The 72,089-nt window shown below is 37.5% G+C and overlaps 1 pseudogene; it reads right to left on the minus strand.

Annotated features, from left to right (window-relative positions):
* Nucleotides 1-34,561: 34,561 nt before the first annotated feature.
* Nucleotides 34,562-35,497, minus strand: LOC109678095 (olfactory receptor 8G50-like; annotated as a pseudogene).
* Nucleotides 35,498-72,089: the final 36,592 nt, after the last annotated feature.

Here is a 72,089-nt window from a genome sequence, read left to right on the forward strand (position 1 = left end):
TTCATCAGTATGAACTCCTAACCCTGGCTCTTCAAGGCAGCGATACCCCTGGCCCTGCTTGAGGCTTCCATCCATGCACCGTGGTCCAGAATACACCTTTCAGCAGAAGCACTCAGCTCACTTTTCTCCTTTCTCAGGAATTATACTTTTCTGCTGCCTATTGACCAATTCTGAAAAGATCCGTTACTATGCTTTTTGATCCAGTCTGCTATTTAATTAGTGTGGCAGGATAAATCTAACACCTGTGATTGTATCCGGGACCAGAGTAGAAAACTTCTAATGCAACTGTGTTTTAGTTATTTACCTTGTGTGTGGCATGAAACATGTGTGGATTTAAGTTAATAAACAAAAATGCACACTTAAAAATTTATTACAATACAAATGTTCTTGTCATCACCACTCAATTTAGAAAGTTAAACTTTGGCAGCTCCCTTTGAGCCCTCTCACCTCCATTTCAAACTCGATCCTGTCCATCACTTCTCATGACTTCTATGATTATCCTGATTTCTCATCACTTTTCAAGGCATTTATAAACAAAATAGATAAGATTTGCATTTAAAATTTTTAAATTAATGGAATCACATATAAATAAATTATATTTGGAAGACAGGTACAAATTAATGTGTTGTGCTAGTCAACTTTCCATTTGTGTGAAAATGCAACTAACATAATCAACTTAAAAGAAGGAAGATAGATTTATTTGGTTTCATGATTTCAGATGTTTTAGTCCATAATCACTTAGTCCTCTGATCTGGATTTGTGGCAAGGCCAGACATCATAGCCATAAACACGTGGTGCAGGAAAGCTGCTCATCTCATGATGACTGGAAAGCAAAGTAAGGGAGAGGAAGGGAGTCAAGTTGCCAATACACCATTCAGTGGCCTGCACCAATGACCTATGTCCCTCAAATATGTTTACTTTCTAAAGTTTCTACTGCTTCCCAGTAGTATCATTTGCTGGGATTAAACATTCATCACATGAGCTTTTGGGGAGACATTTAAGATCCAAACCACAGCACATTTGTATGTAAGAGAACTGAAGCATGTGAAGGTTGTGTAACTGAAAAGACAGAACTTTTGATATTGGGATAAGTAGGGCACTGCTCTGGCTAATATTCACAGAAATAGAAAAATGATTGAAAATTAATACTTCAATTTTTCCTACTCTAAAGTGATATCCATTCATTCAGCCATTGATTGATTAGCTTAAATCCTCTATCTGACTGGTGGCAAATGGGATCTGGGTAGAATATTTGCCAAAGGACCCATATAAAGAATAAAAAGGGAAATGTATTTAGGGGAACAACATCTAGCAGTAAATAACATAAATCAAACGTATTTAAAATCACCTCATTTACAACCACAGTTGTAAATAGCAATAGAATAATTTTCATAGGCAATCTTATTTGTTTGAAAGTTCTTGGATCACCTGTCTCATCTATAGTGTTTTGATTGATGTGTATTCCATTGCAATGTTTACTACAAAATTAGGCAGCATAAAGTAAGATAATTTATTTTCTTAGACTGTCTTCAATGGTCAGCAATACTGGAGTAGCTTAGCTGGGTGGTATTAGATAAGGATCTAATGTGATATTTAAGTCACACTGTCAGCCAAGCAAGCAGTCATCTTTATGGAAGATCTGCTTGTGACAAGAACCAGTATATGGATGTCAGCAGAAGGCCTCAGTTCTTCACTCATTACATAAGACACCTATATGTCTTTACAACATGGAAGCTGCTTAGAGAGAGGCTGAAGCTTCTGGGATTAGTTGGTGGATTAGAAACTTCCTTCATGTGACTTTGAATGAGAAGAATCAGGGTAGCAAAGGAGAGAGTATATTTTGAGGACAGAAAGAGAGCAAGAGCATCAGGAATCAAGAAAGTGGTATGGGACAGATAAAAAGCAAGGAGAAACAGAAAGCTGATGCAGAAAAAACCAGGAAACAGTCCTCTACTCTGGGGGAAAAGGAAGCTGAAACCTCAACTACAAGATAAACTAGGAAGCCTTGGTGACAACAGATTGGCAATCCTACCCACAGGAGAAACCCAGAGTTCTCACAAGCCTTAAATTCAGTGTGGGGATTTGGTATGATAGTTAAACATCATCTTGAGAGAGGGCCGATTGTTTGAGACTGGGCTATTATGATTACCTGAAAACAAGGAACCTCAGGGAACCTGAGGACACCCTGCTATAGTGTGTGGATGAGAGATGGCCACAAGAGGCAGTTATTGTTGGACACAAACACACAAGTTTAAGCACCAGGTTGCTCTGGCTTAGAGAACACAGTGGTTGATGGCTCTGCGGTGGGAAGGAAGCCCCATTACCAATGAATTATTGCAGAGATTAAGAGCTAAGAGGGTGATTTACTGCTTGGCAGGGTCCAAAAGCACTAAGACTAGTAGGCAGAATGCTTGGTTTTCTTGTTTCTCCCCTCTAGTGCAGAACTCAGTATTTTGTTTGCTTCCTGTACTTTAAGCACATTTAGTGGGATACCCTTCAGCTTGAATGTTTGCTGTCCCTGGGTGGAAAACTAGAGGCCTCTGAAACAAGTGGGAAGCTGCCCAACCCACAGGCTTCAAAGCTTGTTGGAGCCAACCATCACTTCTGGTAGACAAAGAAGGGAGACTTCTAAAGTGAATGAAGATGTTACGATAGCACATTTTTTACCATCCCAGCCTTCAGTTTATATGTAGCACCAATCTGCACAGTGGGAACAGAGAGATATAGGCAGACATCCTACCACTTGAGCCACTCCACCAGTCCTCAGAGAGGAAATACAGTAATCTGTGGAAATGCTACATCACCACCTCCCTCCTTTGCAGATCTGGTAAATTCTAATATTGGAGGGCCTGGAAGGAAGATTCTCTAATCCTTTGTCCTTTTTTTAAAAACTTTCTTTCCTTTTACTATATTCTCATATATTGTCTTTCCTTTTTTAAAAAATTTTCAAATGTTTTTATTTTTGATTACTCTTCTTACCTTCATCTAATTGTATTTATATAGTTTTATTTATTTTGAGATCAGATATATTTATCTTTTATTTTTTCCTCTTTCTTTCCCTCACATTCTTTTCCTTTATGGCTCCTCTTTCATTTAACCTTGCTTCTTTTTCCTTCCCCGTTCCTCCTTTATTTAATTCACTTCTTATTATTACTTTTACCTTTATTAATTTTTAACCTAGCCATTTACTTTGTGTTAATTTTATCCTTTTCTTTCCTGTGACCATTGGTGATATAGTAGTCTTTAACTGATTTTTATTGTAGTTCTATATCTCATTTGTTTTGTTGTTGTTCCTTTTAAAGCAGTTTGGTTCCTCCTCTCTGAGTATTAGTAAGCATTGACCCCACAAGAGAAAGTTGCTCAATAAGAAGACCTCAGTACAGAACTAGAAGAGAATCCATGTCAATAGATGTATAAGTCACAACAAAGAAAACTAAGGAATATGAAAAAACATGGCAGCACAACTCCTCCAAAATTCATAACTCATTAATAGTTGAATCAAAAAATATTGAAATGATTGAAATTCTAGACATATAATTCAAAAACATAGTTGTAAAACTGATGAAGTAAAAACAGATGAAGTAAAGAAGTTAATTCAAGATTTGGATGAGAAATTAAACAATGTGAAGAAGGAATTCAGCAGACAGTGATTCTAAACACACCCACACACACATGCAGACACACACACACAGACACACACACACAGACACACACACAAACACGCACCCTAAATGAAAATCTTGGAAATGTAAAACTCAACAAATTAAACAATGAACTCAATGGAAACCATTACCAATAGATTAGACCAGGAAGAAGAAGGAATATCAAGGATTGATGACAAGATTGACGAAGTATCATATTCAAATAGCAATAAAGTAAAAAAAGCAATCATGACCACCCAAAAGTTCTGGAACAGGATTAAGAGACCAAACTCACAAATTTGTGGTGTAGAAGATGGAACTGAAACACAGACCAAGGGTACGGAAATCCTATTCATTGAAATTACTGCAGAAAATTACCCAAGTCTGGGAAACAAATGGACATCCAAGTACAGGATATATTTAGAACCTCAAGTAGACATGACAAGAAAAATCCTCTCCATATTATATTAAAATGTTAAGAGTACAGAAAAAAGGAAAGAATACTGAAAGCTGTAAGAAAGAAGTGCCAAGTTACTTACAAAGTCAGCAGCCCTTCAGCAGAACCTTCAGCAGAAATGGATCCCTCAGCTTGAACTGATGTTTTTTAAGCCCTGAAACAACCTAACTGCCAATCTAGATTCCTGTGTACAGCAAAGTTATCCTTTAAAATTAAAAGAGAAATAAAGATCTTCCATGATAAGTATAAATTAAATGAACCAATGAGCAGTGAGCCAGCATTACAGAAGATATTTACAAGAATACTATATATAGAAGAAGTGAAAGACATACATAAGGATGAGAACTTGAGAATAAAAGAAATCTCATCAGAAAAAAATTGAAACACAAATGAGAATTAGGGAACAATTAAACATTAGTTAGTCAACAAAGCAACAAGCCTGTAAGATGACCCTTAATACAAACAGTCTCACCTCTCCAGTTAAAACTTGTAGGCAGGTTGAATGGAGTAAAAAATAAGATCTAACTGTTTGGGGTATTCCAGAAACTCACCCACTGGCAAAGTCACATACAGCCTGAAAGTGAAAGGATGGAAAATAATATTCTAAGCAATAGCAAGCAGAAGTCAGTATATGCATATCTGGCAAAGCCAACTTCAAGCCAATATTATCCAGAAGAGATAAAAAAATTGCCAATACATATCAGTAAAAGGAACAATTCATTAAGGAGCTATAATGATTGTAAATATATATGCACTGAATTTCATTAGCAAACTCTCCTGTACATAAAGAACCAGAGGGCCATATGCGATAATAGTGTCTGACTTCAACACTCTACTCTGATCAATACATTGATTATTGTGACAAAAAAATAAAGAAATGTCAGTGTTAAAGTGCTCCACAGATCAAGTGGATTTAACAGACTTCTATGGAATATTCCATTCAATAGCTTGGATACACATTCTTCTCAGCAGCCCATGGAACTTTCTCCAAAATAGACCACATTTTATGCCACAAAGCAAGTCTTAACAAATACTAAAAACTGAAATAATTTCTTGTATCTTCTTGGATCATGAAGGAATAAAACTAGAAATCAATATCAAAAGAACAACAGAAAATAAACAAACATGCTGATTGAACAATATATTTTTAAATGATTTAGTGAGTCACTGAAGAAATTAAAAAATTTCCTAGAATCAGATGAAAATAGAAACATATCGTACCAGAACCTGTGGAATACTGTGTATGAAGTACCAGGGGGAAATTTGTAGCTATCAGTGCCTACACTAAAAATTCAGAGATATCTCAAGTAAATACTTAATGTATCGATGCACCTTATGGTTTTAGAAAAACAAGAACTATCAAACCCCAAATTAGTAGAAAGTAAGAAACAATAGACCAGGGCAAGAAACAATGAACAGCAGACTAGAAGAAATTAAAAAGATGAAAACAGAAAGTTGGTTCTTTGAAAAGATAAACAAGAGTGATGTACACTTAGCCAAACTAACCCAAACAGAGAGAAGATGCAAGTTAATAAAATTAGAGTTAAAAAAGTAGATAATACAGCAGAAACCACTCAATCTCTGAAGTTCTTTGGATCTATTTTGAAAACTTATATTCCAGTAAATTGGAAAATTTAAAACAAATGAAACAAATTCTAAAAACTTATGACCTACCAGAATTGAACCAAGATGTTAAAACAACCTAAACAGAGCAATAAAAAGCAATGAAATTGAACAGTAATAAAAAGTCTGTTAACAAAGATAAGCTCAGGAGCAGCCAGATTCATTGCTGAATTCTACCAGACTCTTAAGAACTAACACCAGTGTTCCTCAAAGTATTCCTTAAATATAAAAGGAAGACACAGTTTCAAACTCATTTTATAAATTTATTATTACACTGATAACAAAACCAGATAAGCATATAAAAATGAAAAGAAAGCTATACATCATGTTAAGAAAAAAAACAGATTCACAAAGAAAAATATAAGTTTTTTTCTCATAGGAGGAATCTAGATTAAAAACAAAAACAAAACAATAAAAACCCATGAAAGTAGAATTGGGTTATTAATAAAAAGGAAGGGGACCAATAGGAATGGTACAGGGGACAAAAGAGGGTAATGTGTTATGAATATCATCAAAGTAAATTATATATATGCATTAAAATGTCATAATGAAATCCATCATTTTGTACAATTTGTAGATGCTCGTAAAAACTTAGATAACAGAGAAGATATAAGTAGGAACATGCAAAACCTTTTATCACATGGTCTCCAGTGTCACTAACCACCACTATCGCTTTTCTTTGTTTTTCTAGGAAGTGGGTCAGTAAGTCAGCCCATAGTCAGTGGGAGGAAAAAAATCTCTCCTCATGTTGAAGGGAGTGTCATAAAATTTGTGATTTCCAACCACCTCAAATATGGTTCTACCTTATTGTAAGCATTTCTATATAGGGACACTCCTTGTCTTTTGACTTATTGTGTATGCTAGAGTCATATCCTGTACCACTTACTTCTTCACACAGTTTGCTGCAGAATATTTACTATAATTCTCTCTGCCTTTGGGAGAATCACAAATACCTTTTGGATATTTGTTCATCTTCTAGATTTCCACTGAACCTCTGACTCCCTTTCTTCTGTTTTCATTGCTTAAGTTAACCACATTCTCATTAAGAAATACAAATTGCAATACTTAAGGGTATAGGAGGGTGAATATGTTGGATATGTTATGTACTCATGTGTGAAAGTGGATAAGTTTGAGCTGTTGAAACTAGTCCAGGAATGGGGAGAGGAAGGAGAAAGGAGAACAATGGAGGGGGTAAATTCAACTATGATATATTGCAAGAACTTCTGTAAATGTCACAATGTATCACTAGTACAACAATAGTAAAAAAAAGTGTTAATTACTTAAAAAATAAAACAAATTGCAATAATTCTTTTATCACTATTATAGATTTTTACATAAATCTCAAGCTGTTATTTAGCATTTTAAGCACAAACTGTTCTAGAACATAGTTAAATCAGAAATCCAAGTCATTAGAATAACATCAAATATTTATTGGGAGTTTACTATTTATAAGTTACTGGGTTAGCCAAACAAAGTGTGGTAGTAAATAAGATATAGATGATCTCTGCATTAGGAAGTAAAAGATATTGGAGAATGTAGACATGAAACAAATAGCAAGGATAGGGACAAAGGCGTCCCAATGCCAAGGAAAGGATCTCAGAAAATGGACATCGAAGCAAGCCCAAAGTGCTTTCTTAAACATGGAAGCATCACACACATCATTCCAGTTCTGCTTCTGAATGTCAAACTTGTATGACTTGGACACTTTTGCACCTTCTAGCTGGTATTGTGAGATGAATTGAAATGGCACTTTTGAAATGAGTGAAATGACTCCTTAAGAAATGAGTTCTAATGAGCATAATAGTAAGATACTTGAAAGTGCTTAATGTATCACAGTGATCTGTTACTGAGTGCTCATTTTATAGGAATAAGGCTGTCTATCAACAGTGTCTTCATTGTAAAGAATAAATTGCTTTGAAATATAGAATAACAAATATATTAATGGTTATTCAACTTTTTAACTAGTCTGCAATCTTTCTGATGTCAAAAATTATGCAGAATATCCCTTCATTGTTTTAATTTACTTCACACAGTGTTCCTTGTAACCTGCTCTAAACTTTAAGAGTCCTATCTCTGTTCAATCCAGTGATAGAGCTAGTTGCTACTGGCTCTATTCTCTGGATCAGGATGGAGAAAAGCATTTCCTTTGTCCTTAGGAACACTTGACTCTAGCCTATCAAAGGATGAAGAAGTCACAGCTCCTCTGCCACCAATAGACTAGAGACTCCCTTCCACAGCCTGAGATACAATCATTCATGCCAGCCCAATATAGTCACACATCATGAAGCTCATAAATTAACTCACTGTCACTCAGAAGTGTCTACAAATCTCTCTTATATGTTTACTCATTTCCTCCCTGCCGAAAAGCACACAATTTGATGCATTTCTTATGCAATTACAAATTGATATTATTTTTGACTTATTGATATTTAAAGGGATTAATAAAAAACACACTCTATTCCCCCATGTCCAAAAGAAAGTTAAGATACAACCACAGTGTCAGATTGCATCAAAGTAGGGATTTAATTATTGATAACTAAATTATAGGATTACTAAATTAAAGACTATGACTTAAATTTGAAGCCAGTTATTCTGTGTTAACTTTTCCTTAGCAAATGCGTTTGATTTGCTTTATTTCAGTCTCCAGAATTCCTCTCAAAGATTTCATATGCATTTGCCTTTTCTCATGTTGTATTGAGGGTGATATATGCCATGGTAACTATGGCAGGCTAATCAGGTTATGAACCACATGCTAACCCACCTGACACCTGGCCTGCTCTTCTATGGCCCAGTGGTCCTCATTTACATTCATCCTGCCTCTGGCCATTGGCTGGATTCTGTGGTTCAGGTGTTGAATAAGATTGTCACCCCTTCCCTGAATCCTTTGATATATTTCTTGAGACATAAGGAGGTAAAATTGACTGTTGTGACGAGTAAGCATTGTATCATGTTCTGTTTTACTTTGCCTCATATTTTCTGGGTGCAGCTCCCCTTATTTGGTGTGATTTTAAGTAGTATTTTGGATGAATAGGTGAGATTGAATAGATGCAAACTGTAACCAAAACAAGTTCAATATGTTATGAAGATAGTACGTCAAAGTAGGGTTTGTTCTAAGAATCAATACTGGTTTAACTTTTAATAATCAATCAATGTAATCAATAATGTAAAATCTAAACCAGAAAGTATTATTTCAATAGTTTCGGAAAAAGCATTGAAAAAAATCCAACATTTTTTTTGTTTATTTATTTATTTATTTTAGTATTGTTGTACTTGGGGTACATTGTGTCATTTAAAAAGTTCTTACAATATATCATAGTTTAATTCACCTTCACCATCATTCTCCTTTATCTGTTCTTTTCCCATTACTGGAATAGTCTCAACAGGTCTCATTTTCTATTTACATACATGTATACATAATCTTTCCACTATATTCACCCTCTTATACCCTTTCTTTTCTGATTAAAAAACTTCTCAACAAACTAGAAATGCCTAAATTTGACAAAGAAAAACCTTCTGCTAACATCATACTTTGTTTTGAAAGACTGAATGGTTTTACCTAACATCAATAGCACAAAAATATCTGCTTTTGTCACTTTTATTCAGCATTTCAGTGGAGGCTCCACACATTGCAGTAAGTCAAGAAAAAGAAGACATCAACATTGGAAAGGGAGAAGTAAAACTTATGAAATTCTAATGAAATCCTCAAAACAGAATATGTGCATTTAGCAAGCTTCAGGGTAAAATATTAAGATAACAGTCAATTGTATTTTTTCATACCAAGGGACAACAGGAAATCAAAATAAAAACCCAAACTATTTACTATAGAATGAAGAAAGTAGCAAATTCTTAGAGATATAGCTGACAAAATTTGCAAAACCGCTACACTGATAACATAAAATATGACTAAAAGAAGATCTAAATAAATGTGGTATAACAGATCTCTGGGTTAGAAATTTCAGTAATCTTAAGATGGCAACACTCTCCAAATTGATCTTTACCTTCACTGTGATCAAAAGGAGTGAGAAAAGAAACTCTACCCAATACCTACATCTACATGGATAACTGAATGTATATATCTACATGTACATGGATAACTGATTTTTTACAGCAGTGCAAAAGCAACTCTGTAAACAAAAGATAGTTCTTTCAACAAATTGTGTTGAAACAAAATTATGCAAAAATGAACTTTGATACATCTTGCACAACATACATAAAGGTATCAAAACTGAGTTTGTGAAACTTTTAGAAGCAAAACTTTTGTGAACTTGGTTTTGGTCATAATTTTTTAAATCTTTGGTTTAGGAAAAGCTGTCTTTGATATAACATTGAAGGCATAACCTATAAAAGTGAATACATTGACAAATTAGACTATATTGAAATTATGAAATTTTGCTCCCCAATAAAAGAGAATGAAAATAATTCATAGGCAGAGAGAAAATATTTCAAATAAATTATCTGACAAGTGACATATCCAGAGTATATAAGATATAAAGAGCATTTGAAACATTAGTAAGAAAAATAACACTTACCCAAGGAGAAAATATTTGAACATACTCTTCACCAAAAAATATTTACATAGCAATTACAAAAGATGCTTATTATCATTAGTCATTAGGTAAATGCAAGTTAAATGGTAATAACATACCATTACACAATTATTAGAAAAGTTAATACTGGTGCTGCTGCAGCTTCATCACCATTACTACTAGTGAAAGAAAAATCACATCAAGTAATTTAGCAATGTAGGTATTGGAATTCTTATGGAGGGAAGGTAAAACAGTGCAGTCACTTTAGAAAATAGATTTTTAGTTTCCAAATAAATACATTTATACCTATTACATGATCCAGGCATTCTACTTCATGTGTTTACCCAAGAAAAACAAGCATGTGCTCTCACAAAGACTTGTATCTTTATCAGTCACTACCCTTAAATGGAAAAAAAACAATGGTGTTTTCTCTAGGTAAATGGATAAATATATTACAGTATATTTATACAATGGAACACCATTACAGCAATAAAAAGCAATGGCCTATTGATGTACGCCACACCACACCGTGGATGAAACTCAATTACGCTGAGCCCCATAGAAAGCCCCATACAAATTACTATATGATTTAATTAGCAACAAACTCCTGAAAATGAAAACTAACCTCCAGTGACAGAAATCATGAGCAGTAGGAAAGAAGGAGTTACTGAGGAGTACAAGGGAACATTTAAGGATGATGGGTACATCTGATAGGCTTCATGAGTGTATGCTTATGTCAAAACTTACTTAGTTATATACTTAAATATTCATAGTTTGTGTATTGTTGTTTATCATTCCCCAATAAAACTGCTATAAATTGAAAAAGAAATAGAAAGAAAGAAAATAAGAATGAAATGAATTATAGGAACCGAGCTTGGTCATTTCCTTATATCAAAGACAGTTTCAAAAACTCTTGTTTTTACAGGGAATATTGATACAGGAATACGGATAGAGATGTTACTCTTTAAGTCCCTCCATAGAGAGTTTCCCTTTCTAATATCAAAGGCTGGAAGAGGAACATCAGTAAACTTTTATTTTGAGAGGACAAACTTTTCCAGGACTATCAACAACTGCTCTGTAAGACATCCCTGAAAGAAATCCATCACTAAACAGAACTCCAGTCTGGAAATGGGATAGGAAGAAATGAGATAAAGAAAAGAACTGGGTAGGTCTGCTCTGAGGAACATGTCTGCAATCTCAGTGTCCTGAGGTTTCTAATGGAAATTATTGCTTATGAAATTGAACTTTACAAAATGTGAGATTGTCATTTGTCTATGTGTTTTGCCAGGATAAATCTTCCTTTTAAAATAGCCTCATTGGCTTGCCATGTGGTAGTTATTTTTATTTTAAGGATTTCTTTTTAAATTTTTATAAGAGTTGATTAACTTTGGAATTCCAAAGAGAGAGAGAAAGATATACAGCAGAAGTGGAAAGGATGAATGCCTATAAAGTGGTTTTCAAATTAGGCAAGTATACACTGATTTTTAAAAATTGTCCCCTAATCAAGTGTTAGGATTATTTTGTGTCACATCCTAGTCCAATAAGACTTACCCTTTTTGTTATACAGCTAGTTATGTGAGACAGACGGAGTGAATATCAATTTGCCCCAACTAAAAGGAAAACATCTACACCAGTGTTTCTTAGTAGGACCATGCAAATTTAACTTGGATAAGTTAAATAAACATGTCTAAGGCTTATGAAGGACCAAGTGAATCATATTATCTTGGAACAGTTTGCTCAATGGCAAGGTGTGTGTGCATGAATGTGTATGTGACTGAAAAAATTCAGTGAAAGGGGTAACATTAGCAGCTGTAAAAGAAGTGAGAATGAGATGTTAATTAGTGGGTGGTAAGGGAGGGGGTGGGGTCAGGGGGGAGAAATGACCCAAGCCTTGTATGCACATATGAATAATAAAACAATTTTAAAAAAAGAAACAAAACAACAACAAAAGAAACAGAACAGCAAGTTTGTTTTAAGAAAAAGGTAGGAACAAATGATCACCATGACCTGTAGTGGTTCTGGCCACTAACCCTGGAGTGGGCCATGCCTCTGTCTCATGTCTTTGCTCAGCACCTTCTTCATACCCTTGTTCCTCAGGTGGTAGATGGATACTTATAATGGGGATCACTAGGGTGTAGAATCCAGTGGCACTTTCTTCTGGGTCATGTTTCTGCTAGAAGCTGGCCTGAAATTTAGGGACCCATACAAGATTCCAACTACTGGGAACCTGCCCTCAACAGAGGGTATTTGAAGAATGTTGGTGAATATAGAGGCGTAAGAGATGGTGATGGGCACAGTTGTTGCCAAAGAATTGAATCTAACTACAAGAATTACTAGAAGCTAGTTGAGGTAAGTTCTTGAGCAGGATAGTTTTAGAAAAGGAAGTATGTCACAAAAGTAATGGTGGATCCCTAAAGAAGGAAAACCTGATCATGGTTGTAGTGTGGGCTAAAGGTCCCAAAATTGCCATGATATAGACGCCTATCATCAGTACACAGCATATCTTTGGGCACATGGTAACATTGTAGAGCAAAGGGTTATAAATAGCTGCATATCTATCCTATGCCATGGCTGCCAGCATATAGCACTCAGCAATAGCAAAAGTGCAAAAGAAAAAGAGCTGTGCCATACATCTAGAGTAGGAGATAACATTTTGCTCCAATATACAGTTTCCTAGGAGTTTGGGGTTGCAACTGAGGAATAGGAGAGATCTAAGAATGACAGATTACTGAGAAAAAAAGTACATGGGAGACTGGAGTTTGGAACTAAAAGTGACTGGAGCATCATACCCAGGTTTCCCACTACACTGACCCCTTAGATCTCCAGAAACAAGAGTAAGAGGGGCAGTTGGAGTTCTGGTTGGGTGGTTAATCCCTCAAGGACAATTTCAGTAATAGTGGAATAATTGTAGGGTTATTTCCTACAGAAACAGAATATGAAATTAAGGAAAAAAATTATAGAAAGTAAGAATATTTTCCATGATTACTAATTATTTTATAACTGGCATTATAGAAAAATGAAAAATGTGATCATCAAATGAAAAGAGTTTGTCAATAATAAGCTGTTAATATTGAGTTTATTTTAAGGAAATAAAATTATAAAGTGTACAGAAATGAAGAAGAAATTCAATATGACCATAAAATTATCTAGAAAATATCTAAAGAGGTTCAATCTGTCCATCAGTCTTATACCTCTAGAGAGCACATTGGAGTCTAGAATAGTCATTCAGGACCTGCAGCTAAAGTGGAAATTTCATATTACAGTGCTAGAATCTTCCATGCTGGCAACATCAATGTTTTATTAAGAGTTAAGGACATGATTTGAGGGCTAGTAACAGGCTTTGTGTGTGCATTGAGTTGCTTATCATAAGGAAACAAGAACTGGGGAGAGAATGTATGTCTTAGAGTTAGGTTCAAAGTCACAAAGGGAGGTCTTAGATGTTCCAACTTAAGGAGTTTTTCCAACTTCATTCTGGAGTTCTGTGATTCAAATCAGTGAGTACTTCATTATATGCTTTTATATCTAGAAAGAGCTTTGGGTGTATTGTGGGTTCATCTTAGGACACTTCGCGTGTTTCACACCACAGGCAATGGACAACTAATTTTCTCCAACTTTAGTTGCATTGGATTAACTAATAGCCACATATTTGAGCCAACTTTTTTTTATTGGTATTTAAATTTGCAGATACAGTGAATGCTTTAGGGCAATATTGCTTTATGGAAATGGTGTGCACTTGCAGGACTTCTGTAAGGAATAGAAGAATCGTTGCTTCTTATTGATCTACATTTTCTCTCTTGTGATATGAGATAAATTTACATAGTTGGATTCCTGACAAATGTTACCTAGCTAGTAACTCTAGTATAGTTTATTAGCACTGAAAATTCAAATAGAAATTTGGAAATTACAAAGAAGTCATGCCCCAGCTCTATCTCCAATCCACCATGTGAATTTACTTCTCTTTGAAAAGCTGGATTTAGGCTGAGGATTTCCAAGGCCTATTATAGTTCTAAGATTGAATGATACTATATAGGCAATAATAAGATCTCCTTTCAACCCCATATTTTTTTCTTTCTTCTTTTATTTTATCATTTTTACATTTACTTACATGCGTACGCATTGTCTGTACCACATTCCCCCCCCTCACTGCCATCCCCCCTTCCAGGCAGAACCTGTTCCATTCTCTTTTTTCTCTGATTTTGTTGAAGAGAAAACATAAGAGATAATAAGAAAGACATATTGTTTTTGTTAGGTTGGGATAAAATTATCTATACACAGAGATTCCTGACATTGCTTCCATGCACTTGTATATTGCAGCCCACATTGGTTTATTTCTACCAGAGCTCTTTGCTACTTCTTGGTCTCCTTCCCATAGTGGCCTCTGCTAATTTAAGGTTAATTTATTTGCTCCCCAACAAGAAGCACATCAACCACATTCAAGTTTTAAGTTTCCTTTCCTTTCCTTATTTCTCCTGTGCATGTTCTCCCCTTAGTGTGTGACCCATGTCCAATAATATTAATGTATTTGTTTTGGGTCTATAATCTACATATGAGGGAAAATATGCAATTTTTGGCCTTCTGAGTCTGGCTAACTTTGCTTGAGTAAGGGAATACTTTGACTCATTGTTTGTATGTGTTGATCTCCAAGGAGTTGAATGAGTAAAGTGTTCTTTGGGGGCCATGAGATCCAGGGAAGACTCAAGGTGAAATTTTTCTGAGAAGAAAAACACAAATGATATTTACACTTAAAATAATGACACATATCTGCATTTGCAATGTATACACCTGAACTTGGGACCTTACTTTTTATGAAGAGAAAAGTTTATGTGAAATATGAGAATGTTTCCCATCTTGTTCTATTGTTGTAATACCATAAAACAGTTGTGTAGCAGTTTGGTGAGGAGGTTCTCACTCACTTCAATGAGCAAAAGTCTCTGTCCTAATCTCTGAGCTACAAAATAGCATAGTGACCCTGAATTTTAGATTTTTAACATTTTATATTATAATTAAGGTGGGTTAAGATCTTTTCTTCTGGAATAATGAATAAATATGCTGGTGTAGTAATGATGGGCCAGTTATATTACAATAGGTGCTCTGTGATTCAAATGAGTGGTTATTCTATTACATGGTTTTATTTCTAGGAAGAGCTTTCAGATATATCATACATATATGATAAATAACCAATACAATACTGAAGAACAGTTCAAGGACTGGTAATATCATACTTCAGGGTTAATGTAAATCAACAGTCTGTTGTTCAGACTTTGGTTTCTATGTCAAAATACCTAAAGGGAAGAAGGATTCATTTTGACTCATGATTTCAGGTTTCGGTCCACAATCCTTTGCTCTGGTGATTATGGACTGTGGTGAGGGAGAACATCATGGTGGTAGAGGCATGTGGCAGAGGCTCCTCATCTGATGGCAGAGAGAAAGTAGAGAGAAAAGAAGGAACTGGGAATAATCATCAAGGGCACAGTGACCTACTTCTTCCACCTGTGCCCCACCTCCGTCACCATCCAAAAATACCACCACCATCTGGGAACCAATCATGCAACACACAAGCCTCTGGGGAACATTTCACATTCAAACCATAATATTTCACCCCTGGTCCCCAAAGGCTCATGACTATCTCAAAATAAAATTCATTTGCTTCATCCCCAAGAATCCCCCAAATATTAGCAATTCAAATATTATTTTAAAAATTCAGTCTCTTCAAGGCAAACTCTTAGCTGTGAGTCCCTGTAAAATCAAAACACAAGATACATATTTCCAACATACAGAGGCACAGGGTAAACATTCCCATTCCCAAAAGGAGGGATAGGAAAAAAGGAGGGATCAGACTAAAGCAAGAACTAAGTCCAACAGGGCAAATATTAAATTCTATAGCTTCATGTTCTGCATCCATGGTACATGGTGGCATGGTGTCAGTTCCAAAGGGGTTGGGCAGACACACTCTTATGGCCTCATTCTATGGCCCAGTGGTTTCTCTATTTGGCTACCTCCAGAAATTGATTGCAGTTTCCCTCAGCAGATGTACCATGTTCTTGTCCTCTTGGATATCCTGGAGTTTCTATTGTAGCTTAGGCTTCACTTTCATAGCTTCATACATTGCCCTTTCAGGGCTTGCCTGCAGGCATTCTGACCCTGTCACATGTTGCTTGGATGTGTGTGTATGTGTGACACAGTTTCCTTTGACATCTAGGTGGATGTCTCAATGTCCCTGTAATGTAACTCTTGTGTTTTGCATACCTGCAAACTCAGCATCACATGGGTACTGCTAAGGTATGCTGCCAGCTCAAGTGGAAAACAGGGCCCCTTGGACCATGGCTGCATTGGAGTATGAGTTCCAGAGTGGTTGAGCATAATTGAAATACATCCTGGGAGAGAAGTTTCCTATGTAGTCCTGCTCTACCAGAGTGCCCCAATGCTCTCCTACTAAGGGAAAGCCTTTGAAATGAGTCACTCTTTCATATCCTGGAGCTTACTGTTGGAGTGGGGTCTAGCCAATTGCTGAGGTGCCCTCAATGCATCTTTCTTATTGTTTCCTATGCAACGTACTTTGCTTCTTTTTAATGGCACCAATATCTTCAAAAACCTTCCTTAGCCCCAACTTTGCTTTGACCTTTCTGACCAAATTGCAAGTTTTTCAAACCTTTCCTTGCTCTTTGCTTCAGATTCTTTTGTAAAATAAAGACAGCTAGCAATAGTTATGTCACATCCTGAACCTTGGGCTGCCCTGAAATTTCTTCCACTAGATTGGTTAGTCCATCACCTTTAGTGTCAGCCTTCTCAAAGTCTCAGGACATGGACAAAATGTAGACAAGTTCTTTGTCAGAATGTAATACGAATGGGCTCTAATCCACTTTCCAATAGAATCCTTGTTCCTATCTGAAACCACATGAGCCCAGTTCTTACTTTCCTTATTCTTATCAGCATCCACTTTTTTGAACTCCTACTTAAATTGCCTATTAAGCTCTGCTTGTATCATTTATGCTTCTTTAGCCAAAATCTCCCACCTGGACCAAATTCCTCCCACAAAACCACACATTCAGGTTATCACAGTAATGACCCACTTTTCTGGAACCTCTTTTTTGTATTAGCTACTTTTGCATTGCTGTGATGAAATTCCTGACATAAATTAGTCAAGGGAGGAAAGATTTATTTTAGTTCAGGTTTTCAGAGATTCCAGTTCATCATGGCAGGGAGGATGTGGATGAGCAGAGCAGTTGAGCTCATGGCAGATAGGAAGCAGAGAGAGAGGATAGCTGAAAAAAGGCTTTCCCTTTTTTCTTTTCACTCCATCTGGGTCACTAGTCTATGAGATGGTCCTTCCCACATGCAGGGCGGGACATCCCCCTTATTTAGTCTCTGGAAATGCCCTCACAGATACACCAAAAGCTGATCTTTCCTCATCTTATATGTGCTTCTCAATCTAATCAAGTTGACAATTAAGATTAACCATCACAATTACCATACAGTAATTGGAGGCAACCAAGATTAAAAAATTTTTTTTCATTTTTTTCCCCAACCCCTTCCTCTTCCCTCCCATTCCCTTCACTTCCAGGCAAGACCTGTTCTGCCCTTTTCTCCAATTTTGTTGAAGAGAAGACATAAGCAATAATAAGAAAGACATAGTGTTTTTGCTACTTGAGATAAGGGTAGCTATACAGAGAGATTCCTAGCATTGCTTCCATGCACAAGTGTATTACAACCCAAATTGATTCATCTCTACCTGACCTCTTCACTACTTCCTGGTCACCTTCCCATATTGACCTCTGTCATTTTCAGGTTACTGTATTAGCTCCTCTGCAGTGGGGAGATCAAACACTTTCAAGTTTTGGGTTTCCTACCTATCCCCATTCCTCCCGTAAGTGCTCTCCCCTTAGTGTGTGAACCAAGTCCAACAACATTACTACATTGCCCTAGATCTAAATTCCACATATGAGGGAGAATATATGATTTTTGGTCTTCTGAGCCTGGATAACCTCGCACAGGATCATGTTCTCCACTTCTATCCATTTACATGAGAATGACGAGATTTCATTCTTCTTCATGGCTGAGAAAAATTCCATTGTGTATAAATACCACATTTTTCTTAATCCATTCATCAGTAGTGGGGCATCTTGGCTGTTTCCATAACTTGGCTATTGTGAATAGTGCTGCAATAAACATGGGTGTGTAGGTGCCTCTGGAGTAACATGAGTCGCATTCCTTTGGGCATATTGCTAGGAGTGGTATTGCTGGATCATATGGCAGATCTATGTTTAGTTTTTTAAGAAGCCTCCAAATTTTTTTCCAGAGTGTTTACACTAGCTTGCATTCCTATCTGCAGTGTATGTGTATTCCTTTTTCCCCACATCCTTGCCAACACTTGTTGTTTTTGATGATAGCTATTCTAACAGGGGTGAGGTGGAATCTTAGTGTGGTTTTGATGTGCATTTCCTTTGTGGCCAGAGATGGTGAGCATTTTTTCATGTGTTTTTTGGCCATTTGAATTTCTTCTTTTGAAAAAAATTCTGTTTAGTTCAGTTTTCCATTTCATTATTGGTTCATTGATTTTGGGAGAGTTTAGTTTTTTGAGTTCCCTGTATATTCTGGTTATTGGTCCTTTGTCTGATGTATAGCTGGCAAATATTTAATTGTTCAGTTTTTTTGGCAGGGGGGAGTCAGTCTGCCCAGGCGCTATGCTGGTTTATCCCAGGGGTGGCTAGGGGGGAATACTCTGTGTCACTTGGCATTCACCTGTTTGGTTTCCCAAGCATGTTTGGAGCTGGCATCTGGTGGCAGTGGCAGCCTTCCTTTTTTTTCAGTGTAACGTGGCATGGAGAAGCTTTCTAAAGGCTGGGGGTTGTGGGTGTTGAAGTTTTGATTCTCTTTGGTGCTTTATTTCTGCCAAGTGTGGCTCCAGTGTGTCAGCAAGGTTTTTGATTCATGAAGCTCATGGTGTGTGCTTCTGAGCCCTAGTCGCCATCTTGGATCAAGATGTTTTTAATAGGTGAATAAATAATCTGTGGTACACCCATTCCATGGAATAGTATTCATAGATTTTTAAGGATGAGTTTCCAAACCCCAAATGAACATAGAAGAAATTTAAGAGCATATTTCCAAGTGAAAAAAGCCAACTGAGGAAAATCCTACAAAAAGTATTTGATTCCTGCTAGTTGATACTTGGAAAAAACAAAACTATGCAGACAGTAGAAAGATCAGTGGTTGTCAAAGACTTGGGTGGAGAGAATGATAGATGGACAGGTGAAGCACAAGGCAAAAATGAATTGATTTTTATGATACTATAATGATGAATTCAATAAACACTTGTTAAAACTTGTAGAATGCACAACACATAGACTGAGGCCTCATGCTTATGGTGGGCTGTAATTAGTAATATTGCAACCATATTATCTCATCAGTTTTTATAAACATATCACATTAATGAAGCTATTAATAATGGAGAAGCTACTCTGGGTAGGAGAGAAGAAAGGGCACATGAAAACTCTTTACTCTTTGCTTAATTCTTCTAGCTTAAAACTGCTCTAATAAACAAAATCATCTCTCTTTTTTTTCTTGTTCTGGAGTTTTTTTTTTTTTAATTTGTTTATTTAGGACACTAATGAACATTTTTAAGACTAACTATTCTCTCCCTCAATTTATCTTGTTTGTTTCAATTCCATGAGACCTTTTTGTTTTTTAAATGCTGCAGGTAACATTCACTGTGGTAAACTAGAATTGTGTGTTATTGCAGATGCAACAGAACTAATTTCCTGGCTCAATGATCCTCTAAGCAAACAAACTACAGCAATGACAATTACTACCTCACAGAGTGATTTATAATTAAAATTAGTGAAGTGGAGAGAGCTTGGGGGACTTCTCTGCAGCATTTCATTTCTGTAGTCAAAATGATCACTTACATTTTTTATAATCACTTCATTTTTTATAAAAAATAATTTATAATTTCAAAGACATAAGATAAACAAGGAAAACAAAAGAGCAATACATCATTCCACATTTAAGTGAACACACACATGCATGAAAAGTTATTACAAGATAAAATGTTAACTATCAATTAGCAATCATATACAGACAGACAAATGTATTCACAGATAGATACATGGAAGGATGAAAGAAGTCATTTTGTTTCATGGGCTTGTGCTACCCAGATGCTATAATTTGGACTTGAAATGTCCCTCAAAGTGTGATCAGTTAAAACCTTGGCTATCAACTTGGGTTCCATTGAGGTGGTAGAGTCTTTAAGAGGTAGACCTTAGTGAAAGGTCTTCAAGTCTTTGGGGTTGTGTCCTTAAAGGAGATGTGGGACCCTGTTTTCTTTCTTTTTTCACTTCCTAGAGATGTGATCAGCTTTGCTTCATTAAGCACTTGCTGCCATGATGTGCTGTCTTCCTATTAGCACAAGACAATGATCATGGACTGAAACCTCCAAATCTTTGAGTTTAAATAAACATTTTATTTTTATAAGTTGGTTATATCAAGTATTTGTTGTAGTAATGGAAAACTGACTAACACAATAGCCTTTTATAATTTAAATATTATAAAGTCGTCCTAGAGAAACCATAGGCGATTGTTTCCAGGCCTCTCACCCATACCAAAATCTGTAAATGCTCAAGTGCCTTAGATGAATAGGCATAGTGTTTGTGGATTACCTATGTGCCATCTTCTTGTATACTTTGAATCTTGTCTAATTTATCTATAATCCTTAAACAATGTAAATCTTAAGTAAATAGTTGGTATGCCATATTGTTTATGCAATCATAAGAAAAAATTAAGTAGGTGTTTGGTAGAGATTCAAGTGTTGTTTCTAAATACTTTGCATCCATGGGTGGTTGAATCTATAAATGAGAAACCTTTTAGAGGGCTGACTGTTCATTATTATAGAAGAAACAAAATAAACCCAAATAGAAGAATTGCAAAATAATTTAACTGGAAGACACTGATAATCATTTCTCATACAATTTCTGGTGTTATGAGAGATATTCTAGTTTCTCATCTCTGTTTAGAAAGGTGCCTGTTGTTTCTTTTGAAAGAGAGGAGGTACTCTTGTGTCTGTTCAATATATAGCGGTTCCTTATAACTCAATAATAAACATTTGAATTATCCAGTTAAAAGTAAAAACAAAATGACAATTTGGGTTAAATATGTGTACTTTACTACTATTAGAGAAAAACTATTTTTCTAGAATTTTTGTGGGTTTTGATAATATCAGGCTTAATAAATGAGATGGGAAGTTCTAAAGTGTATATTCACATACATTCATGTGGTTTGATTGAGCAATATTAAATCAAGTGCAAAATAATCAAGTCTTAATCAACATAATAGTAAAATTGCTTGAGGAATAGAGTCCAAGGGATAGGTTTGAATCTATCCCTCATCCTTTAATATTAGCTGGGCTCTTGAACAAGCTATTTATTCTAAATTTCTCCACTTACATACTAAGAGAAAGAGAGTAAGAACAGGAGGCAGAATAGAGACAGAGAAGGAACCTAATCAGAGAGCTTTTGTAGGATGACACAAGGTCATTTCTACAAAGTTGGTGCTTAATGAGTATTGATTAATATTCCTGAAACTCAGGTGTTGTGTTATATAATTTTTACTTGTTTTCCAGGCTCCTTTTTGATTCTCTACACATCTTGTTCATGAAGCCAGAGAAAAACCTTGGAACAAGTATAAAATCCATAGGAACCAGTGACCAGATAGGAATTTTCCAGGAGGAGTTAAATATAGCTACCTAAGAGTTTACCTGCGTGTATCCCCTGTATTCATTTTAGTTTTACTTAAAATTTTTATCCATAGAAGAGCATTTATTTATCTATCCAATAAGTATGATTTGAAGAACTGTGCATCAATTATTTCTCTAGGACATGGCAATATTTTCGCTGAGCTTACATTGTAGATGAGTGACAGACAGTACCAAACCACTGTCAGATTGATTGTTCAGTTACAGTTGCAGTGAGTGTTAGGAAGGATCTATTCATATGCTAGAAGGCCTTAATCTGTTTTGTTCTAAGAAATCTCGAAATAAAAAGAGATCCTGGACAACTGAAACTATATCCCAGAGATACATAGAAATTGTCAAATTTTATAGGCCATTTTGGGGTATATTGGTCCAGATTTCCTAAATTCCAATACAATAATTTTCTTCATATTCCTTTCATACTGAAAAACTAACATGTTAGAGGAAGAACACATTACTTCAACTTCATCTCTTCCTGCTCTTTTCAACACTGGCGTTTTTGTTTTTAACTTAGTTTTGATTCCAATAGAATTGAAGAATGGCTTTGTGTTAAATGTGAAAGTTACTATGTAATATATTTCCTTCAGAATATATTCTGAATATGTGAATATAATTGGGACTGTCTTCAGCCACGATCCACTCACTTTCCTGTTTTCTTAGTGCTGTTTGATTTCCTTCTTCAAGTATAGGATGCTTTTTCTTTATTTCTTGGACAAATATTTTTTAAAATAGTTTGTGCTTGTATATACATAAAATATATAGCACATGTTGTTTCTAAAATGGAATTTTTGTGGTAAGGAAGGCATAACCATCAACATATATTTGATGTATCCTCACCCAAACTGACTCAACCTTCAAAACAACCTGTGGGAGAGATAGAGTTATTACCTCCTTAGAGATTGAAAGAAACAGAGAAAGAGATTAAGTTCTTGCTCTAAGTCACAAAGCTTGAAGGCAATATTATTTTGCAATTTTACAAATGTATTCATGTAAATTTTCCAAGGTCACCTAGTAAATTTGACAACTAGTACTTGTTTCTTCATCTGTTTTATTTAAAAAACAGTGCCTTGTAAAACAGCTTTTTTTTTGGCTTGAATCTGAACACAACAAACTTAGTTCTGCTCAGCTTTCGTTGTTATGTTACTAATTATTATTTCTAAACCATTGCTTCTAATATTTTTAAAAATAGTTTTGATAAGCCTTGAAATCATTTTGGCTTAATTTTATGTAAAATTGGATTGTCACTTCAATACCCTTAAGGCAAAGAAACAGAAATGGAACAGAAGTTATGCTGCATAGAAACGCCCTTCAGTTCCTGTAATGCAACTTGTTATAAAACAGTAATAAAGCAACTAAGAATACAAACTTTTCCTTCAACTCTTCAGTTTTAAGACATGATGTGAAATAAAAACATTTCCTCTTTGAAGAGAATAGGTAAAATAGTAAGAAAATAGATGTGTGTGTTGGGTGGGGTCCTAGTGGGAGGTGAATGCAGACTAAGATGAGGGTGTATATGGGTGGGGTCCTAGTTGGGAGGTGAATGCAGACTAAGATGAGGGTGTATGGTTGATGGACTTCATATTCCACTATGAAACAGAGCAAAGAAGCCTCTTGTAATTTCTTTAAGAGGGGCGGGGAGGTGGTTGAGTGGGGAGAGACAAATGGGGGCGATGTAACTAATGAACAATATCAACCTAATCAGAATTGTCACCATGAATCTCCTCTGTATTATGAATATACCCTAATTAAAAAGAATTTGAAAAGAAAATAGGCTCTGGTTATAATTATTGGGATGAAGCATGATTGAGTGTTTCAAGATGAGGTGGGTACCAGTGAAAACTTCTAATAAGCACACAAGATGACTATGAAAAAATAACATTCAGTTATTATGTAGTAAACTCATTAACATTTCCAAACATAGTTCTCTCTGCTCAAACCAGATTTACCAGAATTTCACAGATTTCCTACTTTTCTCTCTGTAATTTTGTTGTGATTTCTGTGCTTCTACCCATTTCTATTATAAGGTAACACTCCACCTTGTCTCAAATCATTTTAAAAGTCTTATTTTTCATGTAACTTCTTCTGATTCTGTGAAACTTCTTTTATTTTGACTTCTTCTCCCAAAACCACTTTAAAAACAGCTGTCATATAATTAATCATATCATAGTTGTGTTGTAGTGTGGTGACTGAAAACTCAGGTTTTAAAGTCACATGGAACTGGATTCATTTTCAAGCATGGTCACTTCCTAGAGGTTATTTTTCCTGTATAAAATCCAGTTTCTTCATCTATAAGAGAAAAATACTTCCTATGCCTTGCCACTTTTGCAACAGCTAATTCATTTATTCATCCAAGTCTCCATTGGGAGTCAGTCTTCTGTGTCCTAAAGGTACAAATTGAGTACGTCAAATCCCTGTTCTCCCGAAGCCCACATTATAATAATGGAAATAAATAAAACCAACAAACAAATAGATGTAGAATTTAGAGTCAGAAGTGATAAAATATTGTAAATAAAATAGAGCAATGTGAAGGGCACAGTTTGCTAACTAGGGAGGGAAGTTGAGGGAGGACTCTGAAGAAGTGACATTTGAGCCATGTTCTGAACAAATTGAGGGAGGCAGCCATGGCAATCGCCACATGAAAGAGTGTTTCAAAAGAAGGAACATCAAATCCAGTTGCTTGAAGGGAGAGATAGCCTGGAATATTTGAGGGGCATTCAGGAAATTGGGCACTCAGCCCAATGACTGGAGAAGAGAGTGTGAGGAAGGGAATGATAATGGTAGAGCTGGGTGCCAAAAGCTGCTCTGGTAAAAAAAAAATTGAGTCTAGTTCTGCATGTGATGGTGTACAATGGGAGAGTTCACAGAAGGTAGGATATTGTATGTTCTGATCACCCTGGCTCTGGTTACTCTGTCAAGAATATTCATGAAAGGGTCACATAAAAGTATATAGTCAATATATAGACATGGTTGGACCAGACTGGTAACATTAGAGATGGTCAAAAGAAGTCAGATTCACCTTGTATGGATAGATGGCACCTGTTTAATATGGCTACTTGAGATTAGCATCAAGTTTGAGATCAAAGATACAGGTTTGAGACGTCAAAGATGCCATTAGAGGAGCAGTTTGGGGAAGTATTTTCTGCTTTGCACATATTAAGTTTGATCCTTGTTATGAGACTGGACAGATACATTGAGTTGGAAATTGGATATGCAAGTCTGGAGATCAGGGGGACATCTGGGTGAACAAGATTTCCTGAGTCATCAGTATATTCATGAAATTTAAAACCATGAGACTGGATGAGCTCGACCAGGTGTGATGTGTGCAAAGACCTTATAACATAGGCTGATACATGTGAAGCTATCGCAAATATTTGGCATTGACATTTTTACTGTTATTACTAGACCTTATATTGGGTAGTAAGGGTACTTTAGAGCTTATTCTCTGTTCTTTTTCTAACCCTTTTTACAACTTTATCCTCTTGAGTTACTGCCCACTTCCGCTGTATGTCACAGCAGAAGTCTAATTGATCATCTGTTGCAATGAATTGGAAACATTTAGCATAGAATTTGTCCTCTTTTCACTCTTTCTTCAGATTCTACCTGCACATTGGCTTCTGCACTATTCCTGATTCTTATTTTCTTTTTTACAATATTAAGTAAATTAACACATCCATAGACACAAAATTGTCTAATATTTTCTTTCAGTTCTCTGTTATGTGTTCATTGCCACTATATTCTTCACATTTTATTCTTTTATTGGATAAATTTAAATAATGAATATTGTAAATGAGGGCAAGGTTGAAGTAGTAGCATATTCCCACTTATACATTTCTGATAAATATTAAGAATGTATTCCTGTGTTAACTGTGCCATTAGAAAATATGATTTGAATTCTCTCTGCTTGACAGTTTTAGATGCAAAGATCTTTCTAACATTTCCTAATATAATAGGAGCTCTGGTGACAGTAACTCTGAGGAGTATGGTTGTTTAAAGAAAGAAGAATGAGGAGAAGTATATACAAGCCTCACAAAATTTTAATGGGTTTGATTATAAACATTTAGCTTAATGAAAGTCATGGAATAGGTTTATCATACCAGAATTACAAACAGGAAAGATGAGCAAGGAGAAAAATTATCTGGAGGAAAGGAGTCATCAACAATGTCAGCAGTGCTTTGTTTTTATTTTTAAGGCCTGTTTTGGGCATCCTCATTAATTCACTGTTGGAAAAGCATAAAATTGAGAAGGGTATAATTTTTGACCCTGAATATTGTAGCTTATAAGGTGGGCTGGGAGGCAGGAGCTTGAGTTTTTACTCATAGATTGATTTCTTACTCACAGATGTTGACTGAGTATGTTAATGTTAGTAAAAGGACCTGAACAAGCTCTTTAATATTATGTTAATACATATTCTCATATGTATTAAACTTCAAAGTTCAATAGGAATGAAAGGTTTTAGCTTAAATGATCTTCTAATGGGGAAGAGAGACAAGAGTCTGAGATCAAGACAGAAAAAGAGTAAGTGGAAGCAGAAGTGGTATCTATGCACTGCACTCTTTGTGTCTTCTTGCCATGAAGCAGACATTGCATGCCTGGCCGGATCAGGAATAAAAGAGGAGCTCCATCAGCATAGATAAGAAGAATGCTTAATCACCTTCCAAAGTTTAGTCTCCACTACAATACCTTACCAAAGTGAGGTATAACTGACTTACCTGAATACTATCACCAGGGAAATTGCCACTGGTTTTATTTGTAATGTCAGGTAGTGCATGTATGTGAACACACACACTCACACACACATGAGATTATTAGATAAGCTCAGTGTCTTTCAGATTCTGAAAAAATAGTGGAGTTAATTCTGTATAAAACTCAAGGAATACTGACAAAGAGTAACAGTTTAATATCCAACTAAGCAGAGCAAAAAAGTAATCCTGAGTCTGGACCCTGAGTCTTCTATTATTAAAGGAAAATTTTATTTGGATACAGTTGGACCTGAGATGATGGTCATGAGCCAGTGTTCCTCTTAGGGCTTGTCATCTGAGTTTTTAGACCCTTTGGGGAGACACAATCACAAAATTCATATTTGCTGGAAATTCAGGAACATTCCTAGTAATCTCTGAGGTATTTAAAACAAAAGATGAAACTTTTCCCCTTGAGTGTTAGGGATACTAAGAATACTTCAATAAAAAATATCAAACTTTTGACACCATGTGAAAATTAAATTGCTTAATCAAAACTAAATAATATTTTCCTTAGTGTTTTAAAATTTCTATAAATTACTCCAAACTCATTTCATTACCTCTAAACACAGGAACATTTAAAAAATTTTTCAAGCCATTTGTCATTTTGGAGTACTATATGTGAAAACAAAATAGTGATCAATTCTCTGTCTATAATTCCAAATAATGCAATCTGGCTTCCAAGCCGTTGTCTCAAACTGTTGTATGTCTACAGAACATACATATTCATGCAGTTCTCTGGCTCAGACCTAATTTCAAACTCAGGACTTTTTGTCAATGTAATTTATTGTGAATTACCTTATTATTTCTTTTTTTTTTGAAACAGAAAATTTACCCCTTTTATTTATGCATTGCAATTGCTCTATATTTTACTATAGTATGTAGAAAATACTGAAAATATAAGCTACTTTGTACAACCAAAGACAGATGTTAACTCCAAAGATAAACTATGTTTTACACATGGACCCTTTTCCTATAGTTAGTATTAAATTATTAAATATCTATTTATTTTGTTAAAATGATTATTTTACATACTCTCTAAGTACATCTGCATTACAAACATAGATCAGTGATTCTCAGAAATTACCTGTTTCTAGAGGCTTGTTGTAAAGGAAGTGCACACCAGAAAAGGGAGAAAGCAATAACTAGCATATCAAATACATTTAATAAAGTAGGAATTCCATTGTAATATCAAGGATTCAAAGCAGAAATATTAACATTACATATAATGTACTGCTACATGGAGTGAGGGTTTTTTTTGGTTTATATGTTCATTTTTTCATATGTGCATACATTGTTGGGGCCATTTCTTCTCCCCTGCCCTCCACCCCCTCCCTCTCCTCCTGACCCCACTCGCTTCCGGGCAGAACCTGTTCTGCCTTCTTCTCCAATTTTGTTGAAGAGAAGACATAAGCAAATAATAAGAAAGACAAAACATTTTTGCTAGTTAAGGATACCTATACAGAAAGATTCCTACCATTGCTTCCATGCACATGTGTATTACAACCTGAATTGATTCATCTCTACCAGACCTCTTCACTACTTCTTGGTCACCTACCCATAGTGGCCTCTGTCAGTTTAAGATTACTATATTAGCTTCTCTACCATGGGCAAATCAAAAACTTTCAAGTTTTGGGTTTCCTACCTTTCCCTGTTCCTCCTGTATGTGTTCTCCCCTTAGCATTGACCGATGTCCAATAATGTTACTGCATTTGTTTTAGATCTAAAGTCCGCATATGAGGGAGAACATACGATTTTTGACCTTCTGAGCATGGCTAACTTCGCTTAAGATGATGTTCTCCGGTTCCATCCATTTACTTGCAAATGACGAGATTTTATTCTTCTTCATGGCTGAGCAAAATTCCATTCTGTATAAATACCACATTTTCTTAATCCATTTGTCAGTAGTGGAGCATCTTGGCTGTTTCCATAACTTGGCTATTGTGAATAGTGCTGCAATAAACATGGGTGTGCAGGTGCCTCTGGAGTAACTTGAGTAGCACTCCTTTGAGTATATCCCTAGCAGTGGGGTTGCTGGATCATATGGCAGATCTATGTTTAGTTTTTAAGAAGCCTCCATATTGTTTTCCAAAGTGGTTGTCCTAGCTTACATTCCCACCAGCAGTGTACGATGGTTCCTTTTTCCCCACATCCTCACCAACATTTTTTGTTGGTGGTGTTTTGATGATAGCTATTCTAACAGGGGTGAGGTGGAATCTTAGTGTGGTTTTGATTTGCATTTCCTTTATGGCTAGAGATGGTGAGCATTTTTTCATGTGTTTTTTGACCATTTGGATTTCTTCCTATGAAAAGTTTTGTGTAGTTCAGTTGCCCATTTTTTTATTGGTTCATTGATTTTAGGGGAGTTTAGTTTTTTTGAGCTCCCTGTATATTCTGGTTATCAGTCCTTTGTCTGACGTATAGCTAGTAAATATTTTCTCCCTGAGTGAGATTATTTTTCAAGCTAAATTGAAACCACACATTATATAAAGTTTAGTGACAAGCAACCATGTAGACATGCTGCACCATCAATCAGTTAAAAAAAACAAACAAACTCAAAATAGGAAGCAAGCCTGGGCCATTGCTGTCACTGAGAGGCAATTTCATTTCCTAAACTAGTGGTTTTCTGCCTACCATGCTGAAGTGAAACAAACATCCTGTGCTTGCCTGGCCAAGGGCAGTCAAGCTCAGGCTCTCTAGTGGAGGAAGATGCATGCACATCACAAAGGCAGACTCAGAATGGCCAGAGAGGTTTGAGATGTAGTTCTTATTCCTGGGGTTTGTATTTCAGCTGGACACACAGAGTGGTGTCACCTCCTGGGAGCTTTTAAAACTCTGGAGTTATTAAGTGTCCTGCTGAGCCTGAATGACTTAATTCTTCCCCACTTCTTCTCTCACCCAGACTGGGAGAAGCTGGAAGTGCAAGCTCTGAGAGAGGACTGAAGGCCTGAAGCTGACCCAGGCCAGCAGCACACTGCATTCACTGGCTTTCCCCATACCATGATGCCCAGCAGTGCTAAGCTCCAGGGACAGAACCAAAGCCACATTCAGCAGACACAGGTGGATTTTTATCTTGATAAATCTGAAATGCCAATGTGCTGACTAAGACTGAAAATCTTTAAAGTAATTGTCATAGTATATTTCTTTATCAAACTTTTAATAGTTCTGTCATTGTTTAACTATGATAGTAGCACATTTTATTATTATTATTATTATTATTTTGGTGTTACTTGGGTTTGAACTCAAGGCTTCACATTTTTAAGGCAGGTACTCTACTGCTTGAGCCATGCCTCCAGCCCTTTTTTGCTCTGGTTGTTTTGGAGATAGGATCTTGATTTTGTCCAGTCCAACCTGGACTGTGATCCTCCTGATCTCAGCCTCTTGCATATCTTGGGATGATAGGTATGTGTCACCTCATCCAGTTATTGGTTGAGAAGGGGTCTTGCAAACTCCCTTTCCAAGCTGGCCTCAAACTGTCAAGGAAAAGTCTCAATGAGCTGCATGGGTGCACAATCTGGCACTTTGCCCAAGTATAGTTTAAGATGGGAGGTCTGCGATCTAAGCAGGAATAAGATGCCAGAGAAGGGTTCCTCTGAACTTCTTCATTTTCTTACTGGTGTTTTCACTGGTGCTGTGGTGGGGATTTATTTTAAGAAAAGTCATACATAGATAGCAGAAGTCCCTGTAGTTTTGTTATCTCCAGACCCCAAAGGCCATCCCTTGTCTACTGGCTAAGTAAGCAAACACTCTAAGAATCAATATGGGCTAAGGAAACTGAATGTGACTTAGATTCAGATTCACAGACCTGGGTCTGCTTGGATAAGAATTGTATGCTGTTCTGCAGAGAAAAGCTGAGTATAATTACATTTGGTGATCCAAAGCTGGAACTCTGGAAAGAGGAGAGAGGCTAGCTGTGTGTTTATAGTACTAGGACAGAAATGGGAATGGCTGGGGTGTGCTGGATCACCCAGAGCCCTGTACCTTGCTGTACAAACACAAATTTCTCTTGCCTGACTGCTTTCAGTCTTCTCAGAGTGGGGAGTAATGTTTGTTGGTGTTTGGGCATTTCCCATGTCCACAACTGTACTGAAATGTCTCTGGTGTAAGCGGGCATTCAACTGGGGGTTTTCAGCCTCACCTATTGGAAGCAGCTTGAATAGTCAATGACTTCTTCAGTAGAACCAAATGGCTCAGCAACTAAGAAAAGATTGACAAATAGGACTACATGAAATTAAAGAGCTGTACAACAAATGGTCAAAACTGAAGAGGCTGCCCACAGAATGGGAAAAAAATCTTTGTCAGCTATACATCTGACAAAAGAGTAATTACCAGAATATATAAGGAACTCAAAGACTACCTTTCTCCCCCCAAAAAAAACAACGATCCAATGAAGAAATGGACAAATGAACTGAATAGAGCTTTTTCAATGGAAGAATTCCAAATGTCCAAACCACACATGATGAAATGCTCAACATCCTGACCACAAAGGAAATGCACATCAAAACCACATTAACACTCCACCTCATTCTTGTTAGAATGGCTACCATCAAAACACAAACAAGCTGGGAGCCAGTGGCACAAGCTGGAGCCCATGGCTCACACCTGTAATCCTAGCTACTCAGGAGACACAGAGATCAGAAGGATCCCATTTGAAGCCAGCCTTGGCAAGTAGTCCATGATACCCTATCTACAAAAAAAAAAATCACAAAAAAGGACTGGTGGAATGGGTTAAGGTGTAGGTTCTGAGTTCAAACCCCAGAACTAAAAAAAACAGACCACAGCAACAACAAATGTGGATGTGTGGAAAAATGAATCATACACTGTTGAGGGGAATGTGAATTAGTATAACCACTATAGAAAAGAATATGGAGGCTCCTCAAAAAACTAAAAATAAAACTGCCATATGATTCAGCAATTCCACTTCTAGGGAATTCCTAGGAATTCCCTGAAGGAATGTAAAGGCACCTGCACACCCATGTTTATGGTAGCATTATTCACAATCCAAGCTATGCAAATAGCCAATATGCTCCCCTACTGATGAATGGATTACAAAAACATGGTACTTATATACAATGGAACTTTATTCAGTCACAAAGAAGAATGAAATTTTGTCCTTTGTAGGAAAATGGATGGGACTGGAGAACATCATCTTAAGTGAAGTTAGCCAGGCTCAGAAGACCAAAAGCAGCATGTTTTCTCTCCTATGTTGAATATAGACCTAATACAAATACAGTAATATTATGAAAAATAGGTCACACTAAGAGGAGGTCACATACAAGAGGGGGAGTTAAGAAGGTGAATATGGTTGATGTAGTCTCTACACAAGAATGAATATAGAATTTTAAATCTGTTGAAACCACTAAAGTAGAGAGAAGAAAATTAGAAGTGATGAACCAATTCAGTTATAATACATATATTCATGGAAATGTCACAAGGAAATTCCCTGTGTACATATCTTAAATAAACAAAAATGTCATTTTTTTCCATTTACAAAATTAGAGAACAGGAGGATAGAATAGGCCTTGCCTCTGGGGGTGGGGGGGTAGTACCAGTGGAAGAGCAGAGGTGGGGAAAGGGTTTGGGAGGGTGAATATGGTGCAAATACTCTGTACACTGTATGAAAATGGAGAAATAATATCTGTTGAAACTTTTCCAGGAAATGGTGGGGAGAGGGAGATGAAAGAGAATGGTGGAGAGGATGAATTCCAGTATGATATATATGATATATTGTAAGAACTTTGTAAATGTCACAATGTGTCCCCAGTACAGTAATAAAAAAAAAGGAATGTGCTGAAATAGAAATTAAAGGCAGAAAAAACCTAATCAATGTAATTAGAGCTAAAAATTTCACAACTCTAGGGAAAGAGATGGGCATCCTATTATAGAGGCATTTAGGATCCCAAATAGTCATGACCAGAAAAGGACCTCTCCACATCACATTGTAATAAAAATTCAAGAGTGCAGGAAAAGAAAGAATATTGAAAGTTGCAAGAGACAAGGGCCAAGACATTTACAAAGGAAACTCATCAGAATTACTTCAGACTTCTCAGCAGAAATCCTAAAAGTCAGGAAAGCATGGGATGATTTATTTAAAGCCCCTAGAGCTAAAAACTGCCAACCAAGGTTACATCATCCAACAAAGTTATTCTTTAAATCAATGAAAAAATGAAGACCTGCAAGAATAAACACAGTGATAGCATTCCTGTACATATTCCCAACAGGAACAGATCAAATTGGGGCAGATCTCCCTTTTACCAGGCAAACCAGTGCAGAGGTGCCCCTTCAAACACTATCTTCCAAAGATATTTACAACTAACAGGGTATTTACAACATGGAGGAGATTTTATTGCTGTAGAGATGGCTTAGGTGGTGCTGGTGGTTAGTTTAAAAAAAAGTCCAGAATGGGTATCTGTTTGTTTAAGAGAAGGGAGTCCCATTACAGGTTTTTTTTCTGGTTGCTAGCCTGCCTCAGTTGTACAGATACCCAGGTTTAAATGTTCAAGGTGGGTTAGAGAAGCATAAGGAGCCCTTAGAGAGGGACAGGAAGAACATGGTGTTATGGAGATTTCCAGGCTTGTCTCCCTAATGCAACATTCCCAAAGTCTTTGAAGCTTCAAGAAATCTCAAAGAACACAACCATGACCTATCATCTAGAAGTAACCCTACAATTAAAAGGGAATATCTGGTCTCCAAAACTCTGAGAAGCTATTCTAGGGATAGATGGGAAAGTCACCTGGGTGCTCCTAACACCAGGAGGAGAAAGCATGAGAACTGAGTAACCTGTGGATGTCAGCCAGAGCTGTGACACTCACTGATGGTGATGGTTCCCTCCCAGGAGGACTAATGGAGGTTTTCTTGTTACCATTTTTTAAGTGCAGCAAACAGGTTCTTAGCTGGGCAAAGAAGAGGAAAGCAGATTTATTGGTTGGAAATGTCTTCCCTGACCCTCAGGAAATAATTTTTTTCCAGAACGGATAGTGAATTTTTGAGTAGAAGGCATACTTTTCACTTTTCAGAAAACATTTTTCCAATTTTAACTTTTCTATGTACAAAAGTAACCCAAATGAATGCAATAGTAAAAGAACACTACTTCTGCATCAGAGATTCTGTAATTTTTGTTGGAAAAAAATTATCTCTTTAGGAGAGAGAAAAATAACTAGAAATTTGTTGACAAAATCGAGGTGTTGGCAAAGTTACCAAAGTAGAATATTGCACAAATATATATGTATAACATATGGAATCCTGTTTAAGATTGTCAGTCACTTCCAACATAGTATTTTCTTCTTGTAGGTAGGAACTCTGTTAGCACTCATCAACTGTCCCCATATTCTGCTAATATATTTCCATACATGTGGAAAGACATAGTGATCATATTTATATATTTAAATTTTGCTAAAATTATTTATTTTAGAGACCACACTGTTACAAATGTTTGGCAAATCACTTAGATCAAAAGGTCAGGCACACAAAATACTGAGAATATCAAGAGATACTGATCAAATGTATTTATTCCCTATAATAAAATAAACAAGTTTTGCCTGAAAACATGTTCCATATACCTAAAGTATAATAATCCATAAGAAAGCTTTGAACAGTTTTAAGAAATGTTTAGAGGTGATACAAGCTACTTTGAGTGGTGAAATCTGGAGCACTCCAGAGCAATGCTGTCCCCAACATGTCTAATTCCAGGAATCCATCCCTACCCTTGCAAGATTTATTTCATAAGTCAAGTATTCACAGTAATCTCATGATTTGGGAACACTAATTTGTGTCTGTGGACTGATTCTTTACCACATCTCCAGAAAATACAAGTTTTTGATAATATAAAATACTCCTTTTCATATAAAAAATCTTTTTTTCAGGAAGCTATTTAGGGCAGTTTTGACATCCTTATTCCTCAGGCTGTAGATCAGGGGGTTCAGCATGGGCACGACAATGGTATAAAACACAGAGGACACTTTCCCTTGGTCCTTGGAGCTGACTGATGATGGATGCAGGTACCTGAATGCAAGAGATCCAAAGAAGACAGCAACTGCTGAGATGTGGGAGCTGCAGGTACTGAAGGCTTTGGACCTGCCCTCAGTCTAGCGAATGTGGAGGATGCTGACAATGATGAAGATGTAAGAGCCAAGGATGGTCAGGGTTGGTACAAAGATATTAAAAGCACTTAAACATAGAACTACTACCTCATTGATAAAAATATTAGAACAGGAGAGTTCTAATAGTGGAAAAAGATCACAGAAATACTGGTTTATGCTATCAATGTTACAAAAAAGCACTCTTAGCATGCAGACTGTGTGAGCTGTGGCACCAGTCAGGCCCATTACATATACCCTAATGACCATCCAGGGACAGACCTGATAGGACATGGTCACATTGTATAGCAAGGGGTTACAGATGGCAACATAGCGGTCGTAGGCCATTGCAGTCAACATGTGGCATTCTGATATAACAAAGACAAGGAAGAAGTAGAGTTGAGTCATGCATTCAGGGTAGGAGATGATGTTTTTCTTCTTCACAAAGCTAACCAGTATTTTTGGGGTAATTCCAGTGGAATGGCAGAGGTCAATGAAGGACAGATTGGTATAGAAAAAGTACATGGGGGTGTGCAGGTGGGAACTAAGCAGGATCAAGGTTATCATGCCCAGGTTCCCCACCACTGTTAGCGCATAGATTCCTAGGAAGAGAAGGAAGAGGGGCAGCTGGAGCTCTTCTTTATCTGTTAGCCCAGTAAGAATAAACTCAGTCACTATGGAATGATTTCCTTCTGCCATCTTCTTTGAGGAATTCTATGTAGGAAGAGAAAAAAAATATTGAAGTAGAAACTTATTGTCCCACAACACACGAGGTGTCACACAGAATTATAATCTTTAAAGACACTACCTCTAGTTCTCTGACACCTCTTTATGTAGGCTTGCAGTCATAGACCCTGGAATTCCAATAAATACAGGACACGTGAATAAATACGAGATAGAACTATCCCTATTCGTATTCTATGCTATAACGGTAGTTATTAGTACCCAGTTCTTGATCATCAAAAAAAATTGACAACTTTGTTCAGTCTGCAAGAAGTTTTTTTGCTTTATTTGTATTCTTCCTAACTCTTTAACAGAGAAGTATTTCTATGTTAAAATAACAGCATCCACAAAACTACAACCAGTGCAACTTTTAACAGTGAAAGACTTAAAGACTTTCCCTATTTTGTTCATAGGTTAAACTATACACTTCCTGTATTTTATTCAACAGTATACTATAGATTCTACTTAGGGCAACCAGCCAAGAAAATTAAGTTGGAAATCAAGCAATAAAACTCTCTCTACTTGTATGTAATATAATCTCGTATGTAGAAAATTCTAAGAAATCTGTAACAAAGAACTGTTAGACCTAATTTAAAAATTCAGGAAGGTTGTAGAAACAAGATCAATAAGTAAACTCAACAATTAATTATAAAATCCATTTGCACCATCATAATAAAGTACTCAGGAAGAATTAAACAAAAATATAAGACAGCATTCTTAAAATTATAAAACAAGACTATAGTGAAATGACACTTCATATCCATCAGGAAGGTTGTAAGGAAAAAAGACAGATAGATGTGAAGGAATGGAACATTTATGCATTACTGATATGATTGTAAAATGATACAGACTGTTCAGAAAAATAGTTTGTTCATTTTCAAAATATACAACAAAAGTTCTCATATGATCCAGTGATTTCCATGCTTGGTGCATGCTTCCAAGAATTGAAAACATACATGAACACACAAACTTACACATGGCTATTTAAAGCAGTGCTGATTATAATAGCCAAAGAGTAGAAGACACCCAAATGTCCATCCTATTATAAGTGGACAAGTAAGGTGTAGTGTATCTAAAAATGGAGCATTATCATACAATAAACAGAAGTGAAGAACTGAGATATGATGCATCCCAAATGAACCTGAAAGATGCTAAGTGAAGGAAACCAACAATAAAAGTCTACACAGGAAGTGTCTAGAATAGGAGAATTCAGAAAGATAAAAAAACAAGTTAGTATCTTCCAGGCACTGTGGGAAGGATGTAACTGCTAATGAGAATGGGACTTTAGTTGGGATGGTGATGAAAATATTTTACAACTGAACTTGTTGGATAACTACAATTTCCTAAAATTCTGAATAATTAACTTAAAATGTAAATTTTATAATACATCATCTACATTACAATAAATGTGATATAAAATTAAAACCACAATACAATAATATTGATACCATGTTGATCAGGCAAAACATTCTATGCAACTTATTATTTTGTCATCCTTCTGGAAGGCTTTCCCATTTAGATAATGACAGATCTATATGTTTATGGCAAATATGCTTATTAGGATTTCTCAAACAATGTGGCATTTCACTTTCCCACAAACAAAAAAGTACTATATTTACTCAATGCTTTTGCTATTATAATTTTTGTTTCTCCCTATTACATAAGCTAGAAAAAATATAGGCCTTTCTAAATATTCACTGTTTAGGAGTTATTCACACAAAGAAAACACAATTTAAAACGAATCCTCTATGTCTTTTATCAGAAGAAAAATTAACATGCACAAAAAAGTAAACATAATTAAGGAGGACAAAAATCACAGAATAGCTGAAGAGACTGTCAGAAAATTTCCAGCAGACAGTGAGATACCTGAGCCCTTTTTTTCTTTCACTCTCTTTTGGCCATCTCCTATGGAGGACAACCATCCCCAATTTTGGGCAAATTCTTTACTTTCCTAAAAGAGCTTAAGAATGTCTAGAGGTTGATATAGTTAACTCAAGATCAAGCCAAATTGCTGATTTTGTAATGCAAGAACTGATAGCTTACTAGGTATACTTATAGAAGCCATTTTATGTTTTTAAAAATTCTCCTGATTTTACCTCTGTTAAAGAAACTGAGGTTCCACATTGCTATGGTTTGAATGTGTCTGCAATGTTCATGTGTTAGAAACTTAATTCATAATGCATCAGTGTTGAAAGGTGGGACCTTTATGGAGAGACTAAGTCATGAGGCAAATGGATTAATGTTGTCATTAGTGGGTTAGTTATCACAAGTTTAGGTTCCTAAAATAAGGATGAGTTCAGCCTCTTCTGCACTCTTTCAAGTATGTGTGATATTTTGTCCTTCACCCTTCCATCATAGCATGGCTCAGTAAGAAAGCCCTTACCAGGTGTTTCTCTGACTTTGGACATCCCAGCTTCTAGATCCTTAAATAAACTTCTTGTCTTTATAATATTACCTGATCTGTGGAATTGTGCTACAGTAGTACAAAATGGACTACGATACATATCTTTCTATATTTCTGACTGTTGCAATTGTTTTTTCTGTTCATTACTTCTCAGAGGTTGCCCCAGTAAATAATAGGTACCATCACAGAAGCTCCATTGTTCCTGCCCAATCTTTGTAGCTTTAACTGCAGGTGTGGGACTCTGACTCATTATGTGTGTCCAGCCTCCCCTGAAGTATGACTCTGACACATGTTCTTAATTCTACTGCTTTCTGATCTGCTTTGCTATCACATCCTGTATGTTTGCATGCATTTGACCTTGGTGGAGAATTCCCATATTACCTGTCCTTCATTAGTTGCTTTTGTTTCCCTTTGCTGCATCTTAGACAGGAATGAATCATTAATGACAAAATGGTTTAAGAGAGTAAGTTTTGTTTCTTGAAACAACAGTTTTATTGGAGAAGTATTGATATAGAATGAACTGCACATATTCAGTGTGTGAAATTTGATCAGTTTGGACATACCCAGACATTCATGAGACCACACCACAATCAAAGTAATAGATATGTCTAAATCTCCCTAGTTTCCTTGTGTCTTTTTGTTGTTCTTGTTTGTTTGCTTTTTTGGGTGTGTATGTATGGTCAATATACTTAATATGAGATCTACTTTCTTAAACTTAGGTGCACAATACCATATTGTTGACTATAGCCACTTTATTATATAGAACATCTTTACAATGTATTCATCTAATATATCTGTACTCATTGAACAACTACTCTGTTTCTTCTACCTTCTAGTCCTGATAATCATTACTATACTGTTACTGTATTGTATAACAATCATAGTATAAGTAAATAATAAACTTTACTGTTATTGATATTTTATAGAAGTAGGATCATGTGGTATCTGTCCTTTGTCACTTGCTTATTTCACGTAGCATAGTGTCCTCCAGATTAACCCATGTTATTTCAAATGGCAACATTCCTTTGGAGAAGAAAGTAATTGTGTTCTTTCAAAAGTAGTGATGACTCAGAACCCTCATTAGATTGCTAAAATATACCCAGACTCTTTGTTTCATTTGATCTTTACTAGATCAATAGAGTAAATGAATGGGGCAGTCCTCAGTTATATTGATAACGTCTTAGCTAAACCTCTTGTATCATATTATGCACATGACATACCTATGTAATGTATCTGAAAACAGAGAACAATGTGTCTTTGTTATGTGAACATGGCGAATTCCTAAAGACAAGTTACAAAATGAGAAATCTAGACTTATTCCATAGGACTTTACATTTTACCTTGTGTTGAAAAAAAGCATTCTATCAATAACTGAAAAATATTGTTAATGTATAGAAAATAATGAATACTTGTGTGATGATAGTGACTCAAGAATATTTTTGTGCTGTGAATGTGGGCTGATTATAAAATAAACTTCCTGTGTGTGTCCAGGATAGAAATAAATGATATAGAATCTTTGCTTTTCAGATTGCTACAACCTAGCAGAGGCAAGAAAGGCAGACTAGACAATGGTATACACATCATGATTGGGTGGGTCCTACAGGACACAGTTTTATCCTACTAATGAGTTCCATAAAGGCTTTTAAAGAGAAAGCAGAGTCTGGATGAATGAGAGAAATAAGCAAAGTCTGCCTGCACACTATTCAAACTTTAAGAATCAGTGACATAACATTTTTCCATGTTCAAAATGTGAATGCAAAAAGAAACATCAAAACAGACCAGTAATTTCAAAGGACTCATTATAAGAGTATCTAAAATGAAGGAAGTGATAAGCATACAAGATAAATTGTATGGGTGAATTATGCTTAATTTGGGGGCTACGTTTTATGATGGTGGGTTATAAATTGTAATTATTCAAGAAAATTGAAGATTTATGTAAAAGTAATTTACACCTAGTATCTACATGACTAGTGGAACCAGTCAAGATTAGACTTGCTTTCTATTATCTCAAAGGGCAGAAGTACAACTAATGAAATATGTGTTGCCTGAACTTCAAAATTCCTCTATTTTGAAACATGCCTGGAAAAAATAGATGTTGAAAGAATGCAAAGATAATTTTCTGTTTTCTGATGTGTAACAGCAAACTATAAATAATCACTTCCGAGTAACTTTAGGAAATTTCTATTATGTGTGGTGATTAGAAGTCATGAAGGTCCTCCAGCATTCTGAGGTTGAAAGGTTCTAGGACAAATAGAGTTCAGCTACTCACATTTCTTTACCTGGAAGCTTCAGTCCTGGTTATATGTGAGCTACAGACCAATTGCCCCCTGAGTGAAACAACTGTTGATGTTGATGGCAACAGTTCAAATAAGAACTCCTGAGCTCTTTCACCTAGGAGATCAGAATTCAGGTCTCAAGTTCTGAGAAGGTCACATACACATTATCTAACAAATGCTACAATTGTCCTCATAGCTTCCCAAGGCACATACCAAAATGACGTTATGCTTATGTCAGGTTTTGATACATGAGTGGCATTACAAAAATATATAGAAGGAAGTTCCCTAAAAATTTCATTTCACCAAGGGTTAACTGTTGGGGTGTGAGAGCAAATAAGTTTTATTTTTACCCTTTTTCTGACACTCTCATTAGCTCCCTTGTGTATAATATTCTCTTGTTTTGGAAGAGTAGTAATCATTAGGCTTAAGGATAGAAATTAAAACCTACCAGATAAGGTCCTAGGAGGTCTTTATGACAATAATTTCCCATCTGAAAATAATCTTTGAAACATTTGAAGCCATGATTTCAATTTTATTCTGTTTACTTTAGTCTTGAAAAAATAGCCAATTATTTGTAATTATTGCACAAAATTGTTTCTTATGTATCTTTATTATTTTCGTTTTATTTTTGAATTATCATACATTAAAATTATGAGGGCATTTCTTTGTTAGAATTCTATGCATTGAACAAGTTCACCCCTCCATTATATTTCCTTTCCTCCTCTCCCTCTTTTTCAACAGAGTTTGGTGGGTTTAATTATTCTGTCTTTCTATGCATATGTATACCATCTTTATTATTTTCAACACACTTTATATTACAACCTCAGAGAAGGGGTTATGAATGAAAATCCTGACCTAATTAACTTTGGAAATAGAAGAGATTTCAGGATTTTTGATCAAAAGAACTGTGTGATCATTGTACTGTAGTTGATAAAGTTGATAGAGTTGTTTCCCATAAAGTTACAGGCTAAAAATTCTGAATCAACTGCAATCATATACTAGGAATTAACAAATAAATAAATGAGCAATAGATAATGACAATCATGTTTTCTGAAATGGAAGATTACATATAAGAAATGGAAGATTCCATTATGAATCATATGGTACTGAATGAGAGTAGGAGACATTAATATGAACCAATTTGCACTTATTTTATTTCACACTTATATAAATGCACAATACAAGTAACAAGAGCTGCTTGTAGAAATAGCTAATATTAAGTTTGGACAAGGAAGCTACAAGATATGTGTATCATATTTTAGTGCCAGAAAAAAAGGAAATCTTACAACAAAATGGTGGGAGAATTTCAAAGGGGTCCAAGTATCAAATAAAAGGACTTTCAATATCAAATTTGTTCCAACAAACTAAGTAAAAAGATAAATACACTAGTATGAAAATTTAACTCAAAATACAAAATGAATATATTGCCACTCATTTCAATAAGTGATAAACAAAGGAGAGGTAGCAGACAAATATACAACACAAAATAATTCCAAATTTACTTAGTTACTCCCTCAAATAAGTGGACTACAATCACCCACCCCTGAAGTGTGGGTTGCAGATAATGACCTGTGACACAATGTGACGTGAACTGTACCTTACTTCTCTGGTCTCCTTTCAAACAACATAACCTCAACCTAATCATGATTAAATAGACCAGCCAGATCTAGCTATAAACTATTAAGCACTATATGTTGTAAAACAGTAAGCACTATCCTCAAATTTATTACAGCACACACGGGAAAAACTGAGACATTGTGACAGTCTAGAGGAGCCTAAGATGCTGAGAACCATCTGCAATCCTATATGGAATTCTCAAGGAAAAAAATGACAACAGGTAAAAACTAAGAAAATCTAAATAAGGTATGAGCTTAGGAGTAATAATGTGCCACTATTGGCTCTTTACTTGCGACAAGTGTATCATTGTAATGTTGCCAAGAGGGAAAACAGGCTGCCAGTTTTTTTTTTTATGGGAAACTTCTGTAATAATCTTGCAAAAAATTTTTAACCATTAAAAACTATTCTTAAATTAAAAATGAATATCAAAAAGTCCTGCCTGCTTTCTCAAAAAAAGAAAAAAAATTCCTTAAAAATTTTCATGCAATTTCCTTGCCCTTTACATCTCTATCTATCATCTATCTATCTACCTACCTATAATCTACTCTTTTTATATGTCGGAATCTAGTTTATTTTCTAATATGAACTACTATGGCAGGTCTTCCATCTTTTGATTTCAAGTTTTTGCCTCTGAACAGTGTGTGAAAGTCAGACTACTTCCTCAAGAATTACAGGAAGATAGTCTCAGTTCAAGGGTTGAGGCTGGGATCAGTTCCCTGTTCCCAGAATGACTGTGAGACTCTTTATGCAGACATTACTTTATTAGAATCAGCTTGTAATTATAATGCAAGATATTCACTTCCAATACATGTAAAAAGTACAAATGATTATATTTCATGAAATACAAATGAAAATAATTACTAGCTCTGTTGTAGGAGTCAGGTTCTTTCAGACTATTTCATTTGTTGAAATACCCATGGCAGACTGAGTATGGGAAATCCTTAAGTAATTCTTTCACTTTATACTCCTCTACCCACAAATCATATTATCATAATCATTAACACTCAGTAAAATAATTGGTATTAAACAATTAAAATGAGAGATTTGTGTTGAAGGAAGTTGTAAGACATACTTCATGACATCATGGAGACCAGATAGAAGACTGCAATAAAACAGTTCAGAAAAGGAGAAACAATGCAAAGCATTGCGCAAATGAGTCAGAATTCAAGTGGCTGTCCATACGGCATTCACTGTGTGCTTTAGAATCAGAGAAGGCTGTATGGATGAGGTTAACATCAACTAACAATAGAAATAGTACTTGCAGATGAGTGGAGTGAGATGTTTATAAATAGGACATGGAATGAGCAGTGTGTATTGGGATAGTGGACTTGTTTTAAAAAGAATGAAGCATTTTCCCCAGGAGATGAAGTTATTAGGTAGGGCTTTGAGTTGGATGAAATGATATTATCCTTTGAAAGCCATGTGGAGTTGTTTAGACATAAGGTTTATTAACTCATTCTGTTTTTTCAGCTTTATTGAGGTGTAATGGGTAAACAAAACTGTAAATAGTTTACGTATACAATTTGATAAATTTAGACCTGCGCATACAGGTTGATTTCACCACTCTCTACGTGTAAGCATATCCATCACCTCCAGATGGTTCACTTTGGTTCTTCTGTTTTATTTTTTATTTTTTTTTATGTGTGTGTGTTATTAGAACACTTAATCTTAGAGTACTCTCTTAAGTTTGCAAGTGCACCACACTATATTCTTCACTTTAGGAATCATTAAAGTATTTGTTATTTTGCCACTGAATTATTTCATTGAGCATAATGTCTTCTAAGTCCATCTCATTAAAAATGGTAGGATTTTTCAATTTCCCAAACTGAACAAAATTCCATCACTCACACACACACACCTACACACACACATTCAGTTTCTTTATTCACTTCTCTGATGCTGGTTACTTCCATTTTTTCCCATTGAGAATAATACCGAATAATACCGAATGAACATGAGTGCAGTTATTTCTTTGAGAAATAACTTCAATTTTCAATTGAAATTGAATTCAATTTCTTGAATATATAATCATGAGTATCTTTCCTAAATCATATAGTTATTTAGTAAGTATATAGTAAGTCCTTATGAAATACCAAACAACAAGCTAGGTATTGTTTGTGAGTTCTTCATTAAGGAGAAATAACTCTTGAGTTTTTATTAGTCATAGGCCCTATAGACTTTAATTTTCTCAGGGAATATTTTCAAATTAGGAAAGCAGTATTTACAGTGAGTGTGAATTATTCTCATTGTCTATCATTATATATCAATTAATTCCATTCTGTTTTTGAAAGCAAAAGACACATCTGTTTGTGTAAGTGCATTCATTGATGTCCATGCAATGACAAAACAACTAACAAAACATTTCTCAGAATCAATCCCTCATTAAGCCACAACCAACTGCCACCTTGGGTTTTTTGGCTGTCCTTCTATTAAAGCCTGTGCACATGTATGGGCTGTTCAGGTACTTATTTCTTCCCACTTAATATGTATTTTCATATATTATCTAATTTTGAGGAGTCATTATGAAGATATGGTATGAATTGTTCATCTTGTTTCACAGATGAGAAATATAAAACTGATTGTATGTTAGGAATTTTTTTTTCTACAATGTACTTTGAGTGAGAATCTGTGGAAGGCTGCATTTTTAATTAACAAGTTAAATTTGAATTCAATAGCTATAAGTCATCCTTACTTCTTATCTCCCATTGGGTGGTTTTTGTTAATTTGTGACTTTCAAAAAATTGTTCTTTCCTCATATATGTTATCACAAATTTAGGCCTGCTTTCTGAGGATGATAGTCTAATGCCAGATGTGCTCTGGAAACATTTGCCATATTATTTGGAAGTGTCCTGTGCTGGACCGATTTGTTCAGTGTGGGAACCTAGGCAAGTGACCTCATGGTTCAGTTATCAGAACTTTGATACAGTTCTTTGGATTGGATCTATGCTTGCACAGAATGGAGACAAGACCAGAGGTTCATATAAAACTTTATGAGATTGCTTCTTTTCAAAATGCGCATACTCTCAGAGAACTACATTTGTATTTATCATTTGTAACCAGAATAAAGTTAGAAAATAGTAGAAAAAAAGGAAGAGAAGGAAAGGGAGTAATGAATAAAGGAAGGAAAGAAGAAAGAAACCAAACAAAGAGAAACATTCTATATAGATTCTAAAAAATGTTGAACACATGAAAACAGAAGAAAGGTAGTTATCATGCATTGAGAAATGGGGAAAGGAAGATCAAAGGGTACAAAATTGCAATTACACAAGATGAATACATCTTCCCCAAATTTACTGTACAGCACAGGACTACACTTAATACACAAGTAGTTTTCCAAAAGAAAGAGCTCAGGTCTTTTTATCGTACAGACAAAGGAAAGTAATTGCAAAGAGATTGATAAGTTAATTTGCTGACTGTAATAATCATCTCATCATTTGTATCACAAAATCATGGTTGAGATGGGGCCTTTGGAAATTTTTGCCTGGGCTGGCCTCAACCAAAATCCTTCCCACTTCTGCCTCTGAAGTAGCTAGGATTACAGGCTTCAGCCACCATGCCTGGTAAAACTAAAATTTTAAACAAATATAATTGATATATTAAGAGTGGAAATAAAGTGAAATCACCTAAAATGCTTTAAAGCAGAGAAGGGAAAAGTGAAATGGAAAAAAGCCAAATAAAGAAATGCAATAAACATAAAGTAGTGAGCATAGTATTAATATAATTATATAAATAACTAACATGAATGTTATAAATAAATGATCTAAAAGACAGAGCTTGTTATAGTGCATAAAAAAGATACAGTAAATGTGTACCAGAAACCTTCTTTAAAGACTTAACATAATAAAAATACATTATGCTAACACTAATTACAGAAATCTGGAGGAGCAATGTTAATTTCAGACAAAGCCAACTCCTGAACAAAGAAAACCCTAAGATATAGAGATGAGCATTATCTACTAAGAGGAAGACACATAATCCTAAATGAGCATGTATCTAACAAAGGAAGAGAATACATGGAGTTAGTTAATTACATGGGGATTTTCTTCTGGCCAGTGAGATTCTTAGAAAGCAGATGGACTATTCTGAAGAAGTAGTGGCTGAGTTGGAAGAGGAGCATCAGATGCTAAGCAACTCTTAGTGAGACTGTGTTGGAGTGGGGCAAGATAGGAGTAGAGTGCATGAAGTCTGTATAGATCTGTGCTCCCATGTTGGAGCCTCTGGATTCAATTTGAGTGGGAGAATCATGAGACAATGATAACTGTCATACTTTAAAGCAGCAAGGAATAAATTGCAGGGTGAAGGAAACTGAGATATAAGAATAGCTTCCCTCTGGGTATCCTGCCTGGCCTGTTATCAGTTCTTGAAAGCACAGACAGTTCTTTACATTTTCCTGAAACAAAAGGCACCAACCTTGAAAAGGGCTTAACAAATGTTGAAATCATGAACCCAAACTGCTGCATTATTGTAAGACATTTCATCATATAGATATCACAAGGAAAAAGTAAAACTTAAAAACTGTAGTTGGTTCCTCATTTTAAAGGAGAAGACAAGTGATAAATTGGCTTTTCTTCCTTCCTTCCTTCCTTCCTTCCTTCCTTCTTTCTTTCCTTCCTTTCCTCCTCCCTCCCTCCTGTTTTTCTTTTTCTTTCTTCCTGCCTTCTTTTCCTCCTTCACCCTCTCTTCTACCTTTCTTTCTTTCTTCTTTTTCTTTTCTCTCTCTTTCTCTCTCTCTCCTCTCTCTCTGTCTCATTCTCTCTCTCTCCCTCTCTCTCTCTCTCTCTCTCTCTCTTTCTCTCTCTCTCTCTCCTTTTTCTTTCATCCTGTACTAAGTCCCCATGAGCTACCCTAGTCTGGAAGCTGAAAGGTGATAAAAAGGGAGATGAAGAATAAATGCAGTTGTAAATTATCTGCCTAATAAATGTAAATTACAGTTTTCATGTGCAGATGGTAAGTCTTTAGTTTCATGGTCTTTATGAAGCTGTCTCTTCTGAAAGTACATAGGTAGGTGTTATTGAAATGGATGATAGAGTCAGAACTCTTCCCAATGGGATAGAAATTATGTATTGTTAGAGCACTGTTAAAGTATTGTGAAAGCTCTTGTTGTAAGTGTCCTTTCTGAGCTTGTTACTTTAACTGAGCTGAAATACTGGGGGCTTGGGAGTCTTAACTCCCTAAGTGACAACTGCTAAACCCTTTTCCAGGGCCCAGTTGCCTTGAGCAAAGAGTGCCAAGCAGGAAGCCAGGCTGCCCTCATGCAACACCCAAAACATGACCCTAATTCCAGAAGGTACTGCCCCATCAAGTAGCTTGTACCAGAATTCAGTCCAACAGAACACCTGTGATTGGTGCAAGCACAATCCTTCATTTGCATAACACACTGATCATGTTTGGTACAAACATAAGGGGACTTCTGTGATTGATGCAGATACCCTTCCCCTTTTGGCTATATACTCAGGCTGCTCAATTCATTTTGTGAACAGCTGGGAGTCATCTTCCTAATAAACACTTTCAAGTGATCTTGCCCACCTTTGCTGAGGAAATAATAATACAAAGAAAAAGAATAGAAGCAGCAATGGCACGGTGGAAGTGACTTTGATACCAGGACAGTAGTAAGGCCAGAAAACTTAGTGGTCCTTGTAAAACTGACCACAGCAGTGGGGGCAGGCAGTAGCTGGTAGCAGAGAATATATGTGGGCAAGGGGGGAAGTAAAACTGATGGCAGTTGGTCAGGATAAGCTGGTGGAGAGATACCACCTACTGCAGGAGCTGTAACAGTTAGGGCCCCAAGACCTGTGCCATCAACCCCCTAGCTGTCTGAGTCATTGGGCCTGAACCCTTAGCTCTGAACCCTGTGCTGCACCTTAGCTATAAGGGGCCTTGGGTATAAACCCTGAAGCCCAAACTCTTTAATACCACCCTAGCTATGAAGGACCTAGGTCTCAGTCCAGCTGCCCACTCTCATTCCATACACTGCCTGGAAATACCCACAAGGGCCTGGAATAACTAGAGGGGCTTCTCCTTGCCTATCCACAATTTCTATCTAGGAAAAGCAAAAGGAACCCAGCAAGCTAGTTTGTAACAGTATCTAGATGGCAGATTTGAATACAAGCTAACTTTGTGAAAATACTGAGCAGTTACTTCTATAGTATAATGTGTATGCAAGTTACCTGGGAACTTTTTAAAATATTGAATCCAATATACTAGTTCTTGTTATTGCCCCAAACTCAGCATTTCCAATGGGCATAAAGGTGATGTTATGACTTTATACCACAGGTCATTCTCAGCCATGGACAAACCGAGAAGAAACTTTTAGGAATTAGACTCTGATGCAGTCAGTTTGCAAAACAGCTTTAAGAAACTCAGGACTACACTATCCACTGACTTAGAGAATGATACTGAGTTCCTGCTTAGATTTTTTGAGTATTTAAGCTGATAGTAATAAATTCCTAGTTAAATGCCTCCGTTTTAAAAATGGTGACATTAAGATCCTAAGGGTTTAAATCATTTTCCATCATCATTTAACTACTTAAGTGCATTTTTAGGATTCTTACAGTAGTTTTCTGACCAGTGCCTATTGCTTGCTTTATATAAGAGTAAATCAGCCTGAACCCAAAGATATGGGGCCAGGACACAGAGTCAATGTGTGCACATCAGGAAAATTGGGACAGAAAACAAAGGATAATAAAACCAATGCAGGTTCAATGAGGCAGCCAGTGAAAGACCAGATACATCAAAATAAGTACTGAAATAGTCATTTTAATATTGATACAACATTGTGTTTAGGGAATAATACATCACTTAGGGTCATTTCCAATAAAATAAGGTGTGTTATTGATATGAGAAGCAAACATGGGGAAATCATTCTTCCACATGCAGTGACCAATACAAATTCAGGATCCAGGAAAGCTGTCATTAATCCTACTTTTTCTTTTATTATACTAGATCACACCATGACTTAAGAGTCCTATTGGTTCCAGCTAAGTGTAAGAATTTTATAATAGCCCTCTTACAAGGTGTTTAGTGATTAAGGAGAGACAGCTGTCTTCAAGAAGTACAACTTAAACCAAGTTGCTTTGGCAGTGGAAAGAAATGCATGTAGTTGAGGTTGACAAATTCCAATCAGAATTAATCAGAAAAGGTCTCAACATGCCAGCAATCAGAGTGGGTGTCTTGAGCCTCTCTCCTTGTGACTTGAGGGTTCATTCATCCTGATATTGTTTTTTGACTTTACTCAGTTTACTCCTTCACCTACAAATGGAAGACTTAAAAGCTTACTAATAGGATCTTGATAAGCATATAAAATCATAATGTGCAGATAATACAGATTATTCTCTAACTCAGGCATTCTGTAGCATCAAATCTGCCATGCTTTATTGGGAATATATGGGACCAGTTTTCTTGTCATCATTAGAAAAAATTGGAGGAACATTGCTGCATAGAAAAGCTTTGAACCCTTCCAACAAAGGGGACAAGTTTTGAGATTACCATCATTTGTAGAAGTTATGCATTGGAATGTTGATCACTTTGAAAGGGACCTGGAACAGAGAGGCAAGGTACTGCTGGAGTCTGTTACTTTTATGGCAAGAAACACACCTGACAGGTAAAAAAAAAATTACAGCAGAAGAGAAGGTGAAGGACAGGGCAATAGTCAAAAACAGGCTCTTCTTCTAGATGGTCTCCCCAGAAGAAAGATGGCAAGATCCACTGATGACTTCAGCAAGGTACTATCAGGTGTGTGGTGGCACCTGTGAGGAGGAGAGAAAAACCTGGAAGTGAGGAGGGGAGGGGGGAAGAGAGTGGGGGAGGGGAGAGGGGGGAAATGACCCAAACAATGTACGCACATGTGAATAAATGAATAAAAATAAACAAACAAATAAATAAATAAATAAATAAATTTTTTTTTTAAAAAAAAGAAAAAAGAATCATGGTTGAGAGACAGCATGTGTGAGAGAGGCTTTTCTGTCAGTGTCCCATTTGCCCTACCTAATCATCTTTCCTGAACTCCACTTTATTTTTCCTTTCTCTATTTTCTCTTCTTTCCCTGATTCTCCATTAATCTTCTCTGCCCCCAGAAACACTGAGCAGCACTGAGATAATAAACACCCAAGGAGTAAGAGCTCTAAGTTCCTGTCCTACTCTTAATCTGCTAAGTACTTACAGACAGAGAAAAACAAGCGCTACTTTGTGCCTGAAAATCTTACTCCCCGTCCATGCCTCCCCTCACACCCCCCAGTCACACTTTTCACTCCCATTCTGGCAAGGAAAAGATTAGATGGTATACTAGAAAATGTCTGAACCAGAAAAGAGTATGGAGTGACTATGAGGAAACTCTCCTGCTCTTTCTCTGCCAGGCCTGGGTCACAGCACCTGAGAGACAGCTGGTTCCTAAGAGGGAAGGAAAGGGTTGTGGAATTACACTCTTACCTTCATGGTCATGAAGCCAGGACACAGCCTTGCTTTCCAGAAGCTCCACTCACACTTCAACTCCTAAGCATTGGCACACAGCCAGAGCACAGCCAGGACTGTGGCCCAGCCTGAAGAATCCACACACTGTGTAACAGACAGACTTCCCTGACGCCCAGGATGGGGCAAGAAGCTCTCAAGAGCACACAAAGAGCTTCACTGCCTCCTCCTTTGCCATCCTCCAAACTACAAGAAGCTGGCATCTCCTGGTCTCTCTATCTCCATGTACTATTTGCAATGCATAATGCCAGGTCCTGAACCTCAGAGCGACAATTCATTGAGTGTTAGTGTAAAATGATCTTAAGTTTTAAAACCAGAGTAACTACCAGCTCAAAACTGAAAACCTCTAACACCCACAGACAAAGATTACCCAGCTGTGGTTAAAAAAAAAGAATACATTTGCATAGAGTTTTTTATATTTTATAAATTATTTTCAATTTTTTATTTACTTTAAACCCCAACCCTCAAACTCTTGGGATGAGTTAATACCGATCACCACAGTTTTTTAGAGACAGAAGTGTTTCATACAGAAATTAAATGAATTGCCCAAAGGTAGCCTTCTAGCAAATTACTGAGGTGGGAGAAAAGCCACATATTCTGACTGTAGTCCTATTACTCAAAAGAAAGTCTCACTATAGAGCTAAAAACTGTTGCTCATGAGTTTTCACCCTGTGCTCCCTAAATTTTCAGGTTTTTGTATCAGCACATCAAGTGAAATTCCCCTTTTATATGTTAACTTTTTGGTAAGAATGTGGTGCTGGGATTAAAACCTGGGCCTTAGGTGTGCTTGAAAGGCACTCTACCTCTGAACTACTCCCCAGCCCTGACGACTGTTTATGTTTTGAAAGAGCTATCATGTGTTCTCTCAATGATCTCATTTCAGGTCAAAATATCCAGTTTCTTCACTTGTTTTTCTCTTTGGTGTACTAGCATTTGAACTCAGGGCTTTGCACTTGCAAAGCAAGTACTCTACTGTTTGAACCATATCTCCATTTCATTTTGTTCTGGTTATTTTGGAGATGGGGTCTGGCCAGCTATTTGCCTAGGCTGACCTGAATGTAGTGAAACTGTTAGGTGGCTCCCATGAACATTTTGTCTATCCTAACTTCAATTAACTTCTCTTAAGTTCTGGAATAAATTCTTTGGTAGGGAAGAGAGCAATAATTGAGTTTTTATCAGGGGTTAAAAGCAGGTCATGCTATGGGGAGGTTCATATATAAGAGAACAAGAGTAAAGAAGGAAGTTCAGAAGGTGAATACAGTTGATGTACTTCCTATACAAGAATGAATGTAGAATTTTTAAAACCGACTAAATCACTATAAGAAGGGGTCTAAGGTGGAAAGGAGAAAAATAGAGGAGATGAATAAATTGTGTTTGCAATACATATATACATCTTAAACAGAAGTGTCATTTTTTGCTTTTACAAAATCAGAGAATAGAAGGGCAGAACAGATCCTATGGCCGGGGTGGGGGGTGGTACCAGTGGGAGAGGGGAGAGGTTATGGGGAATGGATGTATGAGGGTGAATATGGTTTAAATACTCCATACACATTATGTAAACGTAAAAAGGAGACCTGTTGAAACTATTCCAGGAATGAGGTTTGGGGGGATAAAAGAGAATGGTGGAGATGCTGAACTCTAATATGATATATTGTAAGAACTTTGTAAATGTCACAATGTGTCCCCAGTACAACAATAAAAAAGTGTGCTGAAATAGAAATTAAAGGCAGAGAAAACCTAGTCAATGTAATAGACCCAACAATTTCACAACTCTAGGGAAAGAGATGGACATCCTACTATAGAGACATTTAGGACCCCAAATAGTCATGACCAGAAAAGGACCTCTCCATATCACATTGTAATAAAATATCAAGAGTGTAGGAGAAGAAAGAATATTGAAAGCTGCATGAGAAAAGGGCCAAGACATTTACAAAGGAAACTCATCAGAATTACTTCAGACATCTCAGCAGAAATCCTAAAAGTCAGGAAAGTATGGGATGATTTATTTAAAGCCCTGAGAGCAAATAACTGCCAACCAAGGTTACATCATCCAACAAAGTTATTCTTTAAATCAATGAAAAAATGAAGACCTGCAAGAATAAGCACAGTGATAGCATTCCTGTGCATGTTCCCAACAGGATGTGCTCCAGGATATGATAGACCGCTTGTAAACTCATGTTAATTGCAGCTTCACAATAGCAAAGCTTTGGAAGCAGCGTAGATGCCCCACAACTGATGAATGGATTAAGAAAATGTGGTATATATGCACAATGGAGTTTTATTCAGCCATAAAGATGAATGAAATTATGTTGTTTGCAGTAAATGGATGAAACTGGAGAAGCCAGGCTCAAAAGGTCAAAAGTCGCATGTTTTCCCTCATATGTGCAAGCTAGACCTATAAGATAAATGTTCACACAAATACTTATATGATCATAAATATATATACTTATATTTACATATAAAATATATATATAATGAGAGGGAGAGAGTGAGAACAAGATTGCATTAGTGGGTCTGTCTGAGGGGATTATGGGAGGCAGGAGAGGAAAAGAGAATGTTTGAGTAAAAAATGTTGAGGCAGTCCATCTATGTATGAAGATAATATAATATAATGCATTGTAACCTGTTGAATAATAAGGAAGCAGGGTTATAGAGAAAGAGTAAGTTAATCAGGTTAATCTGATTAAAGAATGGTATATACATGTATGAAATGTTAAGGCTAAAACCCCTTGAACTATCAATATACATTTTAATAAATGAAGGTCAGGAAGATAAAACAGATCCTTTCCAGGAGTGGGCAGTGGGAGGGAAAAAATCATAAGTAAAATGTGCATGAGAATGAGTAGGGTGAATGAATTTTGTATGCATATATAAAAATAGAATAATGATATCTGCTGAAATATTTCTAAGTAGGGAGGGAGGGGGTATGAAGGAGAATGATGGAGGGGGTGAATCTAATTAAGATATATTGTAAACACATATGTAAATATCATAATATATAGCTTGTACAACTATTATGTGCTAATAAAATGAAAAAAAAAAAAGCTGGGCGCTGGTGGCTCACACCTATAATCCTAGTGACTCAGTAGACAGAGATCAGAAGGATAGCAGTTTGAAGCCACCCCAGGCAAACACCCATCACAAAAAAAGGGCTGGTGGAGTGGCTCAAGTTGTAGGTCTCGAGTTCAAGCTCCAGTACTGCAAAAAAAAAAAAAAGTAAAAGAAAAAGAATAAGCGCAAACTAAAGCAATTCATGATCAGCACTACAGAAGATACTTAAAGGAATCCTAACAGAGTTGAGGAAGAAAGATAATCATAATTAGAAGTACTCAGGAAAGAATGAATTTCATGAGAGGAGTTGATAAACAAGTGAAAATAAGGAAAGAATCAAACATGTTCAAGTTAATATACCAGAAAACTCCTGTGATAAATAAGAGAGGAAGAGAAAAACAGAATCAACTAGGAAAAAAAATCCATAATAAAATCACACGAATAAACACATACCTCTCAATAATAACTCTAAATGAAATGGTCTAAACTCCCCAATTAAAAGACACATACTGGCTGATTGTATTAAAAACAGATCTAACTGTTGTATGCGAGAAGGAGACTTCATGGGCAAAGACACACACAGAATGAAAGCTAAAGGATGGAAATGGATACTCCAAACAACTGGAATCCAAATGCAACCTGAAGTCTTACAAAGTAGACTTAAGCCAAAAATAGTCAAAGGAGATAAAGTTAACTGTAAGACTTTATTGTAAACACCTCTTTCAATGTTGATTTTTCCTTTAAGTGTGCTGAGATGTTGGTGACTGGGGCAATTTCATTTCCTTATTTACAGTTTTTAGACCCTTCCTTGGCACCCTGGCTGCCTTGAATGAAAAATGTCAGCCAAGCAGTCAGCCAGACTGCCCTCATACCAGTACTGGTTGCTTTGAACACTCCATGGACACATTGAAGAGGCTACGCATTGAAGCACAACTCTGGCTTCTGAGGACACTGTCTCAGCACACTTTGCACAGAACTGTTCGCCATTACAAATCAGCAAGCTCCTGATGGCCCTGCACCCATTTCCACTCAGGCAAGTTGGGAGCCCATCCCCTGGCAGCCCAACAGAAGACCTGTGATTGGAACAAACACAGTCCCTCAATTGCATAAGGGACTGCCATGATTAGTATCTGTGTCATGATTGGTTCAAACACATGAGGGGTCTGTCAGTGATTGGTGCAGACATGCTTGTCAACTCCCTGGCCCCTTTCTTGCTGTGAAAACAGACTGTTAACTCACTTTGTGAACAACTGGGAGAAACTTTCCTGTGCTTCCCCACTGCTGTTGAAACATTAGGTTCCAAAAAAGACTCTTTGGAGTGGTTTTGCCTGCTTTTACTGAGCTGGTAACACAAGGAAAAAGAAAAGGAAGTAGCTGCAATGGCAAGAGCCTCCTGGTAGGAGCAGCCTCCTGCAATCACAGCTGATCAGCCAGACAAACCTGACAGGAGCAGTGGGGGCAAGCAGCAGAGGCATACCCATGGGCAAAAGTGAAGTGACAGTGACAGTGGAGACAATGAAAGTGAAATGATGGCAGCAGCTACAGAAGTGGTAAAAGTAAAGGTGACATTGGTAGAAAAAGTGAAACTGATAGCACAGGGATTGGCTGCCAGAGAGACCCCTCTCCTGCAGGTGCCTGCCCTGGGCACAAAAGAACTATATCCTTAGGCCTGGGGCCCAAACTTCATACTGCTGCCCTAGCTGTGAGGGACCTCTGATCCTGAGGAACAAACTCCATGTCCTTGCCTTACCTGTCAGGGGCTGCTATCCCAGCTGTCAAAGGTCTGAACCAAATGTCGCTGCCCACTGTCATCCACTCTATTACCTAGAAATACTCACCAAAGGCCTGGAGTAACTGAAAGAATTTCTTCTCTTCTACCCACATTTTCTATCTGGGTAGAGCAGAAGGACCCCAGTCAGCTATTTTGTAGCAGAAGCAGTGAGCTGCAGTGCCTAGTCTAATGTGATCAGTGGGAAAGAAATCCATACTGTATAGTATATTCTGTTGCTCAGCTATGATGTTTAATATGGCAAGTGTATTAAATGCATTTTCACCTATGATATAATGATACTTTCAACTTATGATAGGTTTATTGAGATATAACCCCACCATAAATTGCAGAACATCTGACCCTTGTTCAGTCTACCTGAAAATATTACAACATATATGTGGAAAATGAAACCCATAAATAACCAACAAATCGAAAAAGAATTCACAAAGAACTCAAGCATTGGAACTAGCAGGAAAAGATTAGGAAATTAGTATTATGAACAAGCTTGGAAACTTTTTTTTCTTTTATTAAGCACTACATTTTGGAGGAAACTTAAGTCTGCGGCCTCAACTGAACCTGTGTTGTGTCTTTTTTTTTTATTGTTTTATTATTCATATGTGCATACAAGGCTTGGGTCATTTCCCCTCCCTTACCACCCAGTCCGCCCTCTCCCTTCCCCTCCTACCACCTCAACACCCAGCAGAAACTATTTTGCCCTTATCTCTAATTTTGTTGAAGAGAGAGTATAAGCAATAATAGGAAGAACAAGGGTTTTTGCTGGTTGAGATAAGGATAGCTATACAGGGCATTGACTCACATTGATTTCCTGTGCGTGTGTGTTACCTTCTAGGTTAATTCTTTTTGATCTAACATTTTCTCTAGTTCCTGGTCCCCTTTTCCTATTGTCCTCAGTTGCTTTTAAGGTATCTGCTTTAGTTTCTCTGTGTTAAGGGCAACAAATGCTAGCTAATTTTTTAGGTGTCTTACCTATCCTCACCCCTCCCTTGTGTGCTCTCGCTTTTACCATGTGCTCAAAGTCCAGTCCCCTTGTTGTGTTTGCCCTTGATCTAATGTCTGCATATGAGGGAGAACATACGATTTTTGGTCTTTTGGGCCAGGCTAACCTCACTCAGAATGATGTATTCCAATTCCATCCATTTACCAGCAAATGATAACATTTCGTTCTTCTTCATGGCTGCATAAAATTTCATTGTGTATAGATACCACATTTTCTTAATCCATTCGTCAGTGGTGGGGCATCTTGGCTGTTTCCATAACTTGGCTATTGTGAATAGTGCCACAATAAACATGGGTGTGCAGGTGCCTCTGGAGTAACAGTCTTTTGGGTATATCCCCAAGAGTGGTATTGCTGGATCAAATGGTAGATCAATGTCTAGCTTTTTAAATAGCCTCCAAATTTTTTTCCAGAGTGGTTGTACTAGTTTACATTCCCACCAACAGTGTAAGAGGGTTGCTTTTTCTCCGCATCCTCGCCAACACCTGAACAACTTAGAATTCTATGTCCAGTTATATATATTATAAAAATAAGATAAATGACAGATAGTTTTTGAAAAAATGAAAACCTAAGGGATTTGTAGCCAGTAGACTGAGTAAGAAATGCTAAAGGAAGTCATTCAAGATGAAGAAAATACAAATTGCAAACTCAGATATACAAAGAATACTGAAAAGAATTGGGAATAATAAGTAAGTGGAATTTTCATTATGATAAGCAGCTCATAACAGAAGACAAGACATAAAAACCTTAGATGTCAATGGACCCAATAACAACATTTCAAAATTTATGATGTGGACACACAAAGGAGAAATAAACAAAATCATGGCCGGAAAGTTTTAGAACACACCTTCTCTTAGTAATTGATAGAATAAGTGAATAAAATTAGTAAGAATACACAATATTTGAACAATAATATCAACCAAGATGACCCCAATCTGTAGGACATTATACCCATCCAACTTCTGAATATGTTTTCTTCCAACACATATAGAACATTTGCTGTGTTAGACATATGTTGAACTATAAAAATGATTCAAAGACTATAGAAGGATTGAGATACTTGAATATTTTCTCTGATCACAATAGAAAAGAACAGAATCGATAACAATAAGACATCTAGAAAAGACCAAAATATTTGAAAATTAAAAGTAAAACTTTAAGTAACTGATGGATTAATTAAGGATTTAAGAAAAAAATTAGAAAATATTTTGAACTGAATAATAATGAGAACACAACATGTCACAATATGTGAGATATTCCAAAGTTGTGCAAAGAGGTACTTCAATGGTTATATATTAAAGAACAAGAATCAAGGTTTAAAACAGTGATTTGATCTTTCACTTTAAGCATGAAATATAAGGTTCAAGTAAACCTAACAAAAATTTCTTCTTCTTGTCCTTGTCCTTCTTGTCCTTCTTGTCCTTCCTCCTCCTCCTCCTTCTTCTTCTTCCTCTTCTTGTGCTGTTCTAAGGGACAATTGCCAGTAAAGAAGAATTTGGTGGGTACCACAAGAATTCCCTAAGAAGCATAGCACTGCAAATTGTGTAGCATTCTTGAGGCAAATGCATTTAAGACATTTATTTCCCTGAATAAACATTAGCTGAGCACTTACAGTATGATAAACACTGGTAGGTCCTATCTTCCCTATGAAACAAAGTTCTCCATTATCAAATCATTTGACAGCTAGCACAGAATATTAGATGTGCAATACAGTTATTAAAATGTAGAGCAGATGCAGAAACTGCCTCAGGTCTAAGGTAAAGTGAGATTAGATTAAAGGACCATTTATTTTACAGAAACATTCTGGTGAGCTGATAAAATAATCACAAAGGATTTTCTTGTTGTGACAAAGAAAACCTGCTATAAAAGTAATAAAGTTTTACGATACACCTATTCAAGTAAATTAATTATTTAACAGCACACTCTGTGGATATAGAAATATACAGGAAAAGCCATTGTTCTTAGATTCAGGTTAGTAACAAAATTATATCTTGGAAGAGTTGTTATATTTTTCCTTCTGGAATTAAATGGAAACATAAAAACTGAGTGATTTAATAATAAACCTTTTCTACTTAAAATTCTTTTCTCTTACTTTCTACAAATGAAGTAAAGCAACACTTTCAGCTTAAATTATTGAAATGACTGAGGGGACTCTTAAAAACCTGAAATCCTTGTATTCATGTTTTTATCTTTCATTGCATATTTTTTAACAACTACACTTTAACCAGCATTGGAATGTATTACCAATATTCCATTACCCCAAATTACCACACACATATAAATATTTGTCTGAGTTATTGGGAATGTTTAGGCATTCAATTTAGGGAAAAAATAGTCTAGAGTATAAAAGTGGCTAAGACATAGAAGAATAAAGGGCACAGAAAAATTTTATGCAAGTATGCTGATATTTACTTTCTTAAATGATCATTATGTTTCTTTATGTTCTTCTCCCTTCAAGAATTCCATAGAGAACAGGTATGTATTATGGCATCATAGTAATAACTGCACAAGAGCATAATAGCACAATAGTACATTAAATGTAAGTTTTCTTCTTCGAGTTCATATAGTTGATGCAAGTTAAAATAACACTTGAAATAATGAAATTTCCACCTCAAATTTGTAGAATGACTATGTCCTTAACCTTGATTTCTTAAGACAGTCTTAGAACTGCTACTATTAATTGCTTTTTAAGCAGGATGGGGTGTGACTGATGTGACAGAGCACCTGCCTAGCATGTGTGAGACCCTGGGTTTAAACCCCTGGACCCATCCCCACCAAAAAAAATTTATTCTAGACAAATGGCTCTAGTTTTGTATGAACGGTGAAGTTTATGGTATTATGATTTAATTTCATCTCAACCACTTCTCCCTGTCTCTGTAGGAATCTTGAAAACTCACAGCCTCACAACTACAGTAACTCACTAAAATAATTGACACACTCACCTGTAACTTCTTCTTATAAGTAACATCTATCAAAACCATATCAAATAAAAAATCTTCACTTTGCAGTAGGATATATTGAAATAAGTTATATTATTAAAAGATGTTATTGATGATGTAAAGTCTTAAGTGCAAGACAGAATTTTCAGACAGGCTTAAATTCATACAATTTAAGACATCCAACACATATTTGGTGGCTTAAGTCAGCCTTTAAGCCCATGTTTATAGAATTAGATGATCAGTTTATTAGGTTAGCATCCTGCTGACTCTGCAGCAAAAAAATGCATTCTGCTAATTATGCTATTTTATTCTTTACAAGCATGTGATTGTCCATTGAATAAAATTGTTTTAAAAAGGAGACTCACGAGGATACGAGGATCCAAGATGGCAACTAGAGGGAGGAAGCATATAGCATGAGCTCCATAAAGGAAAAATGTTGCAGAGATGCTGGAGCTACACTTGGCAGGAAAATATGACCAAGAAAAAGCAAACCTCCTACACCCTGAACCTCTAGCACACACAAAGCTTCTCCATACCACATTACACTGAAAAACCAGTAGGGCTCCCATGCAGCCAGACACCAGCTTCTAACCTGCCTGGGAGAAGTAGACCAACAGGTGAGCAAATAAGCAACATGCGTTGCCCCCACAGTCACCCCTGGAATAAAACCAGCATAGCCCCCTGGACAGTCTGACCCCCACCCTGAAAAAAAACCAAAAACCAAAAAAACTAAACAATAAACAAGGACCTGAAAAAGACACAGAGCAAAGAGGGCACCTTGAGCACATCACAGAGTGGGGAGGGGCAGTCCTCCTGGAGAACTTTAAATAAATAAAGCCTGCAGCAGTAGCCAGCTTGCAGGATTCTCCACCAGAGAAGAGAAGGGCAGGCCCCCACGCACTTTAAATAAAAAAAGCCTGCCAGAGAAGATGGATGTGGCAGCTCCCGCTGGTGAACTTTAAATAAATAAAGCCTGCAATAGTAGCTGGCTGGCAGTAGGTGGCAGATGAGCCGCAGCCTAAAAAAGGGCAGCTAGCACTTCACAGAGATGTCTTCTGACCTAACCACCTGGCAAGACAATGACAGTGCTTTTGTTTAAATACCAACACCAGGACTGGATGCTGAAGGAGCAACACCAGAACTACTAAGACTGAAACTTCATTGTTTCTGGACCTGAAATGAAATTTTTATTTCTTAATAGTTTTATGTGTCTTTTCTATTTTTTATTATTTTTTCTTTTTTCATTTTTTTAATCTTTTTTCTTTTTTTCCTTTGGTGCGATAACAATGAGCTACTACTCAAATACCAACACCAGGACTGGATGGTGAAGGGGTAACACCAGAACTACGATTGAAACTTCATTGCACGTGAACCTGGGATTTTTTTTCTCAGAACTTGAAGATGAAATGGTAATTAAAGGAAAAACTGAAGAACTAGTTAGACAACTCAAGACCTGTGAAAGGAACATGCAAGAATTCAACAACTCCATCAAAAGACCAATCCTGAGAATCATGAGCATTGAAGAAGGAGAAGAGGTGCAAGCAAAAGGAATTTGTAATATAGCCAACAAAATAATAACAGAAAATTTCCTAAATCTAGAGAAAACTATGTGCATTCAGGTACAGGAAGCCTCCAGGACACCAAACAGACTAGCCCAGAACACATTATCATTAAAACAAAAGGCACAGAGAATAGAGAAAGAATATTGAAGGCTGTAAGAGAAAAAACAAATAACATACAAAGGTAAACCCATCAAAATCACAGTAGATTTCTCAAGGGAAACTTTAAAAGGTAGAAGAGCATGGAGTGAAGTACTCTGGGCACTGAATGAAAATAACTTCAACCTTAGGATACTCTACCCAGCAAAACTATCATTCAAAATAGAGCAACAAAAGTCTTCCATGATAAGCAGAAACTAAAACAATATATGACCACAAAGCCACCACTACAAAAGATTCTTCAAGGAATTCTGCACACAGAAAGTAAAAGCAAACAAAACCATGAAAACGCAAACCACAGGAGAAGAGAAGGCAAGAAAGTAGAGAGTAACATTGATTTAGCTGCACACAATGAAACCCTTAAACAGCTAAGACAACTATATGACAGGAATCACCACGTACCTATCAAAACTAACACTGTGTAATGGACTTAATTACCCCATCAAAAGACAACATTTGACAAACTGGATTAAAAAGGAATATCCAACAATTTGTTGCTTACAGAAAACCCATCTCATTGACAGAAACAAGCACAGGCTTATGGTGAAAGGCTGGAAGAAGATTTACCAAGCCAGTAGTTCCCCAAAACAGGTAGTAGTAGCAATACTTATCCCAGACAAAGTAGACTTTGGATAGGGTCTCACATTCTTTCCTGGGCCTTCCTGGACTGCCATCCTACCTGTACCTTCCACATAGCTAGGATTATGGACATGGGCCACTGGGCCCAGCTTTAGTGTACTTTTCTGGACTACATCTCTGGTTAGGGCAGCTGGTCCAGAGAATTAGTGTGCCAAGGGTTGGTGGGGGGGTGGGGGGCCACTGAATAGTACAGTGTCTGTCTATGAGGAGCTCCAGGCTGTCTTTGAAAGCCTTGTTCCTAGAATGGCATCCACCTAACACTTCACACCCTGATTAAATCATTAACCAGAATCAGCTGGATGAAAGGAGTTGCAACTACTACAATTGAGTGATAATTACATTTCCTGCACATAGCTGTAAAGATAGTAAAGGATCTTATTTCCTCCCTACTGTTTTCTTGCCAGGAACTTTATCTACACTTCTTCAGGCTAAAGCCAGGACAGTGCCTCAGCTCAGATGATAGCAATTTACTGTACACCGAATCTACATGCTGAAGAGTTCAGTCCTATAATCCATACTCAGCTTACCTCTGCTTTCCCTGGTAGGTCTCCCTGATGGCTGTGCCCACACTCTCCTCCACCATAACAAGCACCAATGCTTCCAGGTGTAGCAGAAGAGAGAAAGGGTATTGGCTGTGTACTCCTGCAAATGTGAGATGTGGGGAAAAGACCAGGCTTTCTATTCCAATTTGTCTTTTACCAGTCAGATGTCTTTGGGCAAATTATTCATATCTCAATCTCCTCATCTTTAATTTGGAAATATTTGATCTATGCACAAGGTTGCTGCCAGACAAAGCTTTACCCAAAGCCACAACATGAGTTCACAAGGAAATACAACTATTTCCAAACATCCTAATAGTTAAAATTAGAGTGTAATCTATGTGATTATTCTTTTTTTTCTTTCTTATGGCTTAAAGTTACTTTAGTTTTTGGATTAAATTTAATTCAAGATTTGTTATATCTTTTGTTATATCTCTGCAGGAAGGTTTGATGGCCTCTTATCTCTTCTGAATCCCAGGTCAACACAAGTGGACAAGCGGGGCCAGATGAAATCAGGGTCTTAGCCCATTAGTGACAGAACCACATTGAGAACCTCAGGCCTCAGCCTCCCAGGTCAGAGTTCTGACAACTACACAAAGTATTCAGAGACTCTAGGTCCCACAGTCAGGATTGTAGGAGATGTCAACACAGGGCCACACATGAAATCTTTTTGTCACATGGGGGAGGAAAGTCCTAGAACGACCAAGGACCTTTGCAAGAGCCTATGCTAGAGAGCTTGGAAATGCAATGGTCAGGTTTGTTTGGGTTTGGTGTTTAAGAGAGAAGCTGAAATGCATTACTGTCAGGTATAGAGGTGATTGGCCAGCACCTGGAAAAATCCCCTCTAAACATGGGGATAAGGGGAGGCCTATATGAATTGGGATAGAAGGTGATGGGTGCCAGGACCCAATTTGAATGTGAGACAGTGGAAGGGTGTGCCTAGAAGCCCAGCAGCCATGCCTCCAGCTGCTTTGCTTCAGTTACTTTTCACACAGGTCTCACAATTTTCATTGGGGGCTGGCCTTGGATGATGATCCTCCTACTTGTGTCTCCCATATAGCTGGGATTACAGGCATGCCCATCTAGCACCAAGTGTTCTTAAATATATAAACCATGTATGCTCATGAGTGGAGGAAGGCACAGCAGGTCTACTGAGTGATAGACAGGGGGAAAGTTTGAGAAGGAAAGGGACGTGGAAAAGGCAGGAAACTTGGCCTACATATTGTTCTACCATGAGATGATGGCTGTAGTCTAAAGACACACTGGCATGTGAGTAGGAAAGACAGATGATCCCACTTGAACTAACACTTGAACTAACACCTTGAAGCTCAGGTGGCCTTTCTGGAGGTTGTTAGGTACAGTGACTACATTGCCAGAGACCACACTTCATCCCTTGGATTATAGGAAGTTCCACTGAAATAATGGCCCTCCAAGAGCAACTCTAAAGTTGGTGACCTGCCAGCCACAGAGCTGCTGACCCTGCCCAGCTCCCTCCGTATCAGACCTGGCTTCAGGACTGTTTTGCCCTGACCTTGCCTAGAAATCAGCACTGCACCAGCTTCTTTTGGCTGAGGGCAGTTGAGAAAGTAAATGAAAAAGAAGAAAGAAAAACATGAAAGCAAGCAAAGGGAGAGAAGCCCACATTGTTTCCTTTGAGGGCACCTGCCTCCCATGGGCCCTGAGAACCCACCTAACCCTCCCTACAGTACGTGAGTCAGCATTATTGCCCACTTTAGACCAGAGAGGACACAGAGGCTCATGGAGTTAAATGACTTGCCTGAGGACACGTAGTTGACTAATGGCAGGGCCAGGATTCAAACCTGAATTGCTGACTTCGAAGCTAACTTGACAAGTCATGGTCTATACTCTCAGGGATTACCTCATTCACTTCTCTGTCAAGTAGTAATTGACATTTGACTTTCTCTGGTCCCATCCTTCCATTACCATGACCCACACACATTAGCACAGAACAAGCCCTGCTGTCTTTGGTTGACAGTGATTGTCCCTGCAGATGTCTGCCTTGTTCGTTGGTTCTTTACCATCACACCCATCCATGCCTCCCACAAGTTCAGACTGTAATGGTGGCCCAAACCATTATCATGACCCTATCCCATCCCATCCACTTTGACTGTCATGGTAAAAGTGGTCTCATTTCCACTGGACTCCCAACTCGACTCCATGGCTCACACAATGATCTCTCACCCAAGCTCCTACAGATTCGGTGTTTACACTGAATTCCCTGGACTTCTCTAATCCTGGGTTTAGCTAGTGGACTCTGTATCTTGAGTTGCAGGGCCATGGAGCCAGAGACTGTCACATCTCACAGGCCAGCTCCCTGCCTGTGAGAAGCAACACTACTCAGCTAGCAACTTCCAACATCTCAAGCAAATCCTCCTGCCCTGACCCCCACTGCTGTTTCACTGGATCAGGGAACAATAGGTCCAAGAATAGACAAGTAGAAACAAAGGACAGAGGAATCAAGAGGCCCAAAGTCCCCACAGATGGCCAAAGAAGATAGCTTCAGGACAAAAGATACACTGTGATCAAAACTATCAGCCCCCAAAAATCCATGGGAACTAAGGGGTAGCTCCTGCAATAAGAACAGGACCTGGAGGCCATGCTGGATGCTCACCTGATGACTCCGGAGCCAGGGAGTTTCTGTTTCTTTCCATTGCAGACTGCTCTGGCCTTTGAAAGTTCTTCCTTTCTTGTGCAGGTCTCGCTTCCTCTGTTTTTTCTCAGGTCTATAAAAATGTGTCTTAATTGCCCTCCTTTGGAGGCTAAGTATCACAAGGCCCTCCAGTTATTCCTCCTAGGGTGTTTGCAGAGCCCCAGGTCATCCTAATGTCTGCCTCTGATCCCCTCCCATGTACCAAAGTCTCTTTTAATGCAGCACCCTTACCATAAGCAAAACAGGACCCAGGGCTCTCAATGTTGTCTGTCTTGAAAAACACAGGGTGGAATGTTTTTCATCCAGACACCATTCTCCAATTTCTTAATGTCATTAATTATTTTCTGGTTAGTGGACACTAGCACAACACTTTCTGAGGTTAAGAAAGTCACTTGAACCTGGACTGCACTCAGATCATAGGTCTCCCATTCTCTACTGGGATGGTTCATATTTAAAGCCTAAACAAAAAATTGTATTTCATTCACCCATGACATTCCACCTTGCTGAAATTGGCCCTGCTCCTCCATGTTGAAATTATTTTGTGTCTTAATCCTACCATCCAATTTGCTATCATACATCTTTACATGAAAATGTTTACTGCCTCCCTATAATCCAGATTCACTATGCTTACTGCACACTCCTGATCTCTCTTGCTTAGAGTCTGGTTTTAAAGAGAAATAAAGTTAGGTGCGATTTACAACAAACTGTGCTGGCTCCTAGTGAATTTCTCATTAACAATGACTCTTGACTCTACCTTTTACTTTTTTGACAATTAGGGCAGGGTTCCCCCTCTCCAATCTTTTAGTAATTTTCTGTTTTTCATAATTCCTCAGAGATGACTGACAGGCATTCCAGTTTCGTTTGCATACAACTTGCCTACTCAAAACTGTTGGGTGTTTTTCTCATTCCTTTCCCCTATCCTGGGCTTCAGTTTCTTGGTCTTTGTGTTTCATTCTGCAGGATCATTAACCTTGAAAGAATTGCAGAGTTAAAAAGAAGATTAATGCTTTTCTTTGTCACCTGTCAACATTTGGTTATCTACTCCAAGCAATAGTTTTTTTTTTAATTTATTCATTTATTCACATGTGCATATATTGTTTAGGCCATTCTTCCCTGCTACCCCCTGCCAAGCAATAGTCTTGTGCATTTTCATTTCTTCTTTCTCAGAATCAAAAAAAAAAAAACAGTCTTTTGTTTTATGGTTGTTACCATTCTCTTCAAGTATAAGATCATCTTGCACTTTGGTCATCCTGACTCAGTGTATTAACTCACTCACCCATTGGACAAACTCTTTTAGGGAACCTATAATGACCCTGTTCTACAGCTACAGAGATGGATAAATTGTAGCTCTTTTCCCAAAGAGTGAACACCTCATGGATAGGGAAATGGATTCTTATGTCAATCTTCTCATAATTCAACAAATGTTCCTCCATCTTATCCCCTGTGGAGATAATAGAGGTATTGCATCTTGGTCATACATCCTCCTTTTGCCAAATTCTGCTGTCTGCATATTTGCCCCTCGATATTCTCTCTGCAACCAAAGAATCACATGTCAAGCAACCTGGGCTCTCTGGAGAATGGCTTTGGAAGCCCCACCCTCTGTGCTGTACCTCTTCTGTATGATGTCTTAGGAGAACTCTGACAGTCTGTTAAGCCAGGTCACAAAACAGAAATTTATTCAGCTCTGCCCCTAAGAAGTTGGGAAACATTCTTTCTAGCAAGGGTTTTTCTCTCTTCTACTAGGTCATAATTTCTCCTCAAGCCATGAAGATAAGAAGAGCTATCACATTTTCTACTTTTTTGTGCGGGGAGGAGCAATACTGGGGTTTGAACTCAGGGTCTCCCACTTGCCAGGCAGATGCTCTGCCACTTAAGCAACTCTGTCAGTCTGTCTGGACATTTTCCAGATAGGGACTGCCTTCTGCTAAAAAGCTGTGCCACCATGTGCCTTTTAGAATATGGAGTTACTAATTTTAATTGCAGCCCCTTTCAGCTCTCTCCAGAACACATTAGTTAGGGGAACAAAGTGCTGCTGTCACATTCAGCCATCCTGTAACCTCACGTGACTTCTTTCTGCTCAGTGATGACACCTGTGACTCAGAAATATGTTGTTCCCCTGATAATTCTTGCTTGTGCTACTATGTACAGGCCTGATTTCCTGTTAGTGTATTGCTGTTATTTTTACCTGCACAGGGATTAAATGACTGAGCTTCTAGAAAAGTATAATCAGAAGATGCCAGGAATGGTCAAACAGTTCTGATTTTGTCTTCCTTGGATGAATGACAAAGCAACACGATAATATAATTAAGGTGATTGTGGCATGATGGGAGGAAGAGCTGAAGTCAGAAGACCAATTTCCTCCTTCCTTCTGATAAATCCAAAGTTGTTTTGTTAATTGAAATACAATCTACATGCTATAAAAATTCCCCTCAGAAGGATACTGTTCAATGGCTTTTATTATATTCACAAAGTTGTGAAACTGTAGCTTCTATTTAATTCCAGAACATTTTAATCTCCCCCATAAAGTGACACCGTACCCATGAACAGTCTCTCCCCATGCCCTTTACTGTGTGCTGACACCATCTGGCCTTGTTTGCTCTTCCTCACTCCTCCCTGCCACCCAAACCACCAGCTGTCACCAGCAGGACACCTGAGATGAAGTTCCTCTGGCTAACCCCAGTGCCAGGCTTACTGCTACATCACTGACTGTAAGGATGGCTCTGCTGTCTGACAGGTCACCTCTGAGCACGGAGAAACCGCAGTCTCTTGTCTAACTGATGCCCACAGTGACCAGGTCTCCAAACTGTGAGTGCGGGACAGGAAGCTCTGAGTGAGAGCTACCCCTTAAACCACCATGATCACCAGGGCAACCCACATTTGAAAACAGCCTCTCCAGCATATGTAAGGCCAGACTGAGGGGTTAGGAATATTGCACACTGCTGTGGGTCAGAAGTGCCTGTCTTCTGATCTCACCACACTTCCTACCTCTACATGGTTCCTATGGAAGGGAATATGCACCCCCGTCCCAGGTTTTCAGGAAAAGGTGGGGCTTCATGCTGAGTCCTAAGGGGTACAATATAAAAAGGAAATTCCTGTCTGGCCCCTCATTCTCTCCTTCCCAGGGAGAGACATTTAGCACTCTGCATTGGTTCCTGTCTGTCCCTCCCTGGTTTTTCCTTGTCACTGTAGCACCTCCAAGGCCTACAATTGTGCCTGAAACAAAGCAGGTGCTGTGAAAATAGGTATGACATAAATGAAGGCCACAGGGTGAGCAGAGTAAAGTGGCATAGAGTCAGCAGTCAGACCACAACACAGAAGAGTAGGTCACTAATGTGAGCAGCTCATGCTTCTTTAAAATTTATATTTTAATCACATTTTAAAATGTACTTCACAGGCTCTTGGCCTGACAGGACCATCGTTGGATAAGCTCAGGCCCACAGCTAGAGTTGGCTGGCCTTTCTTCTGTCCTCAGGATTATGCTTTGAGTCTTTCCCTATGGGTTCCTCTCAGGACTCCTCTCTGGAGGTTGTGCCCACTGCACCCTCAGTACAGGTGTGCTGGCCTCCTTAGCTGCCCAGCCACTTCAGCCTCCAGCATGGCAGTCCCACAACCAACTGTTTTTTCAGTCTAGGAAAGTGGTCCTGCGGCTCCACTAGCAATGCAATAATGTGGGGGGACATCTCAGGACAACAGCTCTCACAACTGGAAGTATACACTGAATTGTCCAGACCAGAGAGGAGGGGCTCTGGGCAGTGACACACTAACTTGATGATCTACCCCTGGGCTATTGCTCCTTAAATAAATGTTCCATCACTTTCCAAAGGATCCCTAAGCTGTTATTCTGTTCAGTGTGACTGCTTGTGCACCTCAGTCCACTCCCACCAGCACCAAATTGTATTTGACAATGCCCCATTTCTCCTAATCCACCCCAGCTGCCAACCTTGCCCCCCATGCTGCTCTCTGTCATCACTACCAGGCACTAAGGACTCCCACTGGTTAAAAATGACATTTGTTTCAACTCCATTTCCTCAAAAATAACAAAACTCCAGTGTACATCCCATGAGCATCCAAGAACATCCCAGGCTCAGTCCTAAATTTTATTTCAGTGGTGCCTAAAGGAGCATAAGGGCAGCCACACCATCTTCAACCCAATGGAACCCTTGTCTCTTAGCATCTTCCCTGGCAAACATTGCTTTGTGCCATTAGTCTTCCAGCAGTCAGAGTATAGATGGGGGTGAGTGATGAAAAGAAGTCAGATATTTGCTGTCCTAGTGAAGATGCCCTGGAGGTTTTCTGTCAAGCTCTAAAATTCTGATGTGTTACTAATTCATGGAGAACCAGCTCTTTTAGCAGTTATAGCATTCATATTATATATGGCCAGGATGTATGCAGGGTTTGCTAGATCCTGGCATTGTGCAAATATGATGCATGGATTGTCACATTTCATCCTCACAACAATGCTAGGGGCCATGCTGTTCGTATTCACATAATACAGAGTGAGGAAACTGAGGCCCAGAGAAGTTGAACGGATTGCAAGTTCACAGGGCTTTAACACACCTTGCTTTCTCTGTAAACTGTACTCTTAATCACTATGTTGAGGTAACCAATGCGCTTTACCTCCTTTTCAACAAAAAGACTAAGGTAGTATCTGAAAAAGAAAAGAAAAAACCAGTAAGCATCTTGTGTTTTACTCTGATAGCCAATGATTTGCAACTTTTGTAGCAGGAATCTCAAGCTGAGATACAGGACAGTGAGGCAATTTAGCAGGAAGCAACATTTTATTGTGCCAGCATAGACCCAGTGGACTCATGTCAAAGGCTGAGCCCTGAGAACAAAGGGGTCTCACCTTATGTACCCTTTCAAGCAGGTTTCAGAAGCAAAAAGCAAGGTCTAACCCATATATGGTTATATACAATTTTATTCGCTACTTTACCCTCGTGTTACATGACTTTTCCCCTCCCAGTGCTACGTGACCCTCTCCATGTTCAGATTCCTCAGGTTTTATCTCTCTGCTTTGACATCCCTACCTCCCTGCTACTTTATCAGAACTCAGGCCTGGTCTGTTTTCTTCTGGTCCTCTTCCCTGCTACACCTTAAGTAAGAGAGGGCAGTACAAATATTGACTGTTCCTGAATCACTGATAACACAGGTGAGCATTTGAAATACACACCTCCCTGAAAAATTCAGACACAGTCATTTTTAAGCAGTATTAATAAGTTAATGAAGTTAGGATATTTTAGGTAAAATGAAACAGGAAATTAAGATGTTTGAACTTCAGCTGGGGCCTGGATGCTAACAGATCAGTCTTGTAGATATCAATAAGTAACTTTTCCATTCATGTACCATCTTCAGCTGCCTCTCTGGTCCACACTTCCTGACACTCAGCAGATGATCTTCTCTCTAATTTGTCTTCTCTGTTCCTAGTCCTCTAGGCCAAGCAGACTTATCCAGGCATTAGACCTCTGCCAGTCCATAACAGCAGGCTTAACCTGGGAGCAGCTCTTCTTGGCTCAGATTGGAGGAGGAATTCTAATTCACAGAATTCAGCATGACAAGTTAACAAGAAATGGCTATGTGCATTCAGTTCCCCCAAATTCAGCTGGCCGGTAGGTGGAGCATGAGACCTGTCCACATGTCTTTTCATTGAAACCAGAATGAATACCTCCCACTCAATTAGAAAAGGACACTGACACTCATGGCAGAGGGCAAGGGGGTGTTTACAACTCACAGAGAAAGATGCTAGCTTTTGTTGCATTCCCAACATTAGTTCTCCTGCATTTTTATTTTTTTTTGGTGCTACTGGGGTTTGAACTCAGGGCCTACACCTTGAGTCACTCCACCAGTCCTTTTTTGTGATGGTTTTTTTCAAGTCCTGATCTCTGCCTCCTGAGTAGCTAGGATTACGGGCATGAGCCACTGGTGTCCAGCAATTTATTATCATTGTCCTCACTCACTCCTCTCTGAGACTAATCTTTCATCACAAAGGCTCTGTATTTCATTCTTTATGACTTGCTTTTCTCCTATGGAAGTATGGGTTTAAATTAATTTCCAAGTACTCATTAAATACACAAATGGATTCTTCTTTTAAGAAATTAAGACATTTCATTATTTTCCTATTTTCAGGACTGTAAAATAGGTACAGTGGAGGGTACTTGTGGGAGAGGGAGGGTGAACAGAGGAGATTAAGATGAGGGGGTATGGTTAATGGACTTTATATAGTTATATGAAATAAAGCAATGAAATCTCTTGCAATTCCTTTAAGTGGGGTGGGGAGGAGGTTGGGGGAAGAGACAATGTGGGGGATCTAACCAATATGCAAATTCACAGTGAATTTCCCCTATACAATGAATGTGTCCTAATTTAAAAGAAAAGGAAATCGAGACATTTCCGATAAGACTAATGGCTGGGGTTAGTTAGTAAAGTGGATCATTAGGCAGGGGTCTGGGAACAGTAGCTTCAATTGTAACTGAAGTGGTATCATGGGTGAGATGGTAGAACTTTCTCTGCTATCCTAAACCTTTTTAAAAATAGTTTCCTGCATCAAATCTCATCTTCTGAAACAAAACCTAAAATCTCCCCTCTCCATAAGTCTTCTCTAGTTACTACTCCCTTCCCTTCCATCCAGTCTTTGAAGGTTTTCTCTGTATCCTCCAGTTTCTGCAGTTGCATTACAATGCATCTGGCTTTTGTGAAGGTTAGGTTAGACCTAGTGACAAAAAACAAATAGGACCAAGAGTTAAAAATACAACAAACAAACAAATAAACATACCCCTAGCTTGTGTTATTGCTACCTGATATCCCCTGGCCCAAAGAGTTTGTAGAGGGAGAGGAGAAGCAGGAAGGCATTACACAATTGTATCTGTCAGCTGTTTTCTCTGCTAGAAGGACCAAAAGCCCTCAAAGGTGAGGAGCAGCTTTTTCCAGTTAGGGACTAAGATCATTTGCATCCAGAGTTCCCAGCACTAGCAGCTCTCCAGGAGCACTTAGCACACCTGGACAGCATGGCACTGCTAGGTTAAGCACTTCCTTTGTCAAAGGCTTATCTGGGAGAGGCTGATCATTACCAGAAGTACCCGGAAAGAGCACTTCTCTGCCTCATCCCAGTAATCAATCTTACTTATTGTTCACTCTTAGATCATCAGAGCTCATCATAATAAGACAGTTTATGCTTGGACACCTAAACTCCTTCTAATTTATTCTGTTAATCCTTCAAAAGGAGTCTGATTACATGAGGTATTAAGCCAGCAAATCTCTGGATCAAAAGAGAAGACCCAAAATTTCTTTCTTCTGACCATGTCATTACATATGTGTATAAACAAACCAGAAACACATTCTCCCTATAAAAGAATATCCAGTTGCCCTGATAAAATTTAGTAAATATTACCCATCCTTCCCCCAGAGGTTTAAATATCATCTTTGTTATGGATGACTATGCTTTTATATTTTTAAGGTTCTTTGATATTTA

This window comes from Castor canadensis, chromosome 2, assembly GCF_047511655.1.
Source record: "Castor canadensis chromosome 2, mCasCan1.hap1v2, whole genome shotgun sequence".
Taxonomy (NCBI): Eukaryota; Metazoa; Chordata; class Mammalia; order Rodentia; family Castoridae; genus Castor; species Castor canadensis.